At 36.3% G+C, this 72,089-nt stretch overlaps 1 long non-coding RNA gene and 1 other non-coding gene across 2 annotated transcripts; both read right to left on the bottom strand.

Annotated features, from left to right (window-relative positions):
• Positions 1–30,939: 30,939 nt before the first annotated feature.
• LOC141591098 (uncharacterized) lies at positions 30,940–32,070 on the bottom strand. The gene is made up of 5 exons (XR_012520655.1): positions 31,783–32,070; positions 31,607–31,700; positions 31,215–31,282; positions 31,047–31,119; positions 30,940–30,958 (listed from the first exon to the last, which is right to left on the bottom strand). It is a non-coding gene; the product is annotated as an uncharacterized LOC141591098 (long non-coding RNA).
• Positions 32,071–59,857: 27,787 nt separating this feature from the next.
• LOC141593662 (small nucleolar RNA R71) lies at positions 59,858–59,965 on the bottom strand. The gene has a single exon (XR_012521734.1). It is a non-coding gene; the product is annotated as a small nucleolar RNA R71 (small nucleolar RNA).
• Between the last annotated feature and the right edge of the window lie 12,124 nt (positions 59,966–72,089).

Genomic DNA, 72,089 nt, shown 5'->3' with positions numbered 1-72,089 from the left:
AGTCCTTGCAGCTATAGCCATTAAACAGCCGTTCAAATTAACATGGAGTGAGATGGGTTTCCCTACTGGTCCAAATGCGGGTCTTTTCTCCAGTTGGATTGGTACTTGCACAAGATAGTTTGTGCCTATCCATTTAGATGATTTTAGAAATTTGAATCCAAAATTGACGGAGTTATACTTGGCTCGTGTAAAGGAAGGCTTTATTATACCCGATGAAAGTCATGATCCGTATTTAATGCATAAGGCAGCGGATGTCCACAGGCAGTGGAGGTGTGACGTTGCTAGGGATTGGTTGTATGTGGACAAGGCAACGGGGGAGATGCGTAAGAGCCCACCGGAAAACAAGTGTCCCACCATCAACCAGGAACAATGGGATCTTTTCAAAAAGATGAGAACTACTGAGAAGTTTCAGGTTAAATATCCTCGCCTTTTAACGATTTACCTATCATTTTTTTAATTAATGAGTCCTTTATATAATCTTTTTATTATCTCATCTACTTGCGCTTTTATATAATTATTTGAAGGCCGTTAGCAGAAGAAATCGTGCTAACATTTCATGCAAGAAGGGAAATGGTATGGTTCTCGAGGCGGTTCTGAGAAAGATAGAAGAGAACCTTGTAAGTAGCATGCATTATTCCCTGTGAGACTTTATTTTTTTAATCACACTTGGACTTGCATTGATACACATTTACGTGTATAAATGTTACCATGTTAATGTGTAGGTGGCAAAGGGAGTGAAAGAGGTGGATCGACATGTAACTTATAAAGAAGGGCACACGCCTAAAGGATCCCGGTCGCGTGACAAATATGATGAGGAAGTGTTGGCCAACATAGTAAGCATTATTTTATTAAGACGAGTTCATTACTAACTTTATTATTTTAGTCACAAATATAATTTGAAGTTTATTTAATATATTATAGGACAACGTATTGAAAGAGGTAGAAGAAGGGAAATTCACTCCCAGTGGTCGTAATGACGTTCTTGCTAGAGCGATCGGCCGACACGAACATCCGGATCGTTTGGGCGTCCCGTTACAGGTTGGAGTAACGAAATATTATGGGAAAACTGCCCAGATAAAGAAGAAAAGGAAGACTAAGTCTGAGAAGGCTGACATGGTAACATTTATTCTATTATTTTCATTTAAGTTCAATTCACATGTTATTGTTGGGATAAAAATTGCTGACACATTACATTCTTGGCAAGCGACTTGATTAATGGCATCCGTATTACTAAAGCTGAATCTTTGGAGGTAAGCTTTCCGAAGATGAAGTGAAGATGATGGAGGATGTCATTTCTAAAGGGGGTAATAATAAGGTACAACAGATTGGTCAAGAGGCCGCTACTACCTTGGCAATACATGAGAAGGAAGTATCGGTCAACGAGATTGAGAAAGATCGGTACCTAATAATGCTTCGAAGTTGTAACAACTAAAGCCGATCAGGTACCTAATACTTCCTTATTTTTCTTTTCTTTTTTTGGGTAAGATCAGGGGGTGTGTTCCCTGCCAGCTCTAATGCTATAACTTCTGACATGGTGCCATTGGTTAATTTTATTAGGTAAATAATGGGTCTGAAAAGGAGATGCAACTTGAGAAGACGGCTGATGGAAAACAGCATACATCCCCTTCAAGTCGGTTCCTGTTTTTCGTAAGGTATGCATGAAGTGTTTAATTAGTTAAATTTATATGAATGTTGAAGTTTGTGCAAAAATCGAGAGAGAAAGCATTTTTGCAAAATCTTTTGAATCTTTCAAGCGTTTTTGCAAAGATATAATAATGTATGTGTATATTCTTTAGGCCGTAAACAAGAGGCCGTTATTCTTCTTGACCCTAAAACCGAAAAGCCACATGTGCGTGTTGGCGGGGTCTCGAAGAAATGCACACCAAATCTCAGAATGAAATCGTAGTTCATGGCGAAAAACGTTTGCCGAATCATACCAAAGTAGAGATAACTACAGTCTTACCAGGCCATGAAAACTTGCAACTGCCTGTCCCAGTTCGTGACGACATTACCATTCTGGGAGATACGCTTGGAAGTTTCATCCAATGGCCTGAAACTCACATCTACTTGGCTCGGACGTCTCCGCCTCAGAAGCGGAAAGCAGTTGGGGTTAGAAGAAATACCTTTATATATATGTTAAATTTTTAATTGTTGAATGTTTTTATATGTTAAATTTATATGTTATTTTTTTTTTGTAGGGAACAAAAAAGCCGGCTTTGGCGGATAAGACTAAGTCCACAGGCATGCCAACGACCTCGTCGAGACAACAACTTGATGAGGTATTTAATTAACTTCTCTATTTTTTTAAAAATCTCGCTCCCTTTATTTATATTTTTTCTGTATTTATAAAAAGCATGGTAATTTTGTGTAGGGGACAAAAAAGACTGATAAGCCTAAGTCCCCAGTCTTACCTTCTACTACTACCTCATCATTGAAAGTTAGGAGTTTAAACGACACACAATATAAAGGGAAGGATTACATGGGATATGTAAGAACGGTGACGATGAGGAAACTGCATGAGGAGGCTGCCCATCGCATAGCCACCAAGCAATTGATAGTTATTCCGCTCGAGGAGGATATTCTAGGGGTTGAGCGCCAAACACTTCTATCATGGGATATGCTAGCCGTATGGGCTGGCCTAGACCAGATTGATATCCAACACGTATTTGTTTGGATGAAGTAAGTTTCTTAATAAATAATTTCATATTCTAATATTCTGACTACTAGATAGTGTTTTAAATACCGGAATTAATACCGTAATAATGTAGGATATTGAAATTGAGAGTGATCCCCGAGAAGAATATTCCATCTGATCAATACGGATTCCTGTGCCCCTTTATTTTATCTTTATTTATTATGGATTTCTCGTTCCAAGACCGGGTAGATTATATTGCTCAAAGAATTGGCGACAACCAAGAAGTGATTTTTGGCGCTTATAATGAAAAAGGGTAATAAACAAATTAATATTACGTTTCCCCTACAATTGCATTTTCATAACTAATATATGTACTTGTTAATAATGATGATGTCTCTTGATGTAGGACTCATTGGGTGCTAGCAACCATCATGCCGACAAGGAATAAAGTTTTTTTACGGTTGGACTCTTTACATCATCAACCAAGCGAGACTTTTAAGCGCTTGATTAATATGTAAGTTTATAATACTGATTTATTTATAATAACATTTTCAATTTTTATTTATAGAAAAAAGCTCATTTTTGCCCCTAAAAAAATGAGTTTCCGCCTCCTTTTTTATTTTTTAAAAAAAGGGCCTTTGAGAAGAAAAGAGCAAACGAGCAGGATCAACCCACGAAAGATTCGATGTTGGCCGATTTTATTACGATAACGGGGTACGTGCTCAAATACAATAACATTAAGTGCAAAATCTGTGTTTAATACTAATACAATACCTAAAGTTCAAGATTCAGATGTGAGCCTTCTCTCGTCTGTTTTTTTTATGTAATAATAGGCCCCTCGCCAGCCAGATAGCATACAATGTGGATACTACGCTTGTCGGTTCATGTTGGAGATTATTAGGCGAAGATATATCATTATTCCAGAAAAGGTTAGTAATTTAATAATGTGTTTATTACTTTTTTTTAAATTAGAGCTAATGTTGTCTTGCTTCTTTCGCTATATATACCATGATGTTGCTAATGTTGTCTTGCTTTTTCGCTATATATACCATAATGTCTTCTTTTTGTTTTTTCCGCAGTATGCAATCAACCCGTCACAACAGATTGAGCAGTACTCAAGTATAGATATAGACGAGGTAAGAGACATGTGGGGCAACTACGTCTTAGAATATAGAAATGCATGATACTCAGAGTTTAGATCAACTTATTAGTAAATTTTTGTTGAAGTTAGGGAATGGTTAGTTCATGTAAATTCAACTCCTTGTAAGTATATATATATATATATATATATATATATATATATATATATATATATATATATATATATATATATATATATATATATATATATATATATATATATATATATATATATATATATATATGATGCTGCTGTTGTGGTTGAATTGAATCTATTGAGTTCGATGAACCCAATTTGTGATTTATCTTTGTCTTTGGTATATGGTCTTCTTGATATATGCAGGTTTTTGAATGGCATGAAACAAATTTAATTTTTCAAAACATTAGGAGCTCGTAATAAAAACGGTTACTAAAAAAAAACCGTTGTGAAGACCTTTCACAACGGTTAATAAAAAAAACACCGTTGTGAATGACTTTCACAAATACCCGCGCATAATATTCAACAACAGGTTTTAAACGAAGAACCGTTGTTAAAAGTCTTCACAATTTTGGAGGGAAAGTTACAACAACGGGTTTTAAACTAAGAACCGTTGTTACTAAAAATTTCAACAATGGGTATGTAGCATAAACCCGTTGTCAAAAGACTTCACAATTTTGGAGGGAAAGTTACAACAACGGTTATACATACGACAACCGTTGTTATATTATTCCCTCCAAATTTTTGAAACACTTTCCACAACGGAGAACACCCAACAAAAACGGCTTTTAACCGTGGTGAATACTTTAGACAACGGTTTCATTAAATAACCAAACCGTTGTAAATACCTTCTACAACGGCCGCTTTAACAACGTCCGCTTTTTGTTTTTACAACGGTTTTTACCCGTTGTTATAGGCTGTATCTGTAGTAGTGCCTTAGTCAATTATGTTTTCGTAATGAAGGAAACATAATTTTTATGTAATTATGAGATCTCGAATCTCCTTTATTTTAGTTTTGGGTTTTGAAATTAGAATGTAATTAATAGGTCAATTATGTAATTTTAATTATTGTAATTTCAAAGAAGACTAAAGATGAAGATTCAAGCTCACTCCCGTTACATGGATCAAGATGGAACATCAAGACAAGCTTCTCGGGTCCAAGGATGGATTCCAAACTTGTATTTATTGTTCATTTTGATAGGATAGGCCACACTAAGACTTTTACTGTTTTTTTTTTTACGTTTTTCATTTTATTGCTTTTCATTCACATGCTAGTAATTGCATCATATTCCGCCTAAAACCAAACCACCTACTACTAAAATGCATGAAAATTGACTCATATAGGTTGTATGTTAGTTTTCATGGACATGCGAGATGTCATGATCTTTAAGCCATCACCTTAGTTTAATCATTCTCGCATGCTAGATTATAGTTCACTTAAAATGAATTAAAAAGTTGATGGGATCTTCCTCTAAAACGGAAATTGAGATTAGTCTTTATAAGGGCAAACATCTATGAATCCCTTCTTCGTCGGTAGGCCTAATATGACCCCTTCTACGTTGGGTAAGTAGTTGTGTTGACTTAGTTTACCTCAACATTGTAGTCCGAAGAGTTTCTCGTGATTATGATGGACTAAAGATAGTATTTACAGAAATTTATCGACCAATAATTCTAACGGTAGAATTAGCTAACAGGTTAGCTTATCAATTTACAGAGAATTGAGTCTTGGGGTCATTTATATAATTCTTGAGGGAGGTCAATTGTATAAATTTTTTTGAGTCTTCGCGTTATGACATTAGTTCATTAGACTTAAAATAAAAACGATGCATGCTTATTATTTTATTCTTCTTTCGCAGTGTAGATCAAGGCAGAGACGCAATCCCAATGCCTAGTGCCACACTAGATCGTTCGTCCTGGCTTAAAATGTTCATGGACCAAATGAATCAGTCCACTCGACTGAAGAATGATGGGTCCAATTTTGCGGACTGGGAGGCGGCACTACGGAATGCGCCCTGATCCGACGGTAAGCTCGGGTATTTAACTGAGCCAATACCGGTCAACCCAGGCCCAAATGCAGGAGTCAACGAGTCACTCGCTTATAGTGATTTCGTTATGGAAGCGGGTGTGATAAATAACGTACTCATCTTTGCAATGGAAACCAATTTGCAGAGACGCTTCATTGCCCAAGGTGCAAACAAGATTTTCACCACGCTCACTAACGAGTTCTCAAAGGCACCGAGAATCGTTACATATGAGCATACCTGTCGCTTCTTTGATGCGAAACTCCAGAAGGGCCAACCGGTTAGCCCACACATTCTTCACATGATTGAGAATGTCGAGAAACTGGAGCCACTGAATTGTAGAATCAGTGAGAGCATTGTCATTGACCGAATGCTTCATTCTCTTCACGATGGTTTTGCCCTTTTCAGGGCGAACTACTACATGAATGACTTGAAAAAGAGTCCTCATGAGCTACACTCTCTTCTCGTACAGACCGAGAAAGATATGAAATTGAGTGGGAGCATGAAGCAGGATGTTCTCACGATTCACAACAAAGGTAAAGGTAAGGGCAAGGCTCATGGCGACCTAGCTGTAGGTAAGCCAAAGTTTAAGAAGTCAGGAAACAGTAAGAGTGCGCCTGGTGAGACTAGTGGCTCACAGGGCAAGACAAAGAGCAAGGGCGGAGACATAGAGTGCCACCATTATCACAAGACTGGACATTGGAGGAGGAACTGTCCCGTCTACCGTGAGGACATCAAGGCAGGCCGCGTCGTTCCTGTTGGTATGTCATCTTATATTCATATGATTGAGATTAACCATGCAAGTTTGAAAACTTGGGTACTAGATACTGGTTGTGGTTCTCATCTGTGTAATCATTTGCGGGGCCTAAAGAACATCATACCTCTAAAAAAAAAAGGTGATGTGGACTGCGAGTCGGGAATGGAGCACGAGTTGCTGCTGCCTCGAAGGGAACATATGTAATCCAACTCCCTAGTGGTTTTGAGTTATCTTTAAATAACTGTTACTATGTACCCAGTTTATCTAAGAATATTATTTTTGTTTTCGTACTTGCTAAAGACGGTTTTACATTTTCAATAAAGGATAATAGTTGTATTTTCTCTTTTAATGAAATGATTTATGGCAAAGCAGTTTCCATGAATGAAATTTATATCTTAGATCAAACCACGGAAGTATTACACATGAATAATAAGAAATTAAAGGTTGGTGACAAAGATCAAACTTATCTATGGCATTGTCGAATAGGACACATAAATGAGAAACGCGTAAAGAAACTCGTCGATAATGGGACTATTCCCTCATTCGGATTTTCTGCATATGGCACGTGTGAATCATGTCTCATTGGCAAGATGACTCGAATTTCCTTCAAAGGTGTTGGAATGCGCGCTAGTGACCTATTAGGACTCATACATACGGACGTATGTGGACCTATGTCAATTACCGCTATAGATGGCTATAGATGTTTTATCACTTTCACGGACGATTTGAGTAGATACGGATATGTCTACTTAATGAAGCATAAAAGTGAGTCCTTTGAGAAATTCAAGGAATACCAGAATAGGGTACAGAACCAACTGGGTAGAAAGATTAAAGCACTCCATTCAGATCGGGGTGGCGAATATCTTTCAAATGAGTTTGATCAACACCTGAAAGACTGTGGAATCGCTCTACAGTTAACTCCATCTGGAACACCTCAATTAAATGGTGTGTCCGAACGGAGAAATCGAACCTTACTTGATATGGTTCGATCCATGATGAGTCACACCGTAGTGCCTGATTCATTATGGGGTTATGCTCTTTTGTTTTGCTCTTATACTTAACCGAAGTCCGTCTAAAGTCGTCGACAAGACTCCATATGAAATGTGGAAGGGAACGGTACCTAACTTGTCCTTTATTCGGGTTTGGGGCTGCGAGGCTTATGTCAAGTGGAGACACGAGGATAAGCTCGGCCCGCGATCGGTCAAGACATACTTTATAGGTTATCCAAAAGGAACATTTGGTCATTACTTCTATTCGCCTACCGAACATCGAGTATTTGTTGCGGCTAGTGCGACGTTCTTAGAGAAAGAATTTCTCGAGAACAAGTCGAGTAATAGAACCTTCGAGATATCGGAGATTCCAGAACCAACAACCGAGGAACAGATGGAGGAAGATGTACCTCCAACTGATGATACGGTTAATATTCCTGAGGAACCTAGGAGGTCGGGTAGAGACTCTCATCCTCCGGACAGATACATTGGTATGGTCGAGGAGAATGATGTTTTACTTCTAGAAAGTAATGAACCCGCAACCTATAAAGGTGCTATGGCCTGTTCCGACTCAAAAGCTATGGCTCGAAGCCATGCAATCCGAGATGGACTCCATGTATGAGAATAACGTATGCGATCTAGTTGATTTACCTAATAAGGTAAAACCTCTACAGTGCAAATGGCTTTACAAAATAAAGCGTTCTGTAGACGCGCAACCAGATATCTATAAGGCACGACTTGTGGCAAAAGGTTTCACTCAAGTGCAAGGATTGCATTATGATGAGATTTTTGCACCTGTAGTCATGCTACGTTCCATTCGGATAATCTTAGCGATTGCCGCATTTCATGATTATGAGATTTGGCAAATGGATGTGAAAACCGCCTTCTTAAACGGTTATTTGGAGGAAGAGTTGTACATGTTGCAACCCGAAGGTTTCATAGATCCTAAACATCCTAAGAAAGTATGCAAGCTTAAGCGTTCCATTTATGGACTTAAGCAAGCTTCTCGGAGTTGGAATCATCGTTTCGACCAAGTGATAAAAGAGTATGGTTTCACTCGATCGGTCGAAGAACCATGCTTATATATCAAGTCGAGTGGGAGCAAGATTGTATTCTTGATATTGTATGTCAATGATATACTCTTGATTGGGAATGACATTCCTCTCCTTTCTTCGGTTAAAGAATGGTTGAAGAACCATTTCCAGATGAAAGATCTGGGTGAGGCACAGCGCATTTTGGGAATCCGTATCTACAGAGATAGATCACGACGGACGTTATCACTTAGTCAGGAGTCATATCTAGATAAGGTTCTTGAGAGGTTCACCATGACCAACTCCAAGAAGGGGAACCTTCCTATGATGACTGGGATGCAGTTGAGCAAGTCTCAATCACCCACGACGCCTGAAGGCATTGAGCGCATGAGTCGTGTTCCTTATGCTTCTGCAATAGGATCGATCATGTATGCCATGATATGCACACGTCCAGACGTGGCATATGCATTGAGTATGACGAGTCGGTACCAAAAGACTCCAGGTGAGACACACTGGATAGCAGTCAAAAATATCCTCAAGTACCTACGGAGGACTAAGGATTGGGTACTGACTTATGGAGGCGATACTAAGCTATGCGCAACCGGTTACGCAGATGCTAGCTTCCAAACGGATCGAGATGATTCAAAATCTCAGTCCGGGTTCGTCTTCACTCTTAATGGTGCTGCGGTCAGCTGGAAGAGTTCCAAACAAAGTGTTGTAGCAGATTCTACTACCGAATCCGAGTACTATGCCACTTCGGAGGCAGCAAAGGAAGCGATATGGATGCGTCAATTCTTACAAGGGATTTCGGTAGTTCCTAGTTCGAATGACCCGATCACCATCTATTGTGACAATAGAGGTGCCATATTCCAGGCTAAGGAGCCAAAGTCTAGCAACAAATCTAGACATGTACTTCGGAAGGCTCACCTGATCCGTGATTACATGGAGCAAGAAGAGATAGTGATTGACAAGATTGCGACGGATGATAACATCGCAGATCCTCTCACCAAACCGTTTAATTATGATAAGCATGTAGAGCATGTTAATTCCATGTGAATTAAACATGTTCCTAAGTTGTAGTACTTGATTATGGATTTGATACATTATCTTTTTCATATATTATTTACAACTTCATCGTATTATATATAATATTTTGTTTTTCATGTGGATTGTACTGACAACATTGAACGCCACAAAGTGAACTGAATTACATTATATTTGTTTAGGTCCGTAATCGCCAATGTGAGCTGATAACTCCGGCTATTATATTGTGCAGTCGATTGATGGTGGGTTCAACGAGCCATAAGTTAAACGGTTGACTAATCGATCACAGATACGAGATTATGACGATACCTTGTAGGACAATTTTTATTTGTGACAACGTAATGGAGTCCTAAATGTTTTATAACATTCGGTGTCAGGTCGTGAATAGGACATCTATTGTGTACCTAGAGTCGATTCTTTTGACTATCAACTGTCTCTTGAGATTAAGGCAGTCTTTGGGTGACTTTGGTTTCTTTCTCGATCTCACCGTGAATCGGGGCTAAGTAGATTTTTTCTGGGTCATTTCATACTGTGCTTACATCTGCAAGATTTGAGTTGAGGAAAATATCCATCCCTTATCAGGTATAGTTATTTCTCAGGGCCACTCGAGGAGTTGGAACTGAAATGCATGGCCATGCTCGAATATTGATTCGTTTATCACTTAAGTTACTCTCTAGTCGGGAAAACCACTCTTGATACTGATCGCTTGTAAAATACGACCTTTGTGAATTCGGATTTGCAAATTGTTTTACATTGAGTGGGAGAAATTTTAAAGGATATGAGAATCGGTTATCGCACATACACTTGTGAGGACAAGTGGCAGTTTGTTGGAGCTGGTGTCCTCCACAAATTAGTGTGATAACATTTGTAAATCTCTTACAGGTTCACAAGGGTATACTTCGTATATTTAATCAGTTGATTAACGTTTACCTAATAACGGTTGGCTTGCTAGAAAGTTTGACGTTATTATCATACAGATGTCGGTGATCAACTGGTCCCTAAAGGTCACACCTATAGGACGTATTTGAGAAATGTGGTTATAGAAATATAATCACATTGATGCCCAAAATGACTAAAAAGTTAGTCAATGTGTTGATGAGATAATTATTTAATGAAAATTAAATAATATTAAGTTGAGACGAATTAACTGTCAATTCGTAAAATAAATATAATAAGTTATATTTAATTAAATATATATAAGGTTAGTTTGGATGAATTAATCTGTTAATTCGTAGTTAAATATAATCAGTTGTATTTAATATCAACAAGTTGAATGTGTCATAGTGGTAATAGTGAGGGTACACAAGCCAAGAGGTCATGGGTTCGATCCTCACTAGATGACAATTTAACACACTTTATATATTTTTGGAAAGACCAAAAATAAGGAAATTTTTATTCATTATTTCGGTCATTATTGGCCGAAAATTAGGAGAATAATATATTTCCTAATTGAATTGGTAATTCGGTCTATATAAGAGAAACGGGGAGAATTATTTCTACCCTAATGCTTTTTCTTGACCTTGCCTCCTATTTCTCATCACAAGAACACAAAGACAATAAAATTTTATAGAAAATTTTAGATTGATTTCTAGCATAATCAAAGGGCATATCTCAGATCGTCTTGGGTGCAACTAATAGGCGAATATCAATTTTGATATTGTTCTTAGGCCATATTTGCTAGGACCAAAGGTTATTTCTGAATCCTTTACTTTTGTTTATGTATTTTATTTTATGACCATTGATCATCTGCATTAAATCGTTATAATCCTTCTAGTTTAAGGGAAGTATACAGACTTATTTCCCACATGTGGAACGCTGCTTTTCTCTCCTTCTCGGATCTGAACGTTTGTAATTTTTTCTTCCCTTTTATCCTAGTATTCTTTCTCTTCCTTTCATCTCTTTACTATGCTTCTTATTATTTTATCTTTCTCTACTGTTTCTTTATCTATTATGCTTAGCTAATCTCTCTAACGCTAGGATTAGGGAGCCATGGTAGTGAGGTGACGATGTTGTAAATATGTCAATTGATTAGATTGTGAGAACTGTTTCATTAACGAAATAACTGTAATCGTTTAGTTGAGTGCACACCTCTAAAACTCGTTAAATTGGTTAAATTCAATCCTAGATCGGAAGATTGGAATGAACAGACCTGTTATGAACAGTAGACTACCCTAATGAGGACATAAGTTAAGTTAGTTGTATTCAAGGGTGGATAGCGGGTCGGAAGGACATTTCCCTTACCCTTCTTATATTAGATCGTCTGAGCTATTTATGACTAAGTTAATTAATTACCATGGTAAACCAATTTCCTAGCATACTTCTCTTTATCTTCTCTCGACCCTTGCTTTTATTAGTTTAGTTAAATTACTCAAACCCCCACATTGTGACCGTAGACAGACTAGAATTAACAAGTAGATAGTGACCGCCTCCCTGTGGAGATCGACCCTACTTCTGCTTGCTTCTCTTAGTTGTTTTAGGTATTTATTTTTGGTACTAAACGACGGTATCAATGAATATATAAAAAGGTGATGACACTCCGTTTCAACTATAATATAATATATATGATATTAATTTATATGGCATGAAATTAATATGAGATTTATAAATATTATTACTCCCTCCATTATTTTAAATATGTCATTCTCACATTTTGAGACACTCGCTTCTCTCTTCAATATCTCTCAAAATATATAAGTTAATAATATGAAATGTATACTCTTTTGAAAGCAAATTTTATGACGAATCTAATGATATAATTTTCATAATTTTTTCTAGAGTATATTTTTATATAATTGAAAGTCAAAGGCTTACCTCGTAAAACGAAAACGTCATATATAAAATAATGGAAGGATTATGATTTATCATAAATGTATAATTTTAAATGTGCTAGTTAATAAATATAATATGCATTTTGAATTTTTATATTAGATAATTTCAAAGTTCATGGATGGCATCCACTTACGATAAGGTGACTATTAGCTATATGCTATTATAATTCTTTCGAATAAATATGTAACCCATATAACGATAATAATAGTAATAATCAAGTTTAAAATCCATAAATTAGTAATTTCTTGGCCCACTTATGTTTGCACATACTAGTTACTCTTTCCGTCTCACTCATTTATTTGTCTTTTATACTCATTGTGGGTGTAGTTTAATCAAAATAAACAAATAAATAGCTAATTGGAATATAGGAAATATAAAATTTCTCGGCCCATTACTTCCTACCCCGTTTAGTTTACACCCGTACAGAAAATATATGGGTTGCTTTTAAAAATGAAAGCAAAAAATGAGTATATATTATATAAATATATCCTGTTTATGAGCCTAAATGAGAATTTGTGAATTAATTTACACTCCTGTTTATGAGCCATCACCTAAGTCACATAACCCTCATTTATCCTAATGACTCGTAGGTCTTGTTTGGTTGCCCCTTGTAAATTATGGGCGTTGAAAAATCCCATGAATTACAAAATTGGAACTTGTTTGGTTGCCTTTTTTTTTGCCATACTGTAGGCATTCATTTTCCAAGGAGTTTCCAACTCCTTCATAATGGAGGAGTTGGATTACCTAGGTCCTCCTAGGTAATTGCAAACTCCGGTGTAATTAAATTCCTACATCGGCAACCAAACGAATTTTGTTAATTCAAGTGAATTTCATGTGGGAGTTTAATTCTCATGAATTCGATATTCCGGTGGAGTTGAATTCCAACGGGCAACCAAACGAGGCCTTACTCTCCCTAACTCTCAGTCTCATTTTTTATTAGGCCTCTATATTTCCGCTGCTCTCTATCTCCCTCCTCTACCACACTCTATAGCTAATTTCATTTAATCCTAGATCCATCTTCATCATAATTCCCAAATTCATCATATATTCATCTCCATCATCTTAAACTTTGTTGTTGTTGTCTTTCAGCTTGATCCTCAAGGAAAAAAAAGAGAGAATAAATTGCCGTCTAATTTTCTTCCTCATCTTCAATTTCCATCACTTGTATTTTCTTTTATACCTTTTACATGCGAATTTAATGGATTTAATTTAATGTCAATAGTGGAATTAATTGAAAAGCATATTTAGAAGAACTTTATGTAAGTAGAGTAGGTCTTCTGAGAGACGGTCTCTCAATAAGCTTTATTGAGAGATCATTGTACAATTTTAAGAAAAAGTGGTACTAAAGGTAATAAAATAGGTACAAATCATGATTAATGATAAAATGGGTACATTTATTATGTAAATAGGTACAAAATTACTATATCATGATCAACACTAAAAAGGGTACGAAATACAAATAAAAGGGTACGAAAGATTGGTCTCTCAATAACTTAGTGAGAGACCGTCTCTCTCAAGTTTTAGTGATGTAAGTATCATCTAAAACTTATATCTGGGTTTTTTACATCCCTTGAATGTATTTTGAGATGCATATTTTTTCGATTTTTTAAAATTTGGCATTGTTTTTTTGAAAGAATTTTGCGACCTTCTGTACTCCGTAATTGTTATTGTTATGTTTTATTATAATGATTTATATCTGTAATTTTTTTTCCCCAAAATCTTCAGATCTACATTTTCTGCGGTAGTTGTATGGTGGCTTTATTTTTAAAAATATAGATAAATATATTCATAATGAATAAAATTTGTTTTCCACACTAAATAATTGTACATGATTATATTTTTAATATTTTGTACTTGGCATTACGTTTTCATCAACCAATATCAACTCAGACGGCTCTTTTTCCCTTGAAACTTTTTAGATCTCAAAGTTTAATTTTTTAATCTAACCATTGATATCCATATCGAATCTAATAATTTTTACTACGAAAAAAGTCAAGTTTGGTAATTATCATTAGAAAAATTCTTGGGTACATCGAGTGTACAAGATTATCGTACACCCGTGCCAATAAGATCCAAGAATCTTTCTTATTATTATTATATATTGATTTAATTTTAGAAATATGTCGATTATTTTATAACAAAATTTAAACAATATTGTTATTACTGTTGTTATTTTATATACGGAGTATCTATACCTGTCTATTGTGTGTTTTTTAAAACTTTTCAATTTTTTTTACGCTGGTACTATTTTTTTTTAAAAATTTCAGGTGATTGGTTGAAATTGAATACATGAGGGTGATAATGGTTCACATTATTATATGATTCTCAACATAGAATTATATAATCTCATTATATCAGATTTGATCTCAATTTTGAATCATGTAAGGTCTCCTTCTCTGATACCATGTTAGAATCGCACACGGGCCTGTGCCGCACCCATCGAGGAGGAGAGAGTGTCCATTTTATAAGTCCAAGGAGGTTCCATCGCAAAACCAATTGGCGATTGGAGGAGTAGCCCCTTGGATTATAAGCTAGATCACTCTTCTCTATTTCTCCGATGTGGGAGACCTACATGTGATTCTTCATGTGAATAATCACATGTAGGTCTCCTACATCGGAGAAATAGAGAATAGTGATCCCCCTTATAATCCAAGGGGCTACTCCTCCCATAGCCAATTGGTTTTGGGATGGAACCTCCTTGGACTTATAAAATGGACACTCTCTCCTCCTCGGTGGGCACGGCCCAGGCCCGTGTGCGATTCTAACATGGTATCAGAGTCCAAGGTTTAGTCCTGGGTTGTGAGGCGAAGACGGATCCGAAAAGCGACGACGTTTCCGTGCGACGAAAAACTGGGCCACTATTTAGCGGGTCCGAAAAGCGACGACGTTCCCGCCCGACGAAACAGGTTCGAAAAATTGCGGCATTCCTGTCGATTGATCGAAAGGAGACCTTACATGTGAGGGGGCGTGTGAAGAATCACATGTAGGTCTTCCACATCGGAGAAATAGAAAATAGTGATCCCCCTTATAATCCAAGGGGCTACTCCTCCCATAGCCAATTGGTTTTGGGATGGAACCTCCTTGGACTTATAAAATGACCACTCTCTCCTCCTCGATGGGTGCGGCCCAGGCCCGTGTGCGATTCTAACATATCTTATAATAGTTTTTATAAATTAGGAATTAGGAATCTCTGATATAAGATATAAGAGTATTAATTAATTATATATGGATAATACTCTTAATTAGCATAACAAACCATACATAGGAGGAATTTCACCTGGGAGACTAATTAAATGAGAAGGGTGAACGTGTGGTCTAAACCAAAAAAAAATATTCTCAATTCCTGAAAAGAGGGAACCAATTGGCGAGTTTTAAAGAACTCATCTTTTATACTAGGTAGATTTGTTCTATCTATTTAAATGAATTATTATTTGACTCGTCTTAAATTTAGGATGGATAGTTCCGTCTAAAGACGAAAATTTGTGTCATAATTAATGTTGTTTCATAGGGAGCCGCGTTACTTGACAAATTGTTAAAGCAAGCGATGATTGGCCTGAAATTCTTTCACACTTTGGCCTAAATCAATTGGTTGAGAGTATTTGTGTTGTGGTCTTGTGGAACAAGTCAAGTTCGTTTCTCACTGAAAGAAATTGTCCGTTTTCTAACATCAGTCAAACTCTTGGTCCAGTGACAACCTCACAATGTCGCATTATTCAACGTCTTCGTGCGGTCAAGGAATTGTATGGCAAACCTACGTACATTTATCCTCAGTGTCTATACGATTTCCGTAGTTTCATTTTTATGGCAAACCTACCATTTGGTCTGGTGGTTTTTTCAAATTTAAGTATTGTTATGAAATATTACTTCCTCCATTCAACTCCAATCTACCATATTTTCATTTCCATCCATTCAATTCCATTCTACCACTTTCCATAAAAAGCAAAACAAATGACATTTCTATCCTAATTGCTTTATCTTATTACAACAAATGCCACTGGTTGGCCCACACTTAATTAGACCCAAATCCCTCCCTAATTCTAATCTGGCCCAATTAACAACCCTAACCCAATTCACACTCACTAATCCTTCCCTCCAAATTTTACTAACCCAACCCACTATACCCCCTTATATCGTTCAAAAAAAAAAATTCCCAAACCCACCCACCTCATTCAATCCCCCATCAGCCCAACTACTCCTCCATAACTCTCTAGAATCTTCATTCACTCCCTCATTCAATCCCTCAGAAACCCTAAAGTTATCCTCTCTTTCTCTCTCCCTAATTCCGCCTCCATCAATCCCTAGATCTCCCTCATTCCGTTTTCATTTGTCTTCTTTAATCTCCCTCATTTCCTCTATCAGTTACAAGATCTATTTTTTCTTCAATTATCTCCCTCATTAACAACATGAAACCTCCTCATCCAAACTGTGGTAATGATTGTATGCACTGTGTTTTTTATCGTTATCATGTTGGGTTAGTAGACGATGAAGGCGATGATGACTATGATGAATCTGCTCCTGAATCGCCTCCTCCAACCCATATCGTTCCTGATTCGCTATATCCTGATGATTTGGGGACTGTAGTTGAAGAGACGGAGTTCGATGATGGTAGCGTTTGCATTCCAAAGTCCCTTGAGAACGTTGCTCCTTCAAAGTTGCCTGAAACGCCCGAGAAAACCACTTTAATCGAAGTGGTTGGTAGATCTGGTGAGTTTGAGAGTCCTTGCACAAAGTATGCAAATCGGTATTTGAAGAGGATGGCTGATAGGTGTCCTAAAACACCTGAGAAAACTGCCGGGTTTGTTGAAAAAGTGGTGGTCTTCCCTCCATCACCAAAGACTGTGAAATTCAATGCTTTTGTGGATAGATTCTTATCTAAGCGATAATTATTTCAAGGTGTTGGTATATTTCCTAACTCATTCACTTTTTTGTATTTTTATTGTATTTATTCGTATATTATTTCGTATTTGAATAATTTATTGAACTGCTGGGTTAACTGCTGTTAGGAGATTTTGGTATGATTTTTGGTATGATTTTTAGTAGGATGATTTGTTATAATATTGATATGCTGATTTATTGATGTATTGTCTGAGGATTATTGTCTGTTGGTATGCTGGGTTAACTGTTAATGTTTGTATGTTGGGTTAACTGTTAATGTGTGTCTGCTTTGGTTTTGGTCTGTCTGGTTTGTCTGATAATGTTTGTCTGAGGATTAAAGGCTTAATGGTTTGTCTGTTAATGTTGGTATGATGTTAAAATTGAACTCAAAAACTGGACTGAAACTGGACATTAATGGAAAAACTGGTTGTCTGTCTAAACTGTTTTGGTCTGTCTGAACTGTTTTAGACTGTTATAATCTGAACTGTTATAATCTGAAATGGACTCAAACTGAACATTAACGGACTACTGCTCTTGTCTGTTATAATTTGTCTGTTTTAGTTTGTCTGTCTGAACTAGTTTGGTTTGTCTGTCTGTTTTGGTTTGTCTGCTCAATGATGAAAAGCCTTAATGGTTTAAGAGCTGTTAGGTTATTGCTAGAGTTGAATGTTAAGTGGCCACTATGTTTAAGTAAATAAGCCACCACATGGTCTACCAATGAATGAGTGTGTGTGCCTTTCCATTTCAAATACAGTTATTGATTCTCTATGATGACTATTCCATAATGGTTTGAGAGCTAAGTTTCTTGTTGCCTTAATCAATTCTGTTTTGTATAGAAAGCATTGTCTATCTTCATTGTGTGTGTGTGTGTGTGTGTGTGTGTGTGTGTGTGTTGGAGGCATTTTTACTTTACAAAACTCAATGATGAGGCCATTTAGGCCTGAGAGTTTTATGCTCAATGATGATGCTTTGAGAGCAAGTGCTTGTATGGTGTAGTTGAATGGAGGAAGTATATGTATAGGTTTCTGGCCATTAAATTAAAGTATTTAAGCCACCACATGGTATACAAATGAATGAGTGTGTGTGTTCATCTATTTCAATTATAGTTTGAGAGCTCTGTGATGACTGTTCCTTAATGGTTTGAGAGCTTTATTTATTGCTGCCTTTCTCATTACTGTGCTTGTTTGATGATCATGGTCTACCTTCATTATGTAATACATGTAGGAGGCTTGAATACTTGACACAACTCAATGATGAGGCCACACTATGCCTGAGAGTTGATGGTCTATCTTCATTGCATTTTCCTGATTTGTGTTGCCGTTTTTCAATTGAACATTAAACTGAACTTGAAATTGCATTATGAACCGAACTTCAAATTTTACATTGCATTTGTCATTTCATTTCAAACAAAACATTACATTTAAAAGTAAATTGAAGTTTAATGTTCATTTGAAACATAAGTTTCAAATGAACATTAAACTGAACATTACATAACTTGAATTGACAATGCATTCCACTATATTTGTCTTAAAACTTAACCTTCAACATTGTACCCTAGTGCCTCCATTAGATTTTCAAGTCCTTCTGCTTCCTTAATCCCTGCATATATTCAATGCATTCTCTTACCAACTCTTCATTGACTACTAAATTCCTTGGTAACATACCAATTGCAGCTAGATGACCCTTCCCCATGTGTGGGATTGAAAAATCATTATGCCCCTTATGCATCATAATTTCAATCATGACTGCTTGTAATGATAAGAATATGTTGTTGAGTTTGGTAGGACTGTAATCTATGAATGCTTGCATAACTTCATTGACTAGTTCATCAACTGATTTGTATGCGCTAGATGATTACAATGACTGTAATGCCTTGAAATATCCAAGATCATTACAGTTTAAATCTGGTGAGTTTGGGGGTTGGAAAACTAATTCAATGTAAAAACCATCTGAGTTTGCAGCAGCCATAAAGTCAGGGTCGTTATTCTTGATATGTAGCCTTGCATTGTCTTGTTGAATGTAAATATGCTTGCTTAAACAGTCTAGCCACACACTCTTAATTGCTGGTATAACTTGATGAATTAGACAATCTTTGACAACCTATTTTGTGATTGAGTCAATGGGCTTAGTTTCCATTGTCCCCCTTGGCCTGTTTATACTAGACCTTGCTGCTGGTACTTCATGTTTAAATGGAAACATGCCAATTTTATCATCAAATATTAACTCCCCATCTGCTCCATATATTGGCCTACTAACTGCACACATGAACATGACCTTTGTAAGGAACGTTTTTGACTGGCAGCTCCTATATGGAGGCTCCTCCCCTTCCACAATATACACCTTTTCATTGTCTGAGGTTATGAAAAACCACTTCTCATCCATGTGGATAGTGTTGCTCATCTCATCAAATATTATTTCAGTGAATGGGATTGAATTTAGATCAAGAAATTCTTGCACTTGTTGTCTAACCACCAATGACTTTAGTGAATGCAGTAGCCTTTGTTCTTTGTGTAAGTCACCAGAGTTTGGGATGTAATGGACTTGAATGAGGCTTAAGTAAACCTTCATTCACCCATGAATGGACTGTTCCAACTGAAACTCCACAGTTTTTAGAAACCCTCTCCATGGTGTTTCTTTTAGAACTGTCAAGTGACTTGATATGCTCAATGTCTGGTAGTATCTTTTTCCTATTTTTATTGCCTATTCTTCCACTTTTAAGTAGTTCACTAATTCAGATTACTTTATGGACAAAATTTTCTTTCATCCCATTTCCCATTGTACTTTTATTAATTCTTTATAAATTTCTTAAGACTTGTGCAAAGTGTACTATGGTAGATTGGAGTTGAATGGAGGAAGTATTATGTAATAATATATGGATGTTCATATCTTAGAATATTCTAGGATGTATTATCTTATGGAAACTCTACCTTCATTGTATGTGTATATATACTCTCTTATAATGCAATAATAAACTGTTCTGTCTCTCTTTTCTTCTCTCTACAATTCTCTCTTCTCTTTATTTCACAACATGTTATCAACACGAAACCCTAACCAATTGAACATGAAATTAACGATAACCATGTATCCTTTGGATATGATAATTCGGAGTAGTCAACAACAGGAAAGGTGCAAGTGGGGAAGACATGATAATTAAGATGGCCGAGCCATACACAAAGATAAACACCTCGTATTATCACATATCATCCAAGGTAAGTTAAGGTAAGTTTTCCTTTGCACAATTTCTTCCATATAGGTAAAAGTATTACTTACTTTATTTTGTTTGATAATGTTAAAGTTTTGATTCTCGTATCTCAAAAGAAATATTTGTTATAAGAGATATATGAATTTTGAAAAAAGGGCATATCAATACTTTTGGGTCCGAAGTGCCAAAAGATTTATTTTATAGAGATGAGAGAATATGTCCACATTCTAACTTTGGCCTTAAGTTCAAATTTTTAAAGGTGTATAATTTTGATACCTCTCATCAATACAATATATTCATATTGTAGAAGTGTAATTAAGTGACCAGAAGTTCACATGTAAGTGCTAGTGGCAAGAAGTTCACAGTTATGATTTTATGACCTGCAATTGAGTTTGAAGTGGTCTTTATTAAAGGGCAAATTATTTCTGAATTAATTTATGTTCACTTGAAGTTGAACAGTATAATGAAATCTGAATTTTGATCCATTCTTAAAAGTGAATGTGACATCTCAGAAAGACTCCGCCACTCTGTCGATAACAGATATCGAGAATATGACATTATTATAAGCCTAATGTTGCGGCCTGAATTGAGCCAAAATTTGTTCATTGAAAGATATGACAATATCTCATTAAAGAAATATCTTATAAAAGTCACGTGAGACTCATATATGCTCGAAATTTGATATGAGAAAGGAAAAAATTATTATTTATGAGTTGAAATTTTGAATTCACACTATGGCCTGAAATTCATAGTGTTTGCAAATAATTGAAACTATGACCCGAAATTTATAGTATTTACATACAGAATTATAAACTGAAGTTCATAATGTTTATAGATATTTAACCTGGGCCTGAAATTTACAGTATTTGCAATTCACATTTTTCAAGAGTCTTATTCTATATTTAGCTTATATCAGATACACTTTTATGACTTTAATATTCCGAATAATTTAATACGATCATATGATTTGGAATAAATAAATTGATATTTTGGTGTATTTTCATAAACTTCATATTAATTTACACTAGTTCAATTCGTCGTCGTGGTTATCTGATTTCTCAGCGGAGTTGTGGTCTTGAATTGGTACATGCACGAGTAAATCCATTGTTATGATTGATAAAGCTACTTAGTCATTCACTATGATATGTTGGTTAAAATAGTTTATTACTAAAATATTAAAGTTTTGTGCGCATGACAGTCAAGCACACGCCATTAAATAGACTGTACTATTAATTCTAGATTTTTATGAATTGCACTGTTAACCATATGTATTTGGTTGTGTTTATAGGTCTCAAGTAACAAGAATTTATATTTATAACTTAATTTGTTTTACGTGCTAATCAATTTTGAGCTACGATTTATGCAAAATTATTAGGTTGTTTTACATTTGGCATAATTGCATGGTAAGCTAAGTTATAGGAGATGTTGTTTGGTCCTTAATTAGTGGTTTGTGACACAATCATGTTAGCTGCTGGAATAATTGTGTATTAAGTTGTATAGTTTTACAATGATTATTATCTTTTAGTGCTCCTTTATGATTATGTTATTGAGAGTAAGGTAATAACACCGTATAAACTCATCCCCTATTTACTAAATGAATAGGCGAAACACCCATTTTTCCCGCCTAAAAGATATTTTCTAAAATAGTGCGTTGTATTTTTAACATATATTATATGTGTGGACATGATAAGTTATAAATGGACATAATCTTTGGTATTTAAATATTTATATCATTTAATATTTCAGCACGAATTTATTTCTGATCTTTTTAGGATAAGAAATTTTTTTTTAAAGAACTTAATGATTAAAATTTACTGACTTTTTATGATAAGAAGTTGCGGCTAAAAAATATGGTATTAGTAAATATTTGTTAAAAAACCATTGACTTTTTATGATAAAAATTTGCAGCTACAAAATATGTTATTAGTAAATATTTGTAAATTAACAACATTAATTTCTCGGTAAAAAGACAAAAAAAATTATCATTTTAGTACTTCATACAATCTAAATTTTTATTTATTTCTCCAATCAAAATACATTAAGAAGAAACATGAAAAATAAGTGAATTGTCGATTTAAATTCTATAAATAATACAATAGAAAGTAAAACTCTATAAATACTGTACATATATTGCACGGGGTCTATATTAGTAACTCTATAAATACCGCATCATTCCGCGGGATCTAAACTAGTTTATAATTATTAATGTGAAATTCACGATAAGGAAACCTACTGCTAGTCTCCTATCATCGTTAAAAGTTTGTTGGGTTCATTCACGGAATTCGATTGTCACAAATTTTACTGTTTTTAGTAGTTCATGAGATTTGTTGTACATAATATTTTTTTTTTTTTTGTAATTAATGTGTAGAAATAACAGCTTGTTTATTATATGAAATCGTTAGTCTAAGAATTGGGCATTATAATTCAGCACATTTAAAATCCAACTGCATTATATGGTACTCCCTGAAATATTTTATTATTGTTCAAAAATGTCCATATAAATTCTCATCGGTGATATGAGAAATTAAGGTCTAAGGTGGTTATAATTTTTACCACTTTAGGGGGAGAATGATAAGGAAAAACTGATAAAAACAAACAAGTATATTATCCCCAACTGAACCTGAAGTTCAGCGGTTTTTTTTCAATATGAAATACATCAAATAGAGGTTCATGGAATTAGAAATGATGGTATTCATTTAGTTATGAAGATGTATTATGATACCACTTTCATCACCTTATCAAAATATGTTTATACATTGAAATCTATGATTTAATTATAGACAGATTAGCCCTATATGTGGTATAGCGAGCTATAAATTAGTCATAGAAAATATATGTAGTGAAAAAGTAGATTCTTACCAAATTGAACAATAACCACACATGAAAGGTAGTGTAGAAGTCATATCGGTTCACATATTTCAAGTAACTAGTTGGTTGCACCGTGCGCGTTGCGCACGGTACCCCAAGATAGTTTTACATGTAAAATATATTTGACTTGATAAATATATTTTTAAAAAATATTTTTGAAGTTTGGATGGACAGGGGACATTCTCAGTTTCGTTTGACTTCGTATACCCTTTTAAGACCGATTGTTTTATAATATTTTTATTTCATTATAATTACTCTTCCTTCTCCTCCCTTTCCTCATACTAATAGCTCTTCTCCTCTTAAACCTCTTTACTTCTCCTCCTTCTTTTTCTCCACCTTCCTCACTCTCTACCTCGTCCTCCTGTTTCTCTCCATATATTCTCTCTAACGCTGCCGCATCCTAAACCACCTCCTCCTCTTTAAAACTCGTGGTTCTCCTTCTTCCTCCTCTATAACTTTTGTGTTTCCCTATTTTCTTCGTTTATATCCTCTATTTTCCCTCATTTTCCACTTGCTCTTATACTACTTCTCCCATTTACCTCGTACTCCTCCTCCATATCTTCATTTCTCCTCCCTCTTTCAATATCCTCTTACAGTTCACATCCTTTCATTTCCCTTTCTCTTACCTTCTTTTCTTTCCCATTACTCTCTTTCTGAATCTCCACCCCTTTCTCCTTCCTCACATCCGCATTATCCTCTTTCTTTTTCTCCCCTTACTACTTGTCCTCCTCCATTTACCCCCTTCCTCATTTTCTCCCCTATCTTCTCCCCAATGTCCTCTCTCTCTCTCTCTCTCTCTCTCTCTCTCTCTCTCTCTCTCTCTCTCTCTCTCTCTCTCTCTCTCTCTCTCTCTCTCTCTAACGTTGTCACCTCCTTATATTCCTCCATCTTATCATCCACCTTCTCCCATTTCCTATTTGGCTACTTCCCTATATTTTCGTTGCACTGTGCGCGGCGCGCACTGTCTCCGAAGATATTTTAACCTCTTACGTTTTTTGTGTATGTCCCCGAAGATATTTTAATCTCGTGTTCTCCTTCTTAACTTTCCCATTCCTCCTTCCATATTCCTTCCATGTCCCACATTATCCTCTTATATATCCTTCGTTTTCCTTCTTCTTCCACTTGCTCTTATTACTCCTCTTTCTCATTATACTCGTTCTTCTTTTCTTACCCCTTCCTACTCCTCTTTCTGCAATTCTTTTCGCTCTCATTATTCAGCATTTTACTCTCTCCATTTTCTCTTTAACTTTTTTACTCCCCCAGACATCTCATCTCCTCCTCCATTTTCTACTCATACTATTCGGCTTTCTTCTCATAGCCGTCTTATTTATCCTCCTTATCTTTCGTCCCTTTTATCTACCTCGCCCTCTTTGTCTCCTTTTTATCTCCAACGTCGTTGCATCATAAACCACCTCCCCCTTTTATCCTCGTGGTCCTTCTCCGTAACTTCCCCGTTCCTTTGCCCATATACCTACCATTTACCCCCATTATCCTCTTCTATATCCTTTGTCCCTTCCCTCCTTCTTACACATGCTTTTATATTACGCCTCCGCCCATTTTTCCTCGTACTACTCCTCTATGTTTTCCTATTTCTCCTCCACGCCTTTCGATTTCCCTTTCCTTTTATCGTTCACATTCTTTCATTTCCCTCTGTCTGCCTCTTCTTTTCCCTTACTCTCTTTCTCGACCACCATACCTTTTCCCTTCCTACCCCTTTATACCTTCCATGCCCCCATCCTCCTCTTATACATCCTCGGTTTGCCCTCCTCCACTTGCTCTCATATTATTACTAATCTCATTTTTTCTCGTACAACTCTTGCAAATTTTTTCCTTTTTCCTCCCAATCCTGCCTATTTTTCTTTCCTTTTATGGTTCATTTCCTTTTATGGTTCATGTCCTTCCATTTCACTTTTCCTACCTTCTATTTTTACCCTTATTATCTTTCTCGGCCTTCATCCTTTTCCCCATCAATATTCCGCCCTTTCCTCCACTTCTCTTCTTTCCCCCTTTTTTCTCTTTAACGTTGCCGCCTCCTTATTCTTATCATCCTCCTTGCCCCCTTTCCTATTCCTCCCCATTTTCTATTTTCATGTCTCCATGCCTTCTTATATGTCTAGTCTCTCTATGCTTTTTCGAAGAAAATGATATCCTGATTACGATTGCTTCTATTGAGTTGATACGCTAATAAAAACAAAATTCTACATATTTAATAGATTTTATTTTTTAAGCGGAGTTTAATTATAATTTTTTTATAATTTCTCATTATAATCGCTTCTCTTCCTTATGTTCCTCCATCTTATCATCCTCCTCCCCTCATTTCCTATTCGTCTTCTCCCCTATATTTTCGTGGCTCTTTATATTTCTTTCGAGAAAATGACATTTTTATTAGGACTGTCTTATAAAGTACATGTATGCAAGGGTAATAGCCGAGTATATTTCACTGCTGTGATTTGTGAGCATTTCGGCTTCTTTTCATTTTGTCATAGCCATATGCCCTGGATGAGCTAATTAATATTGATCTCATATTTGAGGATAAAATATAATTCATGTTGGTACTACTTAGATCATATTGGCTTTGTTATTGCTGGAGTGAAGTTTCCCAAAAACAGGTATAGTAAAATTGCCCCCAAATGTAAAGTTAATAATTTTTTTAGTCGAGTTTCTTTATATTTATATTAATCGTTTCTCTTCCTATTACTATTCCTACCTCTTTCTCTAAATTTTCTTTCTCCTTATACTACTCGCACTTCCCTCTTTACCCCTTCCTACTCCCCTCTTTCCCTTATTCCTCCCCCGCTCATCGTTCATACTTTTTCTCGTTACCATTTTATCTTCAACGTTCTCGCGTCCTCATACACATACGCTCCTCCTCCCTTTTCTACTCATACTATTCGATATTCTCCCTTTATCCTTTATATTTATCTTTATCCTCTTTCCCCGCCTTCATCTCCCTCGCTCTCTCCCTCTTCCTCGCGCTTCTATTTCTCTCTCCCTTTCTCTTTAAAGTTGTCGCATCCTAAACCAACTCTCTCCTTTCATCCTCGTGTTCTCCTCCTTAACTTTTCCATTACTCCTTCCATATCCCACATCATCCTCTTATATATCCTTCGTTTTCCTTCTTCTTCCACTTGCTCTTATTACTCCTCTTTCTCATTATACTCGTTCTTCCTTTCTTACCCCTTCCTACTCCTCTTTCTCCAATTTTTTTCGCTCTCATTTTTCAGCATTTTTCTTTCTCCATTTTCTCTTCAACTTTTAACGCCCCCAGACAACTCACGTCCTCCTCCATTTTCTACTCATACTATTCGGCCTTCTTTTCATAGCCTTCTTATGTCTCCTCCTTCTCTTTCGTCCCTTTTATCTACCTCACCCTCTTTGTCTCCCTTTTATCTCCAATGTCGTCGCATCCTAAACCACCTCCCCATTTTATCCTCGTGGTCATAGCTTATTGCGACTGCAATACCATAAACTATTCACAAATTATGTGTTTGAGGGTTTAAAGTTGATCTTGGAAAAAAAAGGATTGTTTTAATAATCTTGGGTGTGAATGACAATCAAGGGAGTCAATGATAGTTTCTTCGATGGACTAAGGTTGTCAAATACTCAAATGCACTTAATCATATTCTTGAGTCGATGGAAGAACAACACTTTTCCAAACTGCTCTGCCGCATACTTCCACCGTAATACTTGTATGAAAATCACATAAGAAAATTAACATCACAGACTCACAGTTTAAAATTTTTTGAACACGTAAATTGAATCATTTTCACGGTCATCTCAGGCACCGGAACTCGTTATCCCCCAGTGTACACATACAATACAATATGCCCTCCATCCCGGTCATTTGTTATCGATTTCCATTTTTGGGTGTATCACTCATTTTTTATCTATTTTCATTTTTGATAAGCTTTACACAAGCGGAAAAGTTGGTGTGTGATGTGAGCAATAATAGTTGTGAGAGAAAACCTTAGTTTATTATTATTTTTCTTTACTTTTTCTCGTTTCCTTGGTCTTTGTGCCGAAAAAAATAGATAACAAATGACCGAGACGGTGGGAGTACATTACATTGCATAGCAAACTTAAAAAATCCAGTACAAGCATAAATGGTAATATTAGCCAAGTATCCAATTTAGGAGGTCAAAGAAGGCTGGAACTTCATCCTTCTCTTCCTAAGGCGCTCTGCGATGCTGAAGGCTAGCTCCAAAGATTGGGAAGCGATTAGCCTTGGGTCACATTGGGTGTGGTAGCGTGAGCTTAGATCATCGAAGTCACTGTTTGGCCTCCACCAAATGCACTGAGTTGCATTTGGGCCGGTTATTTCTAGTTGAACACCACCTGGGTGGCTTCCTTCTTGATCATGGACGTCGAAGAATGCTCTAACCTCAGCCTGTTCCATCACAAAATATATTAAAAATTAATTTACTCCGCTTTGCAGTTAACCGTGGGCCAATGGAATTTTATGCTTCTATCGGAAGTAATCTAGCTTCAGTAGAATAGGACTCGCTTGGCTTGTGGTAATCAGAAGAGTAAAAAACGGAATTGTTGATCGACGAAGATAAATAATTGAAATCGAATCAGCAATCGGATTACTCTCAAAGCTTTTTTTTTTCTTATCTTTGTTTTTAAAATTGCTTTAGTTCTGGTTTTTTTTTTGGTTATTTTCAACCCTTTAAAATTTTAGATTTTTGGGTTATTCAAGAATTTTACGAAATTGAAAAGCCATAAGAATCCATAAGCAAAGCTGAAAAAAAATACGACTTCAACAAATCAAATTAAAAAAACTACATAGAAAAGTATAGAAACTAAATTACCCAGATGAAGAAAATTGAAGAGATAATCACCTAGAGAGTAGGCCACCTACGGAAATAAGCTTCTAATTATGATTCTTCATTTCCTTCTTGTGTTTTTTCTTATCATCCTTAATAGTTATCTTCATATCTGCAGGAAAAAAAAAAAGCAATTTCAATCAGCATTTTGATAGAAAAGAAAGTAATTTCTTTTTTTGACAATAAAAAAAAAAGTAATTTCAGTTTACAGCTTGATTGAAAAGAAAGGAAGCAGTTTCACATTTATTTTTTAAAAGCAATGTTTTCATCAACGGAAGTAAATAATTCATTGTTGAAATCTCGTGAAATTGCAGTACGAAGCTATATTATAGCTTTCACCTCTAGATCAAAATTTTAAATCTACAATCATACAATTATAAAGTATTGACATTACTTACTATCCACCTGCAAGCTCATTAGACCTCTTACAAATGGTTAAACATTTAAGACGATTAATCTTATCTACATAGCCCATTAACAGCATCAAGCTCAAGCTACACTTATATTCCCTACATGTCGATTAATCTTATCTACAATGCATTATCTTTTCTTATCTTTGTGATACTGATAAGTAACACTAAAACAGTCAAACAAAGAACCAATGATCATCATGATTATGTTTCAGACTAAATTCTCGCTGCAAGTCCTAATTATGTCAAGACCAAATAACTTTCAGGAAAATTCTCGATAAGTAACACTAAAACAGTCAAACAAAGAACCAATGATCATCATGATTATGTTTCAGACTTAAATTCTCGTTGCAAGTCATAATTATGTCAAGACCAAATAACTTTCAGGGAAATTCTCGCGGCCTTCCCTTAGCTCCACCAGACAACTCAGAAGGTAACCGTTCTTCAACTCCCTGCACATAAGCATAGCATTTTCTGCTGTTGTTCAGAATCTTTACCTTTGGAGGCGATTGCCCGAGAAGCAATAACCGACATGGCTTAAAAGTGACCACAAATAAAAAAACTAAAGTTCATTGATTTAGACATGCCTTCAGACCATCTGCAGCCAAAGTTTCAGTAACCAGGTCTGATATTTGATCATCTGGCATTCTAAAATTTTCATACCTAACCATAGAGATGAGAAAAAAAGGGTAAGAATTAGCATCAATCAGTTTAAATTTAACAATACATCAAATAAACAACGATAAGAGCGGTCTCTCACAGAAGGAAACCAACATTCTCACTCACAGATAGGGAATCAAACAATGCGGCACTTTGAAAGACCTGACATTCAGAACATGTAAACCTCAGTAAACACATAAAGTCACAACAACAATAAAATGCAAATGTGTTGTACAATTACCAGGCCAATGTGAAGCCCTGATATTTCCGTCTCTCCTTTTCCCTCGAATGTAAACCTCCCCCTGTTGAGCACAACAATCACTCTAGCTGTTCAGGTGAATAAATTGCAAAATGTTGAGATTTGACTAACACATATAATGTCACACACAATGTCATACGTTAATTAAAAAGAGAGGAATTGCTCTTAAGGTCGCAACCTCGTTCCGGCTAGTGCACCACATAAAAGTATCTGAACTCTAGAAACTGGAGGCAAGTCTTTTACCTGGTATGGAGCAAGAAGTCCAGCAATAATCTTCAAAATTGTCGACTTTCCAGTACCAGATGGTACGATAATGCCAACTGCTTCGCCATGTCTAATCTACAAGCAATTCTAATCAGCATGAACATTCTAGCAATGCGATCCGAGAATCTTCAAACTAATAAGCAACCTTCCTGAAGCCTACAAAAATCTGAATTCATAACCCAGAAAAAAGGGGAAATAAAAAGCCAGATCGTAAAGTAGGTGGGACAAAAACAAAGTTAGGGTTAGAAATCTAAATACCTGAGACAAAAAGAATTATAAACACAAAATCTTCCATGGAATATAAATTAATCTCCTGAATTATATGAAGCACACTGCAAAGATGAAAAAAGGAAAAATTTATGTTAATTTCGCCCCCATTTGAAACATAAACAGAGCCTCAATTGTTGAAATTCCCAAATTGTAAAACCCCAAAAGCAGGGATCTAAAATTAGAAACAACCTTAAAATTGAATAAAACCACCTCAAATTGAGCTAATCCAGCTATGAAGAAAAAAACTTAGTGAATAATGTTTAGAAAGGAGAAAAAGGTACCTGATGCAGGATCTGGAATTTCGGAGAATAATTGATGGAGCACTTGATTGATTTAGCGAGGGATAAACTTGCATGCTTTTTTTTGTTCCCATACAAGTATCCGGCAGCTGAACTGCATACCTTGACAGTTGCAAAGAGACTGCAACAAAGTCCATACGATAAATTTACGCAGCCGGTAACTATCTCCAGTGTCTAGTACTCATTGACTCCTATTGCAAGTTGCGACGAAAATGCCCTGCATAACAAGGTGATAGGTAAAGATTTCGCACTAAATTACCAACCAACTTATCCTGTAAGCAAAAAGGGCATCGGAAAAATGGTGAAAAATCAAAAATATAATGAAAATTACATTGAATTTGTTTTGTAGAAATGGGAGTACAAAGAGATTCGACAAAGGAAACCGAATGGACATCAAGAACTAACCCTTTTGAGTGAGGGTTGATGGTGGGATGTCGTTATTGCCATTACGCTGTTGCTGGTTTCCATTGCAACTGGTTTACTATCTACATACATTCGGGGAACCAAAGTAAATCCAGCGACTCAGAAATGACTTCCTGAATCCGGTCTATGCACAAATATGATTGAAATTCCACTTTTTGGTTACAATCGTCTCACTTTAGCTGCATTATCTTAAAAAACGAACTATTAGTACTGAATCTACATTTTATAACCATGAAATCAGGAACAAATGAACCGAAATACTCGTACTTCGCATCACTTGTGCATTAAGACCATCTCCAAGCAAGCACTTTGCAGCTTCCTCCAGAGAGATCAGCTCAGCCTGAAATTATATTGATAGGATATATAAGTAAAATATACTCGTAGCTAGTTAAGCGAATGACGGTATTAAATAAAAGATCATAAACTTAAACTCACCTCAGAACCAAGGAAGAGCTTCACAAAGTTTTGTGTTAGAAGCCCCAATGACTTTTCCCTTCTGTTATCTGTCAAAATACCAATAAAGCTCATTCATTACCACTTAGCTGGGATAAGAAACACCGTCTTCCATAAACTTAATCAAGCATTTTACTACAAAACTCGTCTAATAACCAATTAACGACTTAACCCCAGTGCCTCACAAGCTCCCACAGAGTCGGGTGAAGATATACGCAACCTTAGTGTGGTTTCATGATGACGAAAAATATAAATTGTATCAAGAATCGCATCTAATGACTACTACGTCACAGCAAACTCGAAAATTAAAGAGAATAAATAGCCAAAAACCAGTTCAAAACTAAAAGCAGATAACTTGAGGGCATCAGTTTTACCAAGCTTAGAAGCACCACTATGTGTTGGTGCCTCCGATTGGCTTCCGGTATCAGGGTTAGAAGCTACATCATCATCAAAGTCTAAAACCTGAAACTGTAACATATTTTGCATTAATCTTACTGCAGCCATAAACATAGGAAATCAATAAACCAGAAACTAAACACCAAGAACTCACCTTTACTCTACTTCTTCCCTCTGCAGTACCAAAATTCTCGTTTCACTTGAGAAAGAACAAATTACTAATAGAAGAATAAATTACCATATCTAATAGACAAATTCAACAGAATAAAAATTGGGTATTCAATCAATTTGATCTAAAACCCTAAACCAATTATCACAATTTCATAACATTAATTAAAAACACCCAGATCTTAACCATCAGAGAGGACAATTACCACCTCGAGGTATGCGCAGCAACGGGTTTAGGCTACCAAACAGCTCGAAAATCGCCAAGATTAAAAACCTGGTAATTATGCATCAAGATTAAAAACAATCACTAATTATTGAACAGCAATGAGCACTACCTTTACATTTTGTAATTATTTTGTCTCATTCATCTCCTTCTTAATTATAAAGCCCTCTTTGTTTGTTTAGTTTTAGCGAAGACGGAGCAAAGAGAAAAAAACTCATTGAAAACAAACCTCCTTAATTTCAAAGCGGAGCAGAACTTGAGCGCTAACAAGTCTTCTCGCTCCTCAGGATTAATACCAACAGCTTCATCATCATCAGTGAAGATCTCCTCATGCTCCCAATCATCACCTAACAGAGTAAGATTAAAAAAATAAACCCAAAAATAGAATGAACGAAGAGGCAAATAATTGGTGAATATGGAAGGTAAGAGACGGTAGGAAGGAGGATAATTGGGTGGCTGAGGAATGAGGATGGATGGGAGACGTGGAATGAAGGAAAGCCAAGGAATGATTTGGGTTAGTTGAAGGAGGGTTATTGAGTATTGGGCCGCATTAGTTCGCCAGAAAACAATCCAACCAACCCGCCCAAAAAAGAGAAAAATCGACCCAGTTAAGACCATACCTCAGCCCACCCATTGCATATTACTATTCATTCTCCAAGTTACTATTCATTAGTGAATAGTAACTTGTTGCTTGGACATTTAATGTAAGGTAGAGATAAGAAAATGGCAAGCATGGGCAGTTGACACACTTCTAGAGTAAAGAAATATGGATGTCCTGGAAGTGACGTATATAGATATCTGAATAATAATAATAATAATAATAATAATAATAATAATAATAATAATAATAATAATAATAATAATAATAATAATAATAATAATAATAATAATAATAATAACAATAATAATAACAATAACAATAACAATAACAATAACAACAATAATAACAATAATAACAATAATAACAATAATAATAATAATAATAATAATAATAATAATAATAATAATAATAATAATAGATGGCCTATATGAAAATGGAAAGGTACCATATATATTCAGATATTACTGATTCAGTACTGACAATATCACGAGATGTTGGAATTATATCGATATGGTTAATGAACCGATATGCATTTGCGCCCGCGAAATTTATTGGACTAGATAATGGGGATCTTATAAATAAGTCCAATTTTATTGTCGACACATAATCAATGCTTATGAATGAGCTCATGGACCTGAAGTCCATCCATTGACATGGAGTCAATCGAAATTATGAATATTGGAAAAGAAAACTGTACAGTTGCATTATCGAGTCATCATCATGTGCATTTAGAAATTTAGTTCATCATTTGCATATTAATTAGTTTTATTTTATATAAATTATTGTGTTGTTATGTAACTGTTATTTAGAATTAGTTTTATATCATATGCATGAACATGTTTTATAATATTATTTTAAATGGATAAATGTTGAAACGGAGAAAATATACTCTGATATACTCCAAGGAGGATAACTCCCTATAGGAGCCTCTTAAATGATCATCATATGGCGATGCTTGATCAATTAAGTTTTGGGAACTCGTGATTATAAACCTCTACGATGCGATTAAAAGGTTATCGTGATTATTTTCAAAATGGAATATTCAAACTTCTGTAGAGTTTACTTGAAGGAAATTATTATTGTCTCAACCTAAAATTTGGGCATATGAGAATAATGATTTAAATGAGCTTCTTGTTAAAAATGTGAAATTAGTTTATCATCCAGAAGTACCATAACGATTGGAAAATAATGTAATCAAAGTCTACAATGAGATCCATACATATGCGGTTTAACAAAGAAAATCGCTCAAAGGTATTGGATGATTTATTCAATAATTATCAAAATGATTCTCTTAAGACAAGGAATTAAGGAATGATATCTACACTCTTTTTTCCTTTCGACTAGGTTTTTTGTCCTAATAGGTTTTTCCTAGCAAGGTTTTTAACGAGGTAGCACTATACACGCGTATTCTTACGCTAAAGTTATGATTGTCATTATTATTACGATAACAGTTATTTTGGACATATAATGCTATGTCATATATTGAGGAGAAACTCCATGATAACTATGGAGGTATTATTTGAAATGAAGATTCAAGAGTTATTATGAAATGATCATATCCAGATTTTGAGTTCCGATGAAGTATGATGATTGAAATTATCAAGAATTTATACTAATTGAAGATATCAAGTTATCAACGAAGATGAATTATATTTCAACAATCGAGAAGTTATGTCAAATCATATATCATTTCAAGATTTATCAAGTTATTTAATAATCAGGAGGAGTAGGCACGCGCTGTACTCTTTTTCCTTATCCGTTGTTTTGTCTCACTGGGTTTTCCATGGAAAGGTTTTAACGAGGCAGGTTGTTATGCGTGTTTAGAAGATACTGTACTCTTTTCCTTTCTAATGTTTTTCCCACAGGGTTTTTCTAGTAAGGTTTTTAATGAGGCATGTTCTTTAGTAATGGACATCCAAGGGGGAGTGTTATGAAATATTATCATGTAAAAATATATGGATGTCCATATCTTAGAATATTCTAGGATGTATTATCTTATGCAAAACGCTACCTTCATTGTATGTGTATATATACTCTCTCATAATGCAATAATAAATTGTTATGTCTCTCTTTTCTTCTCTCTACAATTCTCTCTTCTCTTTATTTCACAACAAATATAAATTAATGAGGTGAAATTGAATGAAATGTAGATCTATATACACTAACATATTCATATATGTTTATAAATTAATTTGTCATAAAATTAATAAAGGTCTTATGCATGCAAACATTAATTAAAGAGATGGAAAAATCTATATCTCACCATGTGATTTTCGGATTTATGGGCACAAGTGAGTTCACCTACTCACTTGTTCTTGAGCTCTCCAAATGGAAGAACAAGGATTCAAAGGTAGAATCCCTCCCAAAAGCATATACCCAAGGAATACATCTTAATAAACCAATACTATTTAGATCTAGTTATAATATTAGTTTCACCATAAAAATGACACAAAATAAATTGTATTTTGGCTCTTGAAAATTTCGGTCAAGAGGTGATGTTTTTGTGAGATTTTATTTCTCTAGAATTATCATAAATTGTAGAGAGTTTTGGAGGATTTTCTTACACTAGAAAAAGATGGGAAGAATGAATAATTAAAAATTAAAGAGAAGAGCTCTCCTCTCTTTCTTGTGGGAGGCCGAAAAAAAAGAGCATTGGGTAGTATGCCCAATGCCTTTTGTTTTTGCTCTTCTCAAAAGCTTAGGCTTGCAAGGCTAGTACTTAGATATCATGATTGTGTTTTCCACTCAAGATAAAAACACAATATATATCTTACACTACCTCCTCATTTTCGGTTTTTAAGCATAAAATGGAGAACCCATTTTATTTTGTAATTTGTCAAATTTGTCACATGTAACATGTTACATGACATGTCACAATGTAATGTATTTTTAACATATTAAAAATCAACATACTCATAAAATATGTCATTTACAAAATCGACTAGTAATTCGTAATTACTTGTACCAAAAATGTTTCCAAATTATAAACTACAACATTCTGTATTTATAATAATTTATTCATTCCGTTTCAATTGTTTCTTTAAACAATAATTTCATCTAAGTAATAAAATAATTCGATTACTTAGACCGTATCTCATTTAATCATATTTACAATAAGATACGTAAATTGTACTCACAAAATCATCCGTCAATTTTAAGTAATTTAATTAACTCGTATCGGTATACGATCAATTAAATAATCAATTAAGAGTATTTCCCTATAGGTATGACCTAAGGGGATCAACTGATCACCACCGTCGCACGACAGTAATGTCAAACTCTAGTCAGCCAATCATTACCGCTATGTGTGGACCAGTTGACTGTAAAATATTACATCCCACATGTATTCTTAAAATGAGATTTAATAATGATATTTAAATCATGTGATCGCACTATTGTTGAGGACACATTTCCCAACAATCTCCCACTTGTCCTCGACAAGTGTGCGTCACCAATTCTCTTGTCCTATTACTATCTCCCACTCAATGCAAGGTGTCTTTCAGGTCGTACTTGCAAGTGATCATATCGAGAGTGGTTTCCTCGATCTGGAGAATAACTGTTTGACCGGATTTATCCACTCTGGATACCTTCCGAGCGTGGCCACGCATTTCCAGTTAATTACTCCTCGAGTGGCCCTGAGATATTGTTTTAACCCTGACAAGGGGATGGACAATTCCTATCGCACTCATTCCCTTCGACTAGCCACACCATCATAACCCAAAATATGCCCATTTGACCCCATTTACGAAGGTCGTAGTAACACAAATCAAAGTTAATCAAACTGTGCCATCTTAGGTGAATAGTCTTTAGTCAAAAAAATCGACTCATTAGAATACTCTAGCGACTCTCGCCACGACCAGGCTATATAAATTTGCCGAACTCTATAAGCGGTCATAAGGCCCGACAAGGTGTTCCTAACATCTGCCTATGTGATCGACTAGTCATCTCACATGACCGTATGGCACTTGAACTTGCCATCAATCGCATCACACTCTAGTCACTTCGAGACGTCACCTCATACAAGTGACTATGGGCGAATACTATGCTAATCCGTGTTCACTTTAACGGGATTCAATTGTCTCTACAACCCGTTTGGATGTAACAAAGTATAATAAAAGAGTTTTAAAATAAAACTCGAACGACAAATGCGATTATCACACATGAATAGTCAATGCCTGATTACTATTTCATGTTCTATAATCTAATTTGATCTTGTACATAGTTGTTCATTTCAATTCAATTGAAATGACATGACTCATCTTGTTTAGCCTTTGAGAAGGCTTTGGTTAGTAGGTTTTATCAATTTCTTGTACCTTACTCAACCTCACTACATACTCGTTTTCCTTTGTAATGTATACATTTGCATTACAAAACTTTCGAAATACGTGTCGAGATCCAATCAAGACATAGACCCTCTAGCCTAAGAATAGCTCCCCTTTGTTTTCACAGGTGTGCGGGACTCATCTTTCTTGCACATCTCATGATCGCAAGTGTACTCAATTTCCGTTATAAATATCTCTCATTGTTCTTTATTGCCTAGAACGATTCTAGAAAATCTACTTCTTAATTAACATTGCCACAATGGTATCTTAACCATCCTATTGTGTTTTGATTATGGTTTTGTCGGAAACCATGCGCAATCTCAATTGTCAATTGTCACTTGTGTAACACCCTTACACAATATTGCATCATAAACACTTTGCTTTACTTCCTTAATGCTTCTGCAAGCACTTAAGGGTAATCTTTATAGCTTACTTGGTAAAGATTACTTAAATTCGATTTTTGAAAACAATTCATCATACTCAAAGCATATGAAGTGTTATACATCATTTCTTTTTAATTGATTCTGTAATACTCCGTATTTTATATAATAAATTAAATGGATATTAGTATATATTAATTATTATACAATTCATATTACTAATTAAGTCGGGTAAATTATTGAGTCGATAATTTCATTAAGTTATTTTATTTAACCCGCGTTATATCGATATAAGTTAATTGAGACGGTTTTATATGGAATTCGAAATGTGGTGACACATGTGAGTAGCCCAATAACTGTCAGCCCAATTAAACCCTAAGGCCCAATTAACCCTAATTAACACTAACCATAACCCTAAACCTAAACCAAAACCTAAACCTAATAGTAACCCCCTCCAACCCGCCTCCTCTTCCCTCGCCCGCCTCCCTCCTTCATCACCTCCACATCAAACCTCACGCATATAGAGAGAGAGAGAGTGGCCGTGGGTGATTGAGGGCACTGCAAGGAAGAGCTAGGGAAGCTTGTCGACGTTCATAGGTGGCTATAGGTGGCCGTTGTGGTGGCGGAAAGGTAAGCGTTCACCTCCCTTCTCTGTTTTCATTTTTGTCTGTCGGGTTTTTGGGAGGGTTGTTCGTGTCTTGGTGAGGTTGCTGGTGGTTGGTGTCGGGGTAATGATAATGGGGGGTATAGGGCGAGTATAGTGGTGGTGGTTAGGGTGGTCATAGGTGGTTGTAAGGGCAGAGATTGGCGGCATCGACAGGGTGGTAGAAACGGGTTATTACACGGGTTTTCAGGGGAGTTTAGACAGGTGGGTTTTGGGTGGCACCACCGTGGACTAGGGGGAGGTCGAGACGGTGGTGCTGTGGTGTCGGTGTTCGTGGGTTGACGGAGAGTAGGACGGTGGTTGTTTGGCAGGGGACACGTGTTGGACTGCGGTGGTGGTAAAGGGAGAACAGGGGGGTGTTGGTGGCCGTGGTGGTGAACCAGGCCAAATGACGGCCTGGTTTGACTCGCCGGCGCGATCGACCCGATGGGGGTGGCCGTTGGTGGTGGGGCGAGTGGGTGTGTGAGTGGCGGTTGACACGGCCACGTGGTGGCCTGTGGTGGCGGGTGAGCGTGTGTGAAGGGACGGGGGTGATGACGGGTTATTCGAGTTGTTTTTGAAACGGGTTTTCATAGTTAATCGTTGTATTTCGTAATTGGTCGTACTTTTAATTAATTAATATAATTCCCGTGTCATTAAATAATTTATTTAATTGATTCCCGAGTGTATTAAAATAATTAAAAACATATTTTGAGTCGGGTGTCGAGTTATTCAAATGATTGATTCGGGTTTTATTAAATCACATAATTCGTTAATCCTTTAATTACCATTTTGGGTTTTAGTTCCGAGTTGTTAAGATAAAATAATAATTAATCATAATTAATTATCTTGAGTCGGGTTTAAAGGAAAGTTACTATATCGGGAAAGTTTCCATTTTTAGGAAGTCCTATCATTAATAACCCTCTATGTTGGGAACGGGAATAGTTAAGTAATTGTTATCATTATTTATCTTTCAGAGAACGATTTTGAGATGGAATATTATTGGACATCTGTCCATTGACTCGCTTAATCGCTTAATTGGATTTCTTTGGCACCTTGAGGTAGGGAAATACACTTGTCCTATTATCGTCATTGTTGAATTGTGTTAACTTGATTCCTGGTTGTTGATTTACGTTATCATTTATATTCGGAAAGGTGATTGACCGATTTGATCGTATTGAGTATGATATCACAACATCGGGTAACGGGCATGACTTTATGATTTATCAGTTCAGTGATTTATATACATATTGCATTGCATTAATAACTGTTGAGCATTTCATATGCATTGGAGTTGGAGGATGAGGTGGTGGTGACGATGTTGAGATACGATGTGATGTTGTGATAAGGCCCAGGGCGGGTTCTGCGCAGACTTGCCCTGGTGTCCTCGGTCGTTGAGTGGGCAGATCGGCCGGTCGATATATAGTCTACCGGGGGATCGGTATGGCTGGGTTGTCCGGGTTATGAGATGTGTGTGATGAGTTGAGATGGAGATGGAGGTGACGGAGTATCATGCATATCATATTTTATTGTTTTATTGTTTTCCCTACTCAACCTCGTGGTTGACCCTGTGTATTCGTGACACCTGTGATGAACCGTTTTATGGGGAGCAGACTTGACAGGTTTAAGAGATAGGACGGGAGCTTGATGGGAGTGAGACACTGGATCAGACGACCTAGTAACTAGATCATCATCTAGAAGACTTCACTTTTATTTACGTCAGTTTTTGTAATTTAATTTGAAAAGAGAATTTGTAATAATTAAGTTAAATATTAAATAAATTGCCTTGGAGTTTAATTTGTTATTCACTACCTCGGGAAACCGAGATGGTAACAGTCCGGTTTATGAGGGAATGTCTTGACGAGGACTTCTTCTATAAACCGGGGTGTTACAAAGTGGTATCAGAGCGAACGATCCTCAGGCCTAAACCAATGAACCCAATGAACATAGGATGTGTCTAATTAAAATGAACCCGGGATAGAACTGTTAGGAGCATACTACGGTAAGGTATGAGTTAGGGGCCCCCTCACACCGAACCTGTGGTCCTCTCAGTTGAACCGGAAACCATGAGTGTATACGAGAGAAAGGGTAGAATAGTGCTTGAGGTTGAACAGGAAATTCATCTATCGTTGCCTAAGTGTTAATTGATTGATACATTGGTTATTGCAGGACAACGCTACGGTAAGTATTTTTTTGTATGAATGATGTGTTGATAGTACTACTATATCTAGTAATATGCGGTTATGTGATCCCAAAGCCATGTTAGTATAGTCTTGTGATAGTAATAAGAAACACGATAGAATTCCATATCTTTAGTCATCACAATCGTGATTTAGATGTAATGAGTAGATCAAGATGCGAAGGGTATTTATGGGATAGATGTTTACGTAAGTACAGTGTTAGATTTAAGTCAGGATGGATTAGTATCGATAGTATAGTGGTAAGAATTGGGACATAGAAATGAATGACTTAGTGATAAAACTCGTTTTGGTTGATGTTACTCTTTAATTGACCTTACTGTCATTTCTTCTCTGTTTATTACCCATGGATGAAAATTTTATGAGAGATAGCCTCGTGAGTTAGTGTTCATTTGACGTCAGTTTCACGCTTATAGGATATACAGACTAGGAGTAATTAATATTTTAGTAAGCTGTGGTTAGGAAGTTTCTGTGCAGTGATGTTTGACCAACGGTTTTGAAAAAAAAAAAATCCTCATTTAAATTGTATTAATAATTTTCGCATAATTCCAACTCCATCGATCATAAAATTCGCATATGTTTTCGAATTGATAAATCCCTAAAAATCTTGATGTCTCAATATTAAATAATAAATTTAGCAAACTGAGTTGTAAAATTCTTTAAAAATGGAATTCTTGAGCTTTAAACCTAATTCTTTTTCCCTGTGTTTTGAACTCACCGTGTTTTATAAAGGTAATATGAATCAAGTTTTAATCGAATAATTATTTATTCGTAATTTTTGGAAGGTACAACGTAAATCAAAACATTTAAAATGTGCATTCTATGTTAAGTTTTCAGACAGTTGTTTGATTGATTCATGAGTCTTAGTAATGTAAAATTATAATGTCCTTATACGACGATAGTAGCACGCATGTTCAGTAGTGATGTATCTTAACAAGTGATAAAATTAAAACTTAGTTGATAACCTTGTTGGCATGATAGTATGAGTAAAATTGGATAGCTTAATTTGATTTAAATCGAGGGTGAAATATTCTATACGAGTCCAGATTGTTTGCATACGTTATATACATTTGGCATGTTGTAATATCTCGGATATGTTCATCATATTTGCATAGTGGTCCGATATATATATAAAATATAAAACTATATTGTCATATCTTGGTAAAGTTGATGGCGTTAAAAGTCAATTTGATTGTTCTAATATACTCGCATGAATATTATAATAATTATGTTTAAATGTTTACACATGGATGGTAGTAATGATTATGTCTAAATGTTCCCACATGTAGGATGTCATCTGAGTTTAAAGACTTTCATGTGAGTTGTGTGCCTAAAGTTATACTTATTACTTTCAATGCATTAAATTATTTCAGTTAAACCTAAAACCTATAACATGAAAATAAACAGTGTTGTTAATTCTTAGTGGATGTGTTCACCATTGCATCGTCATAAAATACTAAAGGGATTCTTGCAATTGTAGGAGCATGATGTAAAGGAAACTGTTTGATATAATACGACATTTAGCATATCTATATTCTCGAGTCATCACTATCAATTATATTCTAATAAGGATTGGTTATGATAACTATGTTGGCAATATTATAAAGGGATAACCTTTTGATAATTCACATGATATGCATTGTTTTAAATAATAGTGGTTCATTAATAAAGATAGGACTGAAATAAACAAGATGAACCTGTAAATTACGATATATGAGTCGACACCTAAGCTTGTTTTGTTAAAGGAATTGAATTAAGTTTATCTGATTTCGAGTTTCGTAGTAAGCTGTAAATGGATTCTATGACGACCCTGTTATAAGATTATGTCGAGAAAATATTCACCGTTCAGTAGGAAAGTAAAAGTTTTGAAAATAAAGTCAAATTTTGCCGTGTGAGTATAAATTCGGAATGAGAATTCCGGCCAAAGTGTCCGGTTGTATGTGTCCATGATAATTGCTAGTCTGGAGGAATGAAACTAGAACGGAGTCATAAGTAGTGGGATAAATTAGTCATGTTGTTCGTTCATATAGCGAATTGGTGGGTTGTGGTTAAATACGAATGTCAAACCATGAAATGTAATGTGGTGATTTAAGTGAGTTGTGTGTCAACATCGTACGTTAATATTAGCATGACAGGTAACGAATATTTGTAAAATTGGTGTCGTTAAATACATTAATCTTGTATGTCATTGTGTTGGGTGCAGTTTAAATATATTCAATACCAAGAACGAAATTTTATGCATGATAGTCTTGTATGTTAACTTTTCAATATCGCTGTTTAATCGCTTGTTTGACTCGACCAATAAGTTATAAAAATTTGCCAATCAATGTGCTTTCGTCATTTATGAATAAATACCAAACCCTTTTGTTATGAGGATTAAAAATATTTCAAAGATGATAAGTCTTTGCTAAACTGGTTGTCTTCATTTTATTGATTCCGTGTCTAGACCTAAATCTGTACAATTAAGAAAAGGAAAGATGATTGGACCTATTAGGTTATAAATTTTCATAAATCGATTTATCAAGTTTTGACCCTAGTTCTTTTCTCATGTTGATTGATTCCCTATGTTTCTAAGGTATGAGATTACAATGATTAGTAAAATGAATAACTACTAATAATTTTACTGGTAACGGTAGCTTCCTTGAGAGAGTTGGTATATTGGTTGTCTTGGTAAGGATTAGTTAACTTGAACGTGAGTTGTGAATCTGTTATCCTTTTTCAGTTGTTAGCAGTAGTTTGAGAACCTTGTTATAATAATGAAGGTTACGAGGACGTAACCATGTTTTTAGTTGGGGAGGATTGTAAAATCTTGATGCTTAATTTGCACTTGTTTGTAGGTTATAGTGACCAAGTTGACGTTTAGTTGTGGGGTATCTATGCAAATGAGTCCTATATGTTTTGTTCCTACTTCGGTTAGTTGGTCGATGTGTAAAAGGAGAGTGTGATTAAACTACTGATAATGTGTTATGAGTTAGCCTATGAGCTGAGTTATGGTTACGGGAGATACGTTTGCGGTCCAGTGCGACCATGGTTAATGAGTTTATGTTGAGTTTGAGATCGGAATTGAGATGGAAAGACGATGATGTTCTCAGGTGATTATTTAGTTGTTAAACATTTGTGTTCTCAGGTAGTTGTTAGTTATAGTTAGTTGGCTAAGTAATGATGAGTTAAACTTCGGGACGAAGTTTATTTTTAGGAGGGCAGAATGTAACATTTCGTATTTGTTATGTGTAATTGATGTGTCAAAAGGGTGTGTTAACCAAGTTAGAAATGCGTGACTTCCGTAGGTACGATATACAATACCATTTTGAGGTTTGGGTACGGGAGCGAACTTCGGGACGAAGTTCATTTTAAGGGGGGAAGACTGTAATACTCCGTATTTTATATAATAAATTAAATGGATATTAGTATATATTAATTATTATACAATTCATATTACTAATTAAGTCGGGTAAATTATTGAGTCGATAATTTCATTAAGTTATTTTATTTAACCCGCGTTATATCGATATAAGTTAATTGAGACGGTTTTATATGGAATTGAAATGTGAGTGACACATGTGAGTGGCCCAATAACTGTCAGCCCAATTAAACCCTAAGGCCCAATTAACCCTAATTAACACTAACCATAACCCTAAACCTAAACCAAAACCTAAACCTAATAGTAACCCCTCCAACCCGCCTCCCTCTTCCCTCGGCCCGCCTCCCTCCTTCATCGGCCTCCACATCAAACCTCACGCATATAGAGAGAGAGAGAGTGGCCGTGGGTGATTGAGGGCACTGCAAGGAAGAGCTAGGGAAGCTTGTCGACGTTCATAGGTGGCTATAGGTGGCCGTTGTGGTGGCGGAAAGGTAAGCGTTCACCTCCCTTCTCTGTTTTCATTTCTGTCTGTCGGGTTTTTGGGAGGGTTGTTCGTGTCTTGGTGAGGTTCTTGGTGGTTGGTGTCGGGGTAATGATAATGGGGGTATAGGCGAGTATAGTGGTGGTGGTTAGGGTGGTCATAGGTGGTTGTAGGGGTAGAGATTGGCGGCATCGACGGGTGGTGGTAGAAACGGGTTATTACACGGGTTTTCGGGGAGTTTAGACAGGTGGGTTTTGGGTGGCACCACCGTGGACTAGGGGAGGTCGAGACGGTGGTGCTGTGGTGTCGGTGTTCGTGGGTTGACGGAGAGTAGGACGGTGGTTGTTTGGCAGGGGACACGTGTTGGACTGCGGTGGTGGTAAAGGGAGAACAGGGGGTGTTGGTGAGCGTGGTGGTGAACAGGCCAAATGGCGGCCTGGTTTGACTCGCCGGCGATCGACCCCTTGATGGGGGTGGCCGTTGGTGGCTGGGGCAGAGGAGTGGGTGTGTGAGTGGCGGTTGACACGGCCACGTGGTGGCTGTGGTGGCGGGTGAGCGTGTGTGAAGGGACGGGGGTGATGACGGGTTATTCGAGTTGTTTTTGAAACGGGTTTTCATAGTTAATCGTTGTATTTCGTAATTGGTCGTACTCTTAATTAATTAATATAATTCCCGTGTCATTAAATAATTTATTTAATTGATTCCCGAGTGTATTAAAATAATTAAAAACATATTTTGAGTCGGGTGTCGAGTTATTCAAATGATTGATTCGGGTTTTATTAAATCACATAATTCGTTAATCCTTTAATTACCATTTTGGGTTTTAGTTCCGAGTTGTTAAGATAAAATAATAATTAATCATAATTAATTATCTTGAGTCGGGTTTAAAGGAAAGTTACTATATCGGGAAAGTTTCCATTTTTAGGAAGTCCTATCATTAATAACCCTCTATGTTGGGAACGGGAATAGTTAAGTAATTGTTATCATTATTTATCTTTCAGAGAACGATTTTGAGATGGAATATTATTGGACATCTGTCCATTGACCGCTTTTAATCGCTTAATTGGTTTTTTGGCACCTTGAGGTAGGGAAATACACTTGTCCTATTATCGTCATTGTTGAATTGTGTTAACTTGATTCCTGGTTGTTGATTTACGTTATCATTTATATTCGGAAAGGTGATTGACCGATTTGATCGTATTGAGTATGATATCACAACATCGGGTAACGGGCATGACTTTATGATTTATCAGTTCAGTGATTTATATACATATTGCATTGCATTAATAACTGTTGAGCATTTCATATGCATTGGAGTTGGAGGATGAGGTGGTGGTGACGATGTTGAGATACGATGTGATGTTGTGATAAGGCCCAGGCGGGTTCTGCAGGACTTGCCCTGGTGTCCTCAGCTGTTGAGCTGGCAGATCGGCTTCGGTCGATATATAGTCTACCGGGGATCGGTATGGCTGGATTGTCCGGGTTATGAGATGTGTGTGATGAGTTGAGATGGAGATGGAGGTGACGGAGTATCATGCATATCATATTTTATTGTTTTATTATTTTCCCTACTCAACCTCGTGGTTGACCCTGTGTATTCGTGACACCTGTGATGAACCGTTTTATGGGGAGCAAACTTGACAGGTTTAAGAGATAGGACGGGAGCTTGATGGGAGTGAGACACTGGATCAGACGACCTAGTAACTAGATCATCATCTAGAAGACTTCACTTTTATTTACGTCAGTTCTTGTAATTTAATTTGAAAAGAGAATTTGTAATAATTAAGTTAAATATTAAATAAATTGCCTTGGAGTTTAATTTGTTATTCACTACCTCGGGAAACCGAGATGGTAACAGTCCGGTTTATGAGGGAATGTCTTGACGAGGACTTCTTCTATAAACCGGGGTGTTACAGATTCGGCAGCGGAAGCAAATGAAATCAATCAAATATGTTCAATTTAATTGAACTAGTCATGAATCTTATCAACATAAGACTTCTTACTGACGCTAATATCATGTGGATTTATCTTCATAAATCCGGATATTCAAGATGTATTATAATACTCCAAAAGTCTTAAATCATTCGCAATGATCAATATGTCATCCACATATCAGACTAATTAAAATTTCCGTAACTCCACTAAACTCCATGTATAAACACAACTTCTCGACTTATCGAGAAATGTTTTATCACATGATCAAAATGTTGATTCTAACTCATTGATGTCCTACTTAAGACCCTCTCTCAAGTTTCACATTATCTTAGGGTTGCAAGAATCTATAAAACTTATGACATGTATTGAATACATTGCTTCTATTGAAGAAGTGGGTTTTAGATTCACTTGCTGTGTATTTCATAACCTTATAATGAAACACAATCCCTAAGAAGATCCAAATAGACTTAAGCATTTTAATTAGTGCAAAACCTTTTGCAACTAATCTTGCTATGAAATATCTCTTTATTAGTGCAAAACCCTTTGTCACTAATCAAGCCTTTTATTTCGGATTTTCATGGCTCTAAGCCTTGTATTGAGTTGTGACTTAAACACTCTTATGTAAGTCCTTTGTCGATTACTTTCCAGAAGTAATCAACTTGAATCAAACAATTTCTTTTGTAAGTTATAAGCTCTTTACTTTCTTAAAAGTAGCATGAATTCATCATTTTTAACAAGTGACGAATTTAACCTCCTAGGTTTTGAAGAAACAACGTCTTACACAAAACGTCTCATGTAGCTAAGAAAGACCAGTTTCTTGCGACATAACATTTTTTTGTGGCATTCTTTGTGGCTCTTGAATAATTTCTCCCACTCTGTCTTCTAAAAATAAACTTGTATTTTAGAAAGACAGCTTCACGAGCCACAAACCCGGTGTACTCGTGATAATTGAAAAGGGAAAATGAGCATTTGTTTCTTGTGAAAACTTACAAACATGGTACCCTTACCATTTCATATCTCATATGATTCGATTTAGTGAAAAAAATAATTTAGACAAAAATGATAAAATCCCCAAAAGGATCAAGTAACTCAAAGTAACTTGATTGAAGTCCAAACCATATCGAATAGCGTTTGATTTCTTATCCAATCACACATTATTTCATAATGCGTGCTAAGAGAGATTAACTTGTGATACTATATCACATTTCCTTTGGCTTATATCAAAGTCTTCACTTTGATAATCCCATCACGACTAAATCGTGATTCCTTGAACTCTTTGAAATTCTTCAAAGATTTCTCCTTTTACATTATTAAGTGAACATATTAGCGTCAACTTATATCGTTGGTAAAAGAAAATGATCAACCTATTTTGGATCGATGATATACAACCTCGATCTCCTTTTCAACCAAAAGGCACGAGACATCTTGCTTTGAATACAAGACACGCATATACCATTAACAATCTAATGGTTTCAAGAGTACTCGATAACTCTTTACGTTCATCTTTCCAAAATTTAAGGTTTAATCTTGGGTTACCAATTTGAGTCTTACATCATCTACATGATATATATTATACTAGTTTGGTTTAGAATATAATCATCTTGATAATGGGCTAGCCATACATCAAATCGTGGTGTATAGGGTCACAAAAGTGAAAACCTCTTTTGTCTCTTAACAAGTTTATATTCTTATTTAGAGTTTATGCACTTAATAGTCACAATTAAGTACCACTTTAAATCCAAAAACTAGATTGAGTACACAATTACTCTATCTCTTGACTTTATTGTTGCTAGTCGTCATATTCTAATCATCCTATGTGTCAAACATAATGATGAAAACCACCACCGGTTTCTAATATTGACGAAGTAATACTAGCAAAATTATGTTTAATCAAATAAACATTTAACGAAGAAGGTCCCATTAGATGTCCCACAACTAACTTGTTGATTCTTCAATAATTTGGGGTAGTTTCCTTTCTTGTGTCCAACATTTAGGACAATGGAAACTTTATCGATCGGGATTGATAGGTTTAGTATCGTCATTCTCAACAACTTTACCTTTAACATTACCTTTTATCAATTCCATTATAATCCTTACTTCTTGAACCTCGTCCTCATCTTAACGGTTTAAGAGAATGCTCCCACTTAATTCAATGAGTCTTTGCTTTGAGAAGCAAAATTGAATTCATGAAGATTCACTCTTCATTTGTTCGTTTTAGTCTTAAAACTTTCATTGAAGTGGTTGCGTTATTTTGGTCAATTACGAATTCTTGACAAAACTAATTACCAAAACAATTTATCGCTTCAAGGTACTTAATTCATTTAAGTACATGAAAAATAATCCATTGTAAGTAGATGTGTTAGTCAAGAATCAAAAACCTGTTTGATAATGAATAACTTTAATCTATACTCTTTACAAGAGATCCTTAGCAATGGTTCATATGAGGTTTTAGAAGCAAATTCATATTTGTCTTTAGTTACGATGTTTTAATGGAGTTTTGAATCAAAAACGAAATGATATCGTATATGAATTGTGGTAAAGAAATAGAACAATATAACAACGGAATAATGGAAAAAACTTAACATTTATCGTTTCATTAATACTTGTAAATAACAAGTAAAGCATTTACATAGTGACCTCTACCCAACTATGATAAATGATTCCAAGATCCAAATTCATATTAACTTGGGCACGGTAGGGCCGATTCATCCCTTATCAATATAACTCGGTAGATTAACTCTTTAATCGATTCTACTTTTAGAACTCTTGGTCGATAATATTACATTAACAATTATCTTTAGCCCAAAACACATTCGACAAGGGCACGGTAGGGCCGATACATCCCTTATCAAAAACTTTTGTTGAGTTCAACCCAAATTTCGAATAAATGTGTCCATGATCCAAATCCACATCAACTTGGGCACGGTAGGGCCGATTCATCCCTTATCAACATGAATTCGGTGGATTAACATTCATCACCCACTTCCCCTACGTAACAAGGTTTGTACCCGGTGGGGCCGAGCGCACTCCCTCGCGAAATAGGTTTTCATGGTTTCTACTATTTGGTAAGGCTAAGTCTCAATTGTTTATTTTAGCGAGAGGTCATGTCAATTTATTATCTATCACGTTTTAAGTGAACTAAAGCGGTGAACTACGATAATTATAATTGACACGGTCGATAAACTCGATAAAATGATAATGCATGTTTTAGTTATGGCGATTTAGCGATGCATGTGACATAAAATAAAATGCAAGCATAAAGATAAATAAATCCTAGTATGGCCTTTCCTAAAATAGAAAAACTATTTAACTATTTAACTATTACATATTCGGAAACCAACTCCATTGGTCCCTTGAACTTCGGTTGTGGCACGCATCTCGAGGTAACACCGTCTTTATGTATCGCCATTCTTGAAGAAATCCGTCTTTGGGAACTCCGGAATGAATAAAATTACATAATAAATTACATAATTTCCTATTATACATTTGTAACTAAAATAAAATAAATCTATTAAATTACAAAACGGTGATACGAGATCACAATAAAATTACAACCGAATCGATATTCCCCTATATTTCGGGCAATATCAATTAAAATCTAAGGCCATACTAAGTAAAAATACATAATTCAAAATTACATAAATTAAAATTATGACAATCATAAAGAAAAATACAGCATTATAATATGTATGAACGTGCTCAATTTTATGCTAAATCGCCTTTAATTAGCCAATATCGTATATTACTCGGTTTTTACGGATTTGCGTGATTTCAATATTTTATAATCACAAAAATACATAAACTCATATTTATGCATAAGTTAATTACCCTAACCTCTTAGGACTCAAAATTTAGTCTTCACTAATAATTTGACCATAATTAACCCATATTTACAAAATTGTTCATAAAAGGACCAAAAATTACAAAAATAAGCCATAAACTTCAAATAAATCACGAAATTTCAAATAAATTCAAAATTTGAAATTTAAATTCATGAACATTCTGGAAAAATACCATGACACTCATAATATTCAAAATCTTAGGTTAAAAATTTCGAAATTTTTCCGGAAAAACAATGTTGCGGTTTATCGATTTTTAATAAAATAATCATAAAAACATGGAAAACTTATTTTCATTAAATTTTCAATTTTAGATCTGAAAAATATAATAAAAAGCAACATTAGACGTTTTTCCTAAGTCATAGATTATGTTTTATTAATTTTTCACTAATAATGTCACTATTTATGCTATTTTTCTTCAAAAATCCATAAATCATGCAAAAAGACTTCTTTATAGCCAATTATTTTACACACATCTTGTAAAATTGCATGTGACAACATATTAATTTTCTATGACCAGATTCGAAATTTAACTCATATTAACCTATTTTTCACCTAAATCCGAATTTAATAATGAAAAATTCATTTTTCGAGCATAACAAGTCCAAAAATTATGAAAATTTACAGGTTATCTCAAAATAATATATGTGACAACATATCCAAAAATCAATGGAAAATTCGAAGTATAGCTAATTTTAGACCAAAAATGACATTTTTACTCATAAAATCACATTTAAATGCCATTATTGTATAATATGAACAATAAAAATCCGTAAAATTAACCAAAATATCCTAAAACATTTTAGGACCAGAAATATTAACATGCATGGATTAATTTCGTGATATCTCATAATAACACAAATTTTACAAGTTTTATTTGTTATTCTTATAACTCGGAAAAACTTTTAACCGATTTGCATGCAAACAACCGTGGCTCTGATACCGATTGAATGAAATGTAGATCTATATACACTAACATATTCATATATGTTTATAAATTAATTTGTCATAAAATTAATAAAGGTCTTATGCATGCAAACATTAATTAAAGAGATGGAAAAATCTATATCTCACCATGTGATTTTCGTATTTATGGGCACAAGTGAGTTCACCTACTCACTTGTTCTTGAGCTCTCCAAATGGAAGAACAAGGATTCAAAGGTAGAATCCCTCCCAAAAGCATATACCCAAGGAATACATCTTAATAAACCAATACTATTTAGATCTAGTTATAATATTAGTTTCACCATAAAAATGACACAAAATAAATTGTATTTTGGCTCTTGAAAATTTCGGTCAAGAGGTGATGTTTTTGTGAGATTTTATTTCTCTAGAATTATCATAAATTGTAGAGAGTTTTGGAGGATTTTCTTACACTAGAAAAAGATGGGAAGAATGAATAATTAAAAATTAAAGAGAAGAGCTCTCCTCTCTTTCTTGTGGGAGGCCGAAAAAAAGAGCATTGGGTAGTATGCCCAATGCCTTTTGTTTTTGCTCTTCTCAAAAGCTTAGGCTTGCAAGGCTAGTACTTAGATATCATGATTGTGTTTTCCACTCAAGATAAAAACACAATATATATCTTACACTACCTCCTCATTTTCGGTTTTTAAGCATAAAATGGAGAACCCATTTTATTTTGTAATTTGTCAAATTTGTCACATGTAACATGTTACATGACATGTCACAATGTAATGTATTTTTAACATATTAAAAATCAACATACTCATAAAATATGTCATTTACAAAATCGACTAGTAATTCGTAATTACTTGTACCAAAAATGTTTCCAAATTATAAACTACAACATTCTGTATTTATAATAATTTATTCATTCCGTTTCAATTGTTTCTTTAAACAATAATTTCATCTAAGTAATAAAATAATTCGATTACTTAGACCGTATCTCATTTAATCATATTTACAATAAGATACGTAAATTGTACTCACAAAATCATCCGTCAATTTTAAGTAATTTAATTAACTCGTATCGGTATACGATCAATTAAATAATCAATTAAGAGTATTTCCCTATAGGTATGACCTAAGGGGATCAACTGATCACCACCGTCGCACGACAGTAATGTCAAACTCTAGTCAGCCAATCATTACCGATATGTGTGGACCAGTTGACTGTAAAATATTACATCCCACATGTATTCTTAAAATGAGATTTAATAATGATATTTAAATCATGTGATCGCACTATTGTTGAGGACACATTTCCCAACAGAAATATGATAATTAATGAGTACTAATTTAAAATTTATAATTTTAAAATAAACATCTATTTATATCGTAGATTCATTGCGTTGGATCCAGACTAGTTTTATATATCAAAAATATTCCTAATACTGCAAGTAATTGAATCTTTCACATTCATTATTGTCCGCCTGTCATCCAATAACAATAACCATAAACGATCTCACCTCTTTCCTTGGTCTTTGTGCGAAAAACAAAGGTAAACAAATGACTTTGGGACGGAGGGAATAATTTTATTGATAACGATAAAGGCAACTGTTATGTTTTACCCTATTTTAACACAAATTATTACTTCCGCCATCTTGGTCATTTGTTTGCCTTTGTTTTTGGTACAAAGACCAAGGAAAGAGAATGAGGCCAATTATTAGATGATATGTGAACAATGACTAAATTGAGTGTGACGGATCCAATTACCCATCAAATGCATTCCTAAAATAGAAATGCAAACAATTGACCGAGACACCCCAAAATGGAATAGACAAACAAATGACCGGGACGGAGAGAGTATGTAAGAAGGAGGTATTCGTTTTATAGTTAAAACACTTTTACTCCTGTATTGATATTTTAAACTCTAATCCTGATTTTCATTGCCTCTATGGTGAAGTTTCTAAGGGTTGTCTCCTACAAAGATTTGTGTTATGGAATAGTTTGAATAACTCTACTTTTCAAACTATGCAAAGAAAAGTTAAGTCTGATCCTGATTTAATTACCTTTCATGAGGAGGTACTAGGCTCTCAAGAATTAGTAGCTGTGTTTTGTAATAGAATGGAAAAAAAAAATTGTGTGTATATAACATAGCTGTTAAGGATAATTTGGCTATGATTCAGTCTACCGAGGAAAGTGCGCATGTAGGTTTAATGTTGGTCTCTTCAGGATTTGCGGATAGATTAGAGGTGTGGTTGAAAACCCCCTGAATCATGTTGTTTTCATGTTAACTGTTAATAATGACCTAATTAATTTCGTTTTTCTTTTAGAAACAAAATGCAATAAAACATTAGTACAGCGCACTATGCTTATGAGTGCATGTCAATGGTAGAGCAAGTCCTTGCCTTCGAGTCCTAACGACAAAGTACACCTTATTCTAACTTCTATAACGAGGGCAACTTCCATTCACCTTGAGAAAAATGAAGTTTTGACAGAGGAATACAACATCGAGAAGGGATTTAGTTTTAAATCTCATCCAAAGACCACCGCTTGAAACCATATCATCGGTACCATAGCGTAACCAAAAGACCTAATTCGATTCCCTTTTAGATGACTTCGTTACTTACATGAGGAAAGTGACAATTCTTTTGTAAATACATCCTTATATATGATCTTGTGTGTTTAAATGATTGGATGTGTTGAAATGTTGGTAAGATCTCATTTGCCTTGCTTGAAGATATCCTACTTCATGTATACCTTGTTTTGAGTTGAAGGGATAGTTCAAGGCCTGCTTATTGCCTTGTATCAGATATGCTATTTAGGTAGTTTAAATAAAGGTCTCGGTCTTATTCACTTACCTACTCGAGAAAGAGTAACTTTTAGTGTGGGGATGGATTTGATGAGTCCCAATTTAGTGTCAATTATCCTTTCCCCTTCATGCATTTTGATCCTATGTTAAGCCATTTTGCTTGTCATTATGCTCCTTTATCGACTTTTACCTCCCGTGACTTCAAATCGCAGGTTTTTAAGGCCAATGAAGGAAAAAGATATAAGCGAAAGAGGATTTGAAGTTAGAAGGCATGAAAGAGAATAAGAGGAAGCCAATGATGGTTTTCATCCGGCAGGCCGGCTGATAAGTCCATTTTATATAGACTTTATCTCCTTATTTTGTCTCTATTATATATGATTATTGCACTAACCTTAGTGATTTTATGAGCTAATATTGTATTCTAGTTGTCTTTCCATGGTTTGTCACATTTTGTAGGAACTTGAGCTTTTAGGAGCTTATTTCTAACAAATTTGCAAGAGCTAGTTTACAAGGCTAAGTGTGGAGCATAAGTTGGACCAAACTTGAAGTATTACATGGATTTGTATGCATAAAGATATGGATTAAAAGGAGATGCAAAATAAAGTCTTATGCAAAGTCAAGCCCAATATTTGAAGTCCAACTAAGGTGGAAACTTTGGATGCTTAGTGAAGCTTAGGATGCCAATTGCGAAGCTTAACTGGGTGATTAAGCAAGGCATCAAACACCAAACTTTGGATTCCTTGAGCATTAACTAGAGGAATTAAGAGGACCAGGAGAGCCACGGTGTTGGCATCCCCGATCGGGGTTACCTTGTCCCATGTGTTTACGTTTAAAGTCCTAGCTCCCTATAAACAGAGAGTTTGGTCCGACCTAATTAGCATCTTATTTCCATCGTACAATATCACATTTCTTGTATTCTTAAGTACACAAAAATTCACTCGTAGTTTTCATGTTAGTTTTAATATTGTTAAGCATTTGGTTATTGTTAAAACATTTGGTTCTTATTTATTCAAGCATTTGGTTCTTATTTGTTCTTGCTTTCCAAGTTCTTAATACAAGTTCTACATTTATGTAATTTTAGTTCTACATTTCGTTACTGCTTTTGTTATTCCTATTATAAGTTATTTAGTTAATTATTTCATCATTAACATTTTTATTTAGCTATTAGTTTCACTTTTAATATTCTTATTTCGTATTCAACATGTTTTATTCATCAATCATTGTTGTTAGTTTTATTTCCGACACGAGTGAGTAGTCCCCTTTTGTCTAGGGATTAGGGGAGCCATGCATGATTAATATATATAAAATGTTAAATTAGGTTGATGTAATATTGTCTAATTGTTTCTATCACATGTTTGTATCGTCACGATTAATCTTTGTTTAGTGGCCATATTCATCGATTAAGTTTGTTAATTCGTTCTTGATAGGCTATTGCACACCTATGCAAAAATAAATACCGTAGACACAAATGAATGTAGTACGTAGGCCACAGAGAGACGGGAGTTGTTAATTAGTTGTTATGGGGTGAATTTTATCAAGGTCAGTTATCGTATGATTGGTTGGTTGGATAATGGAAGAAAACAAGAATGATAAAGAAATAGTCTAGAGAGGTCGGGTCACACATGCGAATTATGTAAATGCTCAAATTAAACACAGGGGTTGATAAATCGTCAATTTTTTAGGCTTAGAGACACCCACCTCGCGATATTAATGTCAACCATAGACCGGGTCCTAGAGAAACTCTCGTTTATGACTAGGTCGTCCTACTACACATGCTTAGTCTAATCCGATTCCGTGCCTCTCGACATATAGAACGAATTAACAAACTTAATCAATGAATAAGGCCTTTAAACAAAGATTAAACGTGACGATACAAACATGTGATAGAAACAATGTAACGATATTATATATAACATCCTAGTTTAACAATTGCAAGAACTACTTATACATGGTTTCCCTTGTTCCCTAGACAATATATACTACTCTTGCATTATGTAAATTAAGCTAATGATGAACAAAATGATAAACATAATGATAAAGAAATAATACTAGAAATAAATTACCTCAACAATGGAAATGGAAATGGAATTGAAGAACAATGCAAAAAGAAATTACTTGGAAATGAAATTGTAATTTGTAATACTTAGGAAATGATAACAAACTAATGAAAACTAAACTATACAAAACTAATCTAACTACTGAAGTTTTGAGAGAATTCTATGTGGAAAATATGTGTAAGAGAGATGTGAAGTGTGTGTTGATCAACACCCTTTATATACGAATAAGGGAGTAAAATTTGCAAAGGAATCCAATGCTATGTCTTAATGCTCCTTAATTCCTCCGGTTGAATGCTCATATGGAATCCAAAATGGCATCTTAAGCATACTCTTAATTTTTCTTCAATTCTTGATTTATTGTCAAGGAGATCCAATGTGAGCCATTAATCCCATCTTTAAGCCTTCGGCTAATTGCTTAATATCACAACTTAAGAGCATCCAAAGTGCATCCCATGTTGAGTTTGTGTGGACTTCTTAATTTGGGTTTCATTTGTGATTTCATGTGTGCATCAACCCACTTCATAATTCTTCATGCTTGGACTTGTCATTTCCATAAAATCCTACCATGGTCCATCTTGCTTCCACACTTAGCCTTGATTCTAGTTACTTGCAAATTTGTTAGAAATAAGCTCCTAAAAGCTCAAGTTCCTACAAAATGTGACAAACGATGTAAAGACAACTAGAATACAATATTAGCTCATAAAATCACTAAGGTTAGTGCAATAATCAAATATATTAGAGCTAAAATAAGGAGACAAAGTCTACATAAAATGTACTTATCAAACTCCCCCAAGCTAAACTCTTGCTTGTCCCTAAGCAAGAAACCAAATCTCATCAATTGCAGTATCCTAAAACAAGCTAAGCATAATGATTCAAAACCCGAAACAACATGGGAAAAAGGAATAATGCAAAAACATGGATGAGATTTACCTGACGGCGTAACATGGAAGACTTTGAACGAACCTTTAAGCTCTTGCATGATCTTTTGACTAATGGACTCTCACGATGCACTCAAACTCATTTGTATGTGAAATGACATTTTGTGTGAAAATACTCACCTATCCTCGACTCATGAGAATGTACTCGCAATCTAATATGGTAAATAATTTCAAAACCACAAGTCAAAACATTCAAATGCAAGCATGAAAAAGAAGCCATATAGGTAAGAAAAAAGTAATTGGAAATGGGTAGAATGGGGAACAAATGATTATTGGTAAGTGGAGCTAAGTCAAGCTAACAACTAACCAAAGTGTGCATGGATGCTCAATTCAAATCTCGAACCCAAACCAATTGATAAAACTCGAGCCAATATCAGTGAATCGACTTCTTTTATAATACAAAACATAAGTGAGCTTCCCAATTTTTTGAGTAATAACATGTAACTCACTAAACATAATTTCCTCTTCTTTTTTTTTTTTTTTTTTCTTTTAATGTTTCTCTTTTCTTCCTTCATTTTTTTTCATTTTTCATTCTTTCTCATTTTTTTCATTTCTTTTCTTTTCTTTCATAATTTTTCACCAAGCTCACATTGATAATATATAATAAGAATCATCCCAAATGAGCATCCAAACACACATGAAACGGTTACTAGCTCAACAAGAGGCATGTTTATATGTAGCTAGTATAATGTGTGAAAATGATGTGGTAATGGCTAGAAATGGGCAACAAAACAATGTGAATGGCTTCATGTTTACAAGATATGAATACAATGCTTAATAAGATATGAAGTAAGAACCATACTTATGCGTTATTGATATAACACACATTATAAGAAGACCTACTTTCACCTAAGTGAAACTGGATATAGATGTACCGGTCCAAGGAGGCTCTACCTTACCATTTGGTAGCTCGCCAATGGTCAAGATCAAGCCTATTCGGTTCATTTTCCATCTCTCACCTATTATGTCAAGACATCCCCATGTAGCAATTATCACAATCAAATGAGAATAAATCATTAACTATAAGCTATCATTAGGATAAGTAAGAGGGAAAGTAGGCTATAAGCAAACAAAAACAACACAATTTTCTCAAAATTTTCACATTTTTCCTAAATGCAACTACACTACAATGCAAATGCAATCTCCCCTTAAGCTAAACACAACATTGTCCTCAATGTGCCAACATGTAAATCACCCAACTAAACCATAATAATGGCTTAAAGAACATAAACAAGAAGGACAAGAGGTTATATTTAATGGGTTGCGAGAAAATAAACTAAAACGCAAATGAAAAAACACTTACTAGACTTTATAATGAAGGAATGATGTTTGCAAGTGATCTATCAATTTTCGACGATTTAAGAAAAAAAAAATTTCGGGAAAAGTTGTGTCCCTGATCGGGGCTACTACACATGCTTAGTCTAATCCGATTCCGTGCCTCTCGACTTATAGAATGAATTAACAAACTTAATCAATGAATATGGCCTTTAAACAAAGACTAAACATCACGTTACAAACATGTGATAGAAACAATATAATGATATTATAACATCCTAGTTTAACAATTGCAAGAACTACTTATGCATGGTTTCCCTTATTCCCTAGACAATATATACTACTCTTGCATTATGTAAATTAAGCTAATGATGAACAAAATGATAAACATAATGATAAAGAAATAACACTTGAAATAAATTATCTCAACAATGGAAATGGAAATGGAATTGAAGAACAATGCAAAAGGAAATAACTTGGAAATAAAATTGTAATTTGTAATACTTAAAGGAAATGATAACAAACAAATGAAAACTAAACTATACTAAACTAATCTAACTACTGAAGTTTTGAGAGAATTCTATGTGAAAAATGTGTGTAAGAGAGATGTGAAGTGTGTGTTGATCAACGCCCTTTATATACGAATAAGGGAGTAAAATTTGCAAAGGAATCCAATGCTATGTCTTAATGCTCCTTAATTCCTCCGGTTGAATGCTCATATGAAATCCAAAATGGCATCTTAAGCATACTCTTAATTTTCCTTCAATTCTTGATTTATTGTCAAGGGGATCCAATGTGAGCCATTAATCCCATCTTTAAGCCTCCTGTTAATTGCTTAATATCATAACTTAAGAGCACCCAAAGAGCATCCCATGTTGAGTTTGTGTGGACTTCTTAATTTGGGCTTTATTTGTGATTTCATGTGTGCATCGACCCACTTCATAATTCTTCATGCTTGGACTTGTCATTTCCATAAAATCCTACCATGGTCCATCTTTCTTCCACACTTAGCCTTGATTCTAGTTTCTTGCAAATTTGTTAGAAATAAGCTCCTAAAAGCTCAAGTTCCTACAAAGTGTGAAAAACCATGCAAAGACAACTAGAATACAATATCAGCTCATAAAATCACTAAGGTTAGTGCAATAATCAAATATATTAGAGTTAAAATAAGGAGGCAAAGTCTATATAAATTGGACTTATCAGTTCTATAAGTCGAGAAACACGGAATCGCATTAGACTAGGCATGTGTAGTAGGACGACCTAGTCATAACGAGAGTTCTCTTGGACCCGGTCTATGGTTGACATTAATATCGAGAGGTGGGTGCCTTTAGCCTAAACAATTGACAATGTTATTTATTCCGAGTTTAACATGAACATATATACACAATTGCATGTGTGACCCGACTCCCCTAGACTTCTTTAATCACATATTTTTATATCATTTCATTTGCTAATCATCAAACCAAACAAACCAATAGATCGTTATCAACCTTGATAGAAGTCTTTTTATAGCATTTCATAGCGCAATTTCCGTCTCCTTGTGTTCGACCCCTCGTACTACATTAATTTGTGTCAAGGGAAAATTATCTTTGTTAGGTGTGCCACATAGCCTATCAAATTTTGGCGCTGTTGCCGGGAGCATGGTTTTATTGCATTTAGATTTGTTGATTTCTATCTTGTTTTCTTTTGTATTAAGGAACACTTGTTCCTTGAGACTGTTACTTACAATTTTCTTGAAATTGTTGTCTTATGCCGAGGACTTCTCGTGTGGGAGATTTGCTTTCACCGGATTCCGAGCCCGAGAAGACCTTTCGTAGAAGACGACATTTTTGGAAAGAAGTTAAAGAAGTCGCTTCTCCTGTGCAAGTTGAAAGTGCAAGAAAGTCTTACCTAGACGATCTTAAAGCTCTTGAACAAGAGGAGTTTTGTAGTTTATCATCTCCACCTTCACCACCATCTCCAACTAAAAAGATGGTGAAACTTTCCGAACATTCCAAGCCCACCGCGGCTATGCTTCTGGCCAGTATTACTACTACTCAAATTACCGCCCCGGAGTTCGAGATCAAATCGGCTTTCATTAGCCTTCAGAAAACTCAAACTTTAAGGAGCCAAATCACCGGATTCCGTCAACAAGCTCTTGAGAGCTTATATGAAGCTTGGGAGAGGTACAAGGAGTTGAAAAGGCAATGCTCACATCATGGGTTGGATGCTTGGTTCTTAGCCATAACATTCTACATTGGATGTTGTGCCGAGTCTCGAAGGATTCTTGATTCCGCCAACAACGGGCGGTTTGATCAAATTGACACGGATATTTCTCATGCCACAATTGAATCCATGGCGATCCATGAAGCGCAATATGTAAATTCCCGGAGTGTGCCCATCAAAGGTAAAGAAGAAGTTTCCGACACCACCGTTTTGAAAGCTCAACTCTTATTACTCCAACAATAATTGGCGGACCGGGATGCTAAATATTCTCTTCAACAACTCAATGTCGTGTCCTATACTAGCCAAATCCTTGTTTGTGAAGGTTGCGGAGGTGCGGGTAATTATGCCGCTCATTGTCAAGCTACTATGGAGGAGGTATGTTCTTATCAAGCTTTTAGACAAAGTTCTTATCCACCGGGTACATTTTCAAATACATACAACCCGAATTCAAAATTTCACCCGAACTTGTCTTACAAAAGTAAAAATGTGTTGAACCCTCAACCTCAACAAGCTTTTGTGCCCCAACCAAAAATAACTTCATCCCTCAACAACAAAGGTTTGTTAATCCACTGGATTTTCAAAACCAACACAAAGACCACCGCAACAAAACTTCCAACAACAACAAGGTCCACTACTTCAAAATGCCCAATAAAATGACCAATGGGGCAAACTTGAAGCTTTGGTAATGCAATTGGCTAAGGGTCAATCCGATTTAAGGGCTCACTTACAAAAGAGTGATCAAGCCCACACTACCGCTATCAATATGCTAGAAAATCAAATGGCTCAACTAGCCGCATCTAACTCTTCAAGGAAGACCGGCCAACTACCGCCCCAAGGTGCACAACCACATGAGACCGTTAATATTATTTCTTTGAGAAGTGGTACAAGCTATGATGGGACATCCATAACTTTGGATGATGAAGTGGTTATTAAAAAGTCTAAGATTGGGGGAGATGCTCAAAAGAAGGCTAGTGAAGAGCCTCCTATTAAGGTTCGTGTGTCATTTCCTTATCGCTTATTGATGCTTAAGAGAAAGAGTAAGCTTGAGACCAAGAATGATGAGCCCCTTGTGCCTAAAGAAAGTGAAGAGGTGATTGTTGAGAAAGAGGCCTCTCCTAATACTAAGGGTAATGATCCAAAGAAGATGGATGATCATGTTGTGGTCGACAAAAAGAGATGTGGAGGATGCTCCTCCAAGGGAAATTGTTGAAACTCAAGTACCATTCCCCCACCGTCTAACAAAGCACAAGGAAGAGAGTAAGTTTGGTAAGTTCTTGGAAGTAGTTAAGAATTTACAAGTTACCGTCCCATTTATAGAATTGCTCACTCAAGTCCCTTCCTACTCCAAGTTTATGAAGGAAATCCTCTCAAAGAAGCGATCCTTCAATGAGGTTGAGACCATTGCTTTTACCGAAGAGTGTAGTGCACTCTTACAAAATAAGTCTCCTCCGAAACTTAAAGACCCTGGTAGCTATTCTATTCCTTGCAATATAGGCACATATACCATTGATAAGGCCCTTTGCGACCTAGATGCTAGTGTAAGTGTCATGCCCTATTCAATTTGTCAAAATGATAGGTCCATTTTATATACATTTTAACCCCCTATTTTAGTTCTATTTTATATGTCATTTGCACTAATGTTAGTGTTTGTGAGCTAATTTTGTGTTCTAGTTGTGTTTGCTTGTTTTCATTGTGTTTTGTAGGAAATTAAGCTTTTAGTAGCTTTTCCCGTCAAAGTAGCAAGTACAAGAGTTCACGAGGCTAATGAGAGCAAGTCTTGATCATGCAAAGGACTTCCAGGAAGTATAGGGGTATTTTGGGAAGAAATAGAAATCCCGAGCATGAAGTCATACTAGCTTGGGTTGATGCACAAGTAAGGAAATCAAAGTTAAGCCCAAAAATGAAGTCCACAAGAGCTTACATTGGATACTAGAAGCCCCTAGGATGCTTTGAACGGATGCTTGAAGATGTTAACATCGGATTCCGCACAATCATTAAACAAGAGTTAAGACGGAATTAACACAAAAGTCAGAAACACCACGAACCCGATCGGGGTGGGGTGGCCCCGTTCGGGGTTAGCTCCCTCTTAATTGTTTACATTTCATATTGTGACCCTATATAAAGGGTGTTGATCCAGCACTTCTTACATACTTCTTACACCATTTTATTTTATACACTCATTTTAGTTCTTAGTTTAGGTTAGATTAGTTTTCCTTTTAGCATTTCCATTTTGTTATAAACAATTTTAATTCAAGTTATATACAATTTACATATCAAGTTATTTATATTTGCATTGTTCTTCAATTTCATTTCCATTTCCATTTCCATTTCCATTTCCATTTCCATTTCAAGGTAATTATATTCCTATTTTCAATATGTTTATTCTTTCAATTGTCATCAGTTTAGTTTACATTTACATTATGCTAGAGTAGTCTACCTTGTCTAGGGAATGGAGGGAGCCATGCATAAAAAGTATTTGTAACATGATAAATTAGGATGTTATAATATTGTCTAATTGTTTCTATCACATATTTGCACCACCACATTTAATCTTTGTTTAAAGGTCTTATTCATTGATTAAGTTTGTTAATTCGTTCTATAAGTCGAGAGACACGGAATCGGATTAGACTAAGCATGTGTAGTAGGACGACCTAGTCATAAACGAAAGTTTCTCTAGGACCCGGTCTATGGTTGACACTAATATCGAGAGGTGGGTGTCTCTAAGCCTAAACATCTAACGATTCCTCAACTCCTATGTTTAATTTAAGCATTTACATAATTTGCATGTGTGACCCGACCTCCCTAGACTATTTCTTTATCATTATTTTCTTCCATCATCTAAACCAACCAATCATACAATAACCAACCTAGATAAATTTCACTCCATAACAACTAATTAACAACTACCGTCACTCTGTGGATTCGACCCCTACGTACGACATTCATTTGTGTCTAGAGTATTTATTTTTGCATAGGTGTGCGATAGCCTATCAAATTTTGGCGCCGTTTCCGGGGAGCACGGTTTTGTTTGCTAATTAGTTGTTAAATTTTATCTTGTTTTATTTTGTATCGAGGAACACTTGTTCCTTGATATCTTCTCACGGTTTCTTTGTAGTTTTAGCGCCTGTTTTGTAGGTAATAAAACTTGGCCTTTCATAATGAGTTACGAATTCGTCCCACAACTCCAAGATGAGCCTTTTCCTGACTATATTGACAGATTCTACTACTTTTGCGATGGTCTCATCTCCCTTGGCATGTCCTTAATGGGGATTACTTGGGTCATTTCGTGCTTGGTGGCATGGATTCTGAGACCCGTGGATTAGCTGTAAAGTTGAGTAATGAGGGTCTCTACAACATGATTGGGCCGGAACTTTGGAATTTCTGAGATTCCATGGCTACCGAATGTCGAGAGTTAGCGCGCCAATTCGATGTGTGGCGTATCCAAGAGAAGCTCAAAGTGCTTCAAGCTCGTTTGGAAACAACCTTCTCAAAATAAAGCAAGCCAATGTGAGATTATTTCCTCTCCTCATGCTCTCCCAACCTCCTAATGTGAGTCTTTTGACCCTAACGATTTTGATTTATTGGATGACGATGACGATGAATCGACTTTCATTATTGAAATGCCCCCTATTGTCTTTCCAATTTACCATTTAGTGGAGGAGGTAGTTTACACATGTGCCATGGATAAGCTTGAGCCTGGCCATAGTGAAAAGGATGACGTTTTACCCCGTTTTCAAGCTAGCTTGGGGGAGGCTTCTACAGTTTAGTATGCTTTCTTGTCCTTCTTTATTTTTTCGCATGTGTCGTCCCATCTCCCTGTAATACCCCGTATTTAATATAATAAATTATTTCTTAAAACGTTATTAGAACGACGACTTATCCGCTTCGTATGGTATTGTATACTGTATAATATATAGTACTACTAATCTAATATTATAATAATAAAATAGTAAAACGGTATTTAATGCTACATTACTAACTGTCCACTGCGCATGATAATACAATAGTAATAATTGTGTTATATTTTATATTATTATAATAGGACGGCATTAGCTACTACTTATACTTATTAACCTAAACCTGCGTAGCCTACACTTCAATTATCACCAAAACACAGGGGACACCTATAGAATTTGGGGGCCCTGTTCCAAATTTTATTTTGAGGCCTTAAGTATTGTCGTCTAGATTTATGTAAAAAATAAATAATTTACACTTTGTATTAGTTGTAGTTATTTCATTCCATTTTTATTCGAAATGATCATGCTTGCCTTAATATAATGTGAAATGTAACCGTAATTATTGCATGAGACGGTCTTACACTAAGTATTTGATAGAGATGGTCGCATTATGTAAAAGACCACTAATTTATTAGCATTAAATGAATTTTTTTAAATATACAAATGGACTGTCTCACAATAAAACCGCTTTAACTTGTGGAAAGATGTAGACAAAGTACGAAATTAGTCAGGATAATAGTGTAAATAGTTTAGCCCCTAAATAGTTAGCTTAAACAATTTGTGAAAAAAATAAAGGAGAAGTTGAGGCCCACAAACCAACCAAACTAATTGGAAAAATTGTCATTAGTAAAAGTTGAACATGTGACCTTTGGAAAGGAAGTTAGGAATTCTACTACTTTAGCAACTCCTACAAAATGAGATGTAATTACAGACGTTTATATAATTATTGAGGCCCATTTCTCTATTGGGCCCCGGTTCCAAGAACCGAATTACACGCCCAACGGGCCGCCCCTGGTTGGTCAAAACACCAAAAAGGGAAAACATAAATAAAAGGGTAAGAATAGAAGAGCAGTCAGGGGACGACGAGGAAACTTAGATATACACACCGCCATCGACGTAACTGCTTTCACCACCTTCCTTCCGCCATCGTTCCTAATTAGTTAAGGTATGAATACGTTTTCTTTTGAATATGACTAGAATGTAATTAATTTGTTTAGAGTAGAGTTTGAGAACGGGTTTGACGTCGGGTCTTTGTTGTGATGGTCACGTTTTAGTGGGGAAGTAGTACGCCCCTGCTTTAGCACGGTTTCGGTGAAGCTTCATCGAGACTGTGTGTCATGTATGAGTTGAGTTACTGTACGAAATTGATGCAGGGAGTTAGTTAGCTGACATGTCCGCTAATTGTGGTGTTTCGGGCCAATTTGTCGCCGTCACGGCACGCTATATGTTCCCTGTTTTGAAACCATAGGGCTGATCATGTTTTGTGTCGAGTCGAGATTTGCCGAGGTGCTTGAAACCATAGGGCTGATCATGGTAGCAACGTTGAGTTTTGTCTCGTTAGCTTTGTGAGTGGTAGTGTTCGTGATGTGCGATTTCGGGTGCTAGAACGTGATAGTGTTGGTGTTTGATAATAAGAAGTTTATGGTAATCGTATGATGATGATAACTTGTGATGGTGGTGGGTTTTGTTTTAGAAATTAAATTAATTGGGTAATTAATCAAACGACATAAGTAGTGATTATTATATAGCTAATGGAATCATTAAGTGAGTAATTTGACTAAGCTAATTTGATTAAGTAATGAATCAGTCAATATAGATAATAATTAATATACGTTATAATGTAGATTCGGGTGTTGTGGAGGACCGTCTTTGGTTGTGCCTTGCTAATTGGATTTGCGTCCGTCTCAGGTAGGGATCCCCTACTCAATCTTGTGTTTAATTGATAATTGTGTTATTGGGAGTTGGGAATTCGTATGGTTATTACTATATGCTGTTGTGATTAGTACTGCTATTGTTATTGACACGGGAAAGAGATAAGCAATATTGGCCTTTGAGCTCCATGAATAAAATAAGAATAATTGCCAATAAGTTGGTCCGAGTATGCCATTAAGTTGGTCTGTGTCTGCCATTAAATTGGTCCGTGATTGCCATTAAGTTGGTCCGTGAATGCCGTTAATCGGTCCGTGTGCCATTAAGTTGGTCTGTGATTGCCATTAAGTTGGTCCGTGATTGCCGTTACTCTGTCCGTGAGGTAACGCCTTTAATTAACGGTCTGTGATTCTATTGCTTCTGGACGGTTTATGGTTATTGAATGTTTTTTTCTTAATGTTCTGTTTATCCCTACTCAACCTCGTGGTTGACAGTGTATTCGTAAACACATGCGATGAACCATAATGGGGAGCAGAATTGACAGGTACTAAAGATTAGCTGACTTGGGAGCATTGGGACGTGAGCTCGACTTAGACCATAGTTGTTGTCTAGATCACCTAGTTGACTTATACAACTTTATTTATGTAATTTCCGCTGCGTAGTATATTGTAATGTTAAGGTTTAAATTTAATCGGATGGCAATGTAATAAAACCATTATTTCAGTTAAAGTTATTAAAGTACTTTGGTTTGTTTTAATTTGTATCATTTACCTCGAGCAACCGAGATGGTAACAGTCCTATTTATTGGGAATGTCTTGCTAAAGGCTCCTAAATAAATGAGGGTGTTTGTAACACCCCCATACTCCAAGTGCCTTACCAGGACCACTCAGGTATAAGGATGCTACCATCTCGGTTATCCGAGGCAGTGATAATCATCAGACAATAACGAAACAACATTTAAATAGTAATACTTTAATGAAAGGTTACAATCCAAAACCAAATCCAAAATACGAATACAAGTTCTCAAACCAACTGTCTAATCAGCTAACTGAAATGTTTATTAAACTATTAAGCTACAGCGGAAGACTTCTATCATCAGACGGTGGCACATCCTAGCTATCCCAGTAACTCGACTCATACCTGCTCAATAACGGCTCACCATCCCCGAATGGATCACCACAGTTTTTAAAACATTAAACGGGGTCAGTACTAATCACACAATTTATATAACCAACAGTACAGTAAACAACACAGCTCAAACAGTCACACACAATCACACCCACTCCAATCAATCTCCGTCACCGACTGTCCACTGGACCAGCTCTGCCAGTGGGGGACCGCAGCCGTACCCACCAAATCCCCACTCATCATACCGAGCAATAACCCTGTCCCATTAATGTGCACATCCCCTCCCGTGGCGGGTTCCACGGAGGGCAAAACTAGGGCGTGAAGCCACTCCCGCAAGTGACTCCACTCAACCGAGAACGCATCCCGAGAACCAGAGACAAACAATCACAACCATCATACAACAATCAATCAACAACCGTCATAATACAAATACGATAACAATCAACAATCACACAACACCAACAATGCATTATGGGACTAATACTGAGTAGGGAAACCCTACCTGGAAATTAACACAATCAGACGGTCTCACAACTAATATCAAAAAGCTTCCTCTACGAATCCTCCTCCTAACATACAAACATATAATCACTACCAATCACAAAATACAACAAAACCCCCAAATCCCCATATGAGGGTTTAATCAACTTTAACGAAATGCTATAAAAACGGTACGTAGATCTTACCCTCGACGCAAGGATCACAACGGTATAAAGAAAGGTAAAATCCGACCTTCCAAGCTTCGGGATTTGCCAACAATGCGATTGATGCGAAGAACGTAGTTTGATTTCTCTTTTTGAAAGAAATTAGGTTTTAAAAGTGTTTAAAGAAAAGTGACGGAAGTAATTATATACTTAATCGCATTATTAACAAAACCCGAGAAATCATCTCCCGTAAACCGGCTACTCGATCGAGTAGCTGAGGTACTCGATTGAGTGCCCCCTTACTCGATCGAGTATCAACGTTACTCGATCGAGTACCCAACAGGTCAGAAACTATTTATAAAGCGCAACACACCCTTACTCGACAGAGTAAGGCCTACTCGATAGAGTACCCAGAGACTCATAAATCCGTAGTATTACAGTCTTCCCTCCTTAAAAAGAACTTCGTCTCCGAATTTCAAACCACAACAAAACAAAGACACACTAGAACACTCCCGACTCAACAACCAAAACAAAACTCAACATAAATCATGTTACTAACCCAAACTCAACCCGACTCAACCACAACAAACATACCGACACGACATAAAAAGGGTATAAAAAAATTCTTAAAAACTCTTCGCGATCATCTCCTACCCCCCTAAAAGAAACAAGGTTACGTCCCCGTAACCATACATATCTGATCAAAAAGGAAAGGGTAACGCTCTCTCATGGCCTCCTCTGCCTCCCATGTAGCTTCCTCAGTCTCGTGGTTAGACCAAAGGATCTTAAGCAAAACTATCTCACCACTCCTAGTCTTCCTAACCTTCCGGTCAAGAATCTGCTTAGGTACCTCAAGATATGATAAGGACTCATCTAGCTCTAAGCTCTCTGCCTCTAACACATGTGACGGGTCACTCACATACTTCCGCAGCTGAGATACATGAAACACATTATGCACTCTCTCTAACGCAGCTGGTAAAGCCAGACGATATGCAACCTCTCCAACACGCTCTAAGATCTCATAAGGTCCGATTAACTTCTGACTCAGCTTGCCTTTCTTCCCAAATCTCATAACCCCACGCATAGGAGACACTTTCAGAAGAACCTTATCCCCAACCCGAAACTCTATATCCCGGCGATGTAGATCTGCATAACTCTTTTGCCTATCCTGAGCTGCTCTCATCCGTTCCCTGATCATCTTAATCTGTTCAACCATCTCATGTACCATCTCTGGTCCTAGAACCACTGCCTTAGCGCTGTCGTCCCAACAAATCGGACTCCTACATCTCCTCCCATATAAAGCCTCAAACGGTGCCATGCCAATACTAGTGTGATAGCTGTTGTTGTAAGAAAACTCTATCAAATCCAACCTCTAATCCCAGCTACCACCAAAGTCCATCACACAGGCTCGTAACATATCCTCAAGAGTCTTGATTTTTCTCTCGCCCCGACTGCCTGTCGCAGGATGAAATCGTACTCATCTTCAAAGTTGTTCCCAAAGATTCTGCAACTCTTTCCAAAACCTTGAGATAAATCTCGCATCTCTGTCAGATACTATGTCCTTAGGGACTCCATGTAACTTAAGCACATTCTTCCGATAAGCCATAGCTAATTGTGCTTTAGTCCATGTATCTTTCATTGGCACAAAGTGAGCTGACTTGGTCAGTCGATCCACTATTACCCATATCATGTTGTTACCCTGTTGACTCTTTGGCAAACCCATGATAAAATCCATAGAAATGGATTCCCACTTCCACTGTGTACCTCTAAAGACCGAATCTTACCTTGTGGTCGTCGCTGTTCCCCTTTAACTCTCTGGCATGTCAAACAACGTGCCACAAACTCAGCTGTTTCTTTCTTCATCCCAGGCCACCAAAACGTGTTCTTCAAGTCTTTGTACAACTTGTCACCACCTGGATGTACTGAATATGGTGTACAATGTGCCTCTGTCATGATAGTCTTTTTCAGCTCCTCATCATTAGGGACACACCACCTACCATCAAACCTCAAACTACCATCTGTATGAATAGAGAATCGAGACACTGTCCCTTTCTCTACTCCAGCTCTCCACTCAACCATCTTAGGATCCAACGCCTGTTTACCTCGAATATCATCATAAAGATCGGTACATCTTGTCAAATCTCCCACAGTATCCCCTCTCTGCATCATATGTATCCCAAACTTCCCCACCTCATCTTTCAACCTCATCAAAGATAGAGCTGTACACAAAGAATGTACACTCTTCCTACTCAAAGCATCTGCATCAACATTGGCTTTCCCTTCATGGTAGATAATATCCATGTCATAATCGCCAATCAGCTTCATCCACCTCTTCTGTCTCATGTTCAACTCCTTTTGAGTGAAGATGTACTTGAGACTCTTGTGATCCGAAAATACCTTAAAGGTCGCCCCATAAAGGTAATGTCTCCAAATCTTGAGAGCAAACACCACTGCACCCAACTCTAGATCATGTGTAGGGTAGTTCTCCTCATACGGCTTCAATTACCTAGAAGCATAGGCAATCACCTTACCGTTCTGCATCAACACACATCCCAACCCATTCTTTGAGGTATCTGTATAAACCTCAAAGTTCTCGATCCCTTCAGGCAATGCTAAGATAGGAGCTGTGGTCAAACGCTCCTTTAATGTTTGGAACGCCGTCTCACAACTCTCATCCCAACGAAACCTCGTTCTCTTTCCTCATAAAAAGCCGTCATAGGTCTAGCTATCTTGGAGAAATCTTTCACGAACCGTCCGTAGTATCCAGCTAAACCAAGAAACTCCCGATCTCGCAACATTCTTTGGTGCTTCCCACTTTGTCACCGCCTCAATCTTTGCCGGATCCACAACTACTCCCTCCTTAGAGATCACATGCCTCGTAAATGCAACTTTCTCTAACCGAACTCATACTTGGACAAACTTAGCATATAACTCATGCTCCCTCAAAGTCTCGCAACACAATCCTCGATGCTCCACATGTTCCTCCTTAGTCTTGGAGTAGACTAAGATGTCATCGATAAACACCACCACAAACTTGTCCAAAAAGCCTCAAGATTCTCGTTCATCAAATCCATAAACACAAATAGGTGCATTAGATAACCCAAACGGCATCACCACATACTCATAATGGCCATACCTCGACGTGAAAGTCGTCTTTGGTATGTCCACCTCTCTAATCTTCACCTGATGGTACCCCGACCTCAAATCAATCTTGGAAAAGACTGATGCACCACTCAACTGATCAAACAGGTCATCTATCCTTAGCAAAGGATACTTGTTCTTCACCGTCACTCGGTTCAGCTCTCTGTAATCTATGCACAACCTCAAACTCCCATCTTTCTTCTTCACAAAAAGAACTGGTGCTCCCTACGGCGATACACTAGGTCTAATGTATCCCTTCTCTATCAGATCATCTAACTGTTTCCTGAGCTCCTCCATCTCTTTAGGACCCATCCGGTACGGTGCCTTAGAGATTGGCCCCGTCCCGGTTTCAACTCAACCGTGAAATCTATCTCCCTCTTCGGTGGCAACCCCGGAATCTCCTCTGGAAAAACATCTGCAAACTCTCCCACCACGGTATCCGATCAATCGTCGGACTCTCTATCCGGTCATCTCTCACATGGCACAAGATCAAAGGGCATCCCTTCCTCAGATAAGACTTCAAGGTCACAGCTGCAATCAACTTAACTTTGGGTTTGACCACAAACCCACGATAAGACACACTAACACCCTTAGGACCTCTCAAAGACACTTTCTTTTGATGACAGTCTATCTTAGCTTTATACTTTCCCAACCAATCCATCCCGACTATCGTCTCAAAACCGTCAAAAGGAAACTCTAGCAAGTCTACAGGTAGATCAACTTGCCCAACTATCATAGACACATCTCTATACAACCTCCCACATGATACAGACTCACCCGAAGGTATAAAAACTTTCTCACTTACAGCCTCATATACCCTCAAACCCAACCGTTTAACATGACTCGAAGATACAAACGACTGAGACGCCCTCGAATCAAACAAAACAAAGGTATGAATACCGTTAACAAGAAAAGTACCAGTGATAACATGTGCATCATCATCAGCTGCTTTCTTGTCCATCATGAACAACTTTCCACTGGTCTTCTGTCCACCTCCCTGGATAGTACTGGCTGATGTGGTCGGCTTAGCACCCGACCCCTGATTGTTGTTGTTGTTCGTAGCAGGTTTCTGATAAGAATTACCGCCATTGCGGTTACCTCCACCTTGATAGCTCTGACTTCCCCGGTTAGACCATGACCCAGACGGTCAATTGCTCGCATAACTCGTGCGGGTCCCCGAGAATAGCTCCCGAGCCGATCCGGAAAAGCTCCGGCATACTCGTGCACTCATGTCTCTTGTGGCCTACACCGCCACAGCCATAGCAGGTCATCCCCCAACTACCACTACCACTCACACGGCCACGCCCAAAGGAAGCCCCAGCACTGAACCCTGACCCAGAAGAAAACCCTCTAGCTTGATTGTGGTTGCCTTTCTTGTGACTAGATTGGCGACCACCCTCACTCTTAGCCTTTCTTTTCTCACCCACTCTCTCCTGAGCCATCTCCACCAACCTCTCAGCTCTCCCAGCCCTCTCATAAGCTTCCTTAACATCAGTAAGGACTCCCACGGGTAGCTTATCCATGATCTTAGGGGTCAACCCCCTCTCAAACCTCAGCGTCAGGTTCTCCTCACTCAAACCCATATCCTCAGCATACCTAGACTT

Source organism: Silene latifolia, chromosome 7, assembly GCF_048544455.1.
Source record: "Silene latifolia isolate original U9 population chromosome 7, ASM4854445v1, whole genome shotgun sequence".
NCBI lineage: Eukaryota > Viridiplantae > Streptophyta > Magnoliopsida > Caryophyllales > Caryophyllaceae > Silene > Silene latifolia.
This window is presented reverse-complemented; position numbering and strand designations above follow the sequence as displayed.